The sequence below is a fragment of the Jaculus jaculus genome, chromosome 10 (assembly GCF_020740685.1).
Source record: "Jaculus jaculus isolate mJacJac1 chromosome 10, mJacJac1.mat.Y.cur, whole genome shotgun sequence".
Taxonomy (NCBI): Eukaryota; Metazoa; Chordata; class Mammalia; order Rodentia; family Dipodidae; genus Jaculus; species Jaculus jaculus.
In genome coordinates, this window is record NC_059111.1 from 63,582,824 (window position 1) to 63,654,912 (window position 72,089).

Below are 72,089 nucleotides of genomic sequence, written 5' to 3' on the forward strand. Positions count from 1 at the left end.
TTGCAATTCTTATCTAAACTTATCTTCAGGTACATTTACTAAATTTTATGGAAGTATAAAAGTACATTACTAATGTTTTGCAGGTGTATATGTGTGTTCATGCGTGGGTAGGTATGTTTGTGTGTGTTTGGTGTGTGAAAGTCAAAGAACAATCTCAAGTGTTATTCCTCAGCCATCTATCTTTTGCTGAGACAGGGTTTCTCATTGGCCTAGAACTCACCAATGAACCCCCAAGAATCCACCTGTCCCTTCATCCTCAGTTCTGGGATTACAAGTGCATATTGCCATTTCAAGCATTTTTTTTTTAAATGTGGGGATCCAATGCAGATCACCATTTTGCACAGCAAGCACTTTGCCCTAGTCCATGCACGTGATTCTTAATGCTGTTCTTGTACCAAACAATTTAGTTAAGTTATATTGGCAATAATAGTATAGTTTTCTATGTTCCTTCCATCATATCATAATCAATAATTGTTATTTTGTTTATTCTTTATGATTTTTCTCTCCTAAAATAATTAATTACTTTGTCTTAGTACATTGGCAAAAATCGCAATACAAAGTTTAAATGAAGTGATGAAAGCAGGCATCAGTTACAAAGGATTTGAATAGAACTTCTAATGCTTCCCCATTAAGTGTAAAATTTGTATAAGTTCTTAGTTGATGTTTTATATCAGATCTAGGAATTTCCCTATTTCAATTTTAATACGAATTTAAGAGTCCCTTTTTTATCTTAAATGGTTACTAAATTTTATCAAGTAATTTTCTGAATCTATTAATGTATGTTTCCATATTCTGTCTGTTAATATGAATTAAATTATCTTGGCATCTTTAACAGGAATTTCACTTAATCATGCTATATATTTTATACATTGTTGGATTTGTTTTGCTAACATTTTATCTATGAGTTTTGCATCATTTTCATTAATGAATTTAATTAGCAATTTTTCTTTTGGTATTATAATTCTAAAAACCTTAGTTTTACATTTTTATTATTCATGTTGAATAACTTACAGTTTTTCCTTTCTTCCATTCTCCAGACTATTTTATATTAAAAAGCAATTATGTCATTTAAACATTTTAAAACTGTAGTATACACCTGTAAAACCATCCCTCAACTTAATCTAACTTTATTTCTTTTGTTTGCACGTGTGTAAGTATGTGTTAGCAGCATGCATATGTGTTTGTAGATGTGTGTGCATGAGTGAGCATGTATGTGTGGTGGGCAAAGGTATGGTTCTTAGGGATGCCTTCTACCCATCTAAGGATTTTTTATGTTTTGTTTTGTTTTGTCTTTTGGAGACAGTCTTTCCTTGTCCCAAAGCTCAACAGTTAATCTAGACTGTCTGTCCAGAAAGCTCCAGGTATTCTCTTATCTCTGCCTTCTCAGCACTGAGGTTACAGGCATGCTGGCACCATGCCCAACATCTATGTGGACATAAGGATCAAATCAAAGTCTTCAAGCTTATGAGGGAAGATCTTTGCCATGGATGTATCTCCCTATGCCCTCTGGCTTTATTTTCAGTTAAGATTTTACAACGCATGGATTCAATAGTTAGATAACCTATATATCTGTTCGACTGTGCTAATAATTTTAGAAAGCGTGCGTTTATCCAGCATACTTTTCCAGAGTTGTGAGAAGGGCTTCAACTACGGGAGACTGAGTTCTCACCCACTGTCCTATGGATGAAGCCCCTAAGGAAGAGGAGGGGGATTCACTAATATCGTTTTCCCCACAATCACACATTTATTCATGAACATAACTAGGATGCAGCTACAGTCAGTACAAACCAAGGCAGATGTGATTGTTGCCAGATCCATGTTTCTTTGTTTTCCTTTCTATGGCTGAACCACCTCTCTTCCTATAATAGCTAATTCCAGGGATGCCAGCAAATCCCCAAAGGACAAGAATGTGGCTTTCTATCTCCCCTTTATGTTAAACTACTTCTAGGCACTCTTATTAACCCAGTAGAAATGCTTTGGAGATTTCTGATTATAAGTACTGCTTTCTAAGGAAGGAGCGAATTAAGGAAGGAGGAGCAGGGATCATTCTGGGAGGCCTGTTCGGCGCATGCAGATCTGTTTGCACCGCCAGTGAAGACTGAGAGCAGAGAGCTCTCACAGTTCGACACAGTGGCTCCTCATGCTGGAAGAGCTCCTGTGTCACCAGGAGCCACAGAGCATGGCTAGCCAAATGAAAGAGGAAGTATGCAATTAATTAAAAATAAATGAAAACAAAAATCTTCCCCCAGTGGCTGGCTTTTCATCTTGGTTGTAATCCACAGTCAACATGTGGAGGCCACGTGGGGCATTTACCAAATGGAAAAGGTATAGGACTGTATCGAAGAGACCACAGACGACCGCTCAGGACCGCACTAATAATTCTTTTAAATCCTCTCATTCCACCTCGTCAGGAGACACGGCAGCGTTTTAAATCTGAGTGACCCATATAAATTACCTTTCTACTCATCCAGCTGTGAAATTAACAGTCTAGGAAGATAGGTCCTGTCGAGATTTCGGAGCTGCCTAGGGCCTCAGAATAAATGGGAGACAGGAAAGGGAACACATCGGTGAGGGACTGGGAGCCCCAGCTTCCACATGGGCTGCAGACTTTGGTCTAGGTGCCTGCAGTGCCCATCCTGGGGCGGAGTGCAATGAGTCTTTACTGCAAAGGCACAAATTGGATAACCACATCTGCTGGCTGATGAGAAAGGGTTGTGAGCCCAGTACTCCTAGCAAGGGGGCTGGGACACACAGCTAGTTCCCTAAACAAATTAACCTTCTGAAATTCAAAGAATAAACCCACAGATACTTCCACTTTTTGTTTCCTACATTCAATTCTTTTTTTTTTAACATTTTTTTACTACCTCAACAACAATTTGTTCTTTTTGTTTATTTTTATTTATTTGAAAGTGACAGACAGAGAGAGAAAGAGGCAGATAGAGAGAGAGAGAATGGGTATGCCAGGGCCTCCAGCCACTGCTAACGAACTCCAGATGCATGCACCCCCTTGTGCATCTAGCTAACATGGATCCTGGGGAATCAAGCCTTGAACCGGGATCCTTAAGCTTCAAAGGCAAGTGCTTAACCATTAAGCCATCTCTCCAACCCTCCTTCATTCAATTCTTGATCATTGTCAAAATTTTAATCTCTACTACTAATATATCTTTTTAAAGTAGTAGGTAACTATAAGAAGTTATATGAGTAAATGACAATCACTATATAACTGTGTGATGTTTGAAGACGTGGTTTGGAAGGCTAAGAACTAACTGTGCCCTTGAATTCCTATAATTTCTTTTAGAGCCTCACTCTTGCCTAAAACAACAATGTCAATCATTTCTTCCCTCTGTTGTTAGGCATAGATAGTAAGCTTGAAAGAAGTTATCTAAAGAAGAACTTAGTATTATTTTCTGGTCACTAATGAAGAAATATCAGTTGCATCAACAAACTTTTACATCCTAAAGATGTTAGACAATATATGTAGGACACTTTGTAACACACACACTCACACACAACCCTAGTCATTTAGACTAAGCTGGTTTTCTGTGTCCTCACCAGCCTGCCCTCCAGTAAGTTGGCCAAATGCCAGTGTGGAAGTAGATAAGTAAGAAGAGTGTTCATCTGACTCATTTTACCAAAGAAACAATGTTACAGGCATGAAGATGAAGGATTATGAATGAAAACTGAGTTTTCTTTAAGAAGATTTGAGCAAGGTTTTCTTTTCATCCTTGATAGCTCAGAGAGAGGCTTCATATGGTTAAAGATCAGAGCTGATGGGGCAGTGATGGAATTTGATCCAAAATCTGACTTTGAAGTATCATGGAGGCAGTTTTTAGCTCATTGTTCATGGGAAAATAGAAATAAAAAAGGAAACTAGCATTTAAACAAACAACCAGAAAACACAATCAGAGTTTGTTTGCTTATTTGTTTGTTTTTCTCTTTCCTGAAGTTCCTATTTCTCAATGGGATAGCAAAAGCATTAGTCAGTGGCTGCTGGTTCTGAAAACCATAGAGATTGTTGTCTAAATTTTTCACATAGCAAAACCTGGGCTCAAAGAGTTACTGGAAGTAGTCTGGACTAGCAGAATCAAACTAGAAATTAGTCCTCCAAATGCTTAGGCCAATGTCCTTTATTTCATATCCACAATGGGAAGGCATTTTAAAGATGAAGAAACCATTTTCATCATTTACGTGGCTCAATGATCTTCAACAAAAGTTATTCTAGGAAGATGTGAAATGGTTTCTCTCCCTTGCATAATCAGTACATGTCTTTACTGTTGGCTTTTTCCTCTGCCACAAAAGGGAAAACCAAGGTTATGCAATGAAAATATCTTTCACTCTTCTTAAGGGAGATGGTAATATTTCAGCACCAATCTTTCTGTCCTTTCTACTCTGATGGTGCAAGTCTTGAAAGAATTTATGTTGATGACTTTATTTCAACATTAATTTCTCTAGAAAGTTTGCAGTGTTTCTATCTTGGTGAGTTTAATAGATGAGTTGTATTCTGATATTCTGTATTTCATGAAATTAAATACCTTTGAGATATAAAGAAGTCTTCAATGAAACTCACAAGTTTCAAGCTAATGAAAATTTTCTTTGGGGTTAGAGAGATGGCTTAGCAGTTAAGGCATTTACCTGTGAAGACTAAGGACCCTGGTTCAATTCCCCTGTACCATATAAGCCAGATGCTAAAGACCCTGATGCACCCAATCTGCTTCTTTCTCTCTTTCTATCTCAAAATAAAATAAAATAATTGGGCTGGAGAGATGGCTTAATGGTTAAGCACTTGCCTGTGAAGCCTAAGGACCCCGGTTTGAGGCTCGGTTCCCCAGGTCCCACGTTAGCCAGATGCACAAGGGGGTGCACGCATCTGGAGTTCCTTTGCAGAGGCTGGAAGTCCTGGCACACCCATTCTCTCTCTCTCCCTCTATCTGTCTTTCTCTCTGTGTCTGTCACTCTCAAATAAATAAATAAATAATTTTAAAAATAAAATAATTTAAAGCAGAAAATTTTCTTTGTAGAAAAGTTAAACTAGAAAATTTTTTTTAAATATGTAAGCAGGGCCAGGTGTATAATTTTGACTACTCAACAGACTGAGGCAGGAAGATTTGAAAGTTCAAGTCCAGCCTGAGCAGCTTAGTCAGATCCTGTCTTAAAATAATACTTAAAAAAATGTTTAAAAAGAGGGCTGAAGATACAACTCGGTGTTAGAGTTCTTGTTCAGCATGGTTAAGCCCCAGAAACATCAAAAAATTAGAATAGCTAAAAATTACTGAAGCCACTTTTCCTATGCAGATATGTATAAATGAACATTGACATATTCAGAATTTAATCCTCTTTAAAAAAAATAAAATTAATCCACTATTATTTGAGTTTCTTCCAAAAAAAGGGGGGGAGGGTTAAAATGAGATTTTAAAAGTCATTTTCCTGGGGTATTTTGTGTCTATTCCAAGTTCATCCTTCTCTACTCAACTTTTATAAGCTGAAGCAGTGGGTCAGCAAAATGCCCTCTCCTTTGCCAGCTGACTCTCTGTTAGCTTCTGCCAACAGGGGACACTAGAGCAAGATTGAAAGGTGAGATAAGGAGAGAAGGTAACTTCTTTAAGAAGTATTTCCTCTGGAGGTAAGACATGAGTTCCCCTAATTCATAGGCTGAGCCCAGACTTTACACAGTCCTTCCTCCAAATTACCATGATACCACATCAGAGAAGTTAATCCCCTTCCCAATTATCAGACTTCCAGTATCACAGGGCTCCTTGATGAACTACTAAGGTGGGGGCAATGTTGTAGTCAGGTCCTCCCTCCTGAGACAAACATCTGATGCAGCTCGTGGGAGCAAAGGGCTTATTTTAGGTTTACAAATCCAGGGGAATACCATGAATGGTATAAGAAGCTGGATCCCTTTCACAGATCCAAGCAGAGAGACACCAACAGCCAGCATCACCCAACCTCTAGCGCTCAAGCTGTTCCCCACAACCTTAGGGTTCAGTGCCTTTTGTTTTCCCAGTAAGGCTCCACCCACAGAGGGACTCAAGAATCAAGCTTGTGTCTATGGAGCCATACATTCAAACTGCCACAGGCAGCAAGTCCAGTATCTCTTCTCAGAAGCTGGTCAGTCCAGCTCTGTGAGACTCCCGTCTACAAATACTGGGCATCTCATTGTTCCCCAGCCCTAGAGTGCAGTGGCCTCCAGTGGTTTAATTCTTTTTGTGTTACCTCAGTATGTACCTTTGGTTTTCATTCTTCTGTTGAAACCAACTTCCTATTTCAATTGTCATAAGAACTAGCTTCTGTGTTTTATATATTTTGATACTACCTTGTTGCAGAAATAAAAATTTAAAAAATGCATGAGAAGTGGAATTACTGGTCTACAGGAGTTAGCTAAAATGATGAACAGTAAAGCTTAAAGCTCATTACTATTATATTGAGTTCAATAAGAAAATGAGGGAAGGATTCTTTTATTAAATTTTAAAAAAACAACTCTCTTCAATATTTGAGGGGATATCATATGCAGAGAACTTAGAATAATACAAAACAACAAGGGATTTTAATTAAGCCCTAAACAAGACAACAGGGCAAGGAAGAAATTTTTCCATAAGAAAAAAAATCTTATAATAATTTGTCAATCTTTGGATAGCTAGACCAGAAATCAATTTAAGATTCTCAAGGCCCTCATATTCAACACATTCACCAACCATCAGAAATAAATAAGAAACAAAGGAGGGTTGTGTATTGGGGTATCATGTATGCTAGGCTTAGTCTGATAGGCTAAAGGCAGCCAGAGACCAGGCTGATTGCCTGCAGGATCAATTTGATTATCTGGATATTGATCTTTAAGATGCCTGAACAAAAAGATGTAAAAAAAGCATTGATTAACATAGTAGCCTCCTGTTGGAGTAACCAAAGGCAATGTGGAAGGTAAGGCATTATTTTTAATAATTCAACATTGCAAGGCTAAAGCCCTGATTATTTGGTCTGTTGTTCCATTAGAGTTGCATGTCATCAGAGACATGAACTAGTCTGTGTGGAATATAAAAGAAATGAAGGCTTGATACTTTCAAAAATAATTCTAATATTCTAGAGCTGCTTTGGGTTTATTGTATTCAATATTAGATTTGTGTAAACATGGAATTGGCAATGTCCAAGGGTGACTCACTCTCTTATCAACTTTATAATCTGATAGAAAAGTAAAAATGAAAACATGGATCTTAGCATCAGCAGATATCTACACAGTCTGCTAGTAGTCCAAATCAGAACAATTTAAGTTCTGTGGTATAAATTCAGTTGAACTCTTCTCCTTAGGAAAGAAGATTGTCATAAGGAATTCCCAAATTACAGTAATTTTGTACACCAAAAATAATTTGTTTATATAAGGAAATGATATACTTCCCTTTCTTTTTCCTCTCTTTTCTCCTGTCCCCTTTAAAAAAAAAAAAAAAAAAAAAGCCTGCAATGTTGAGGCTAGGCAGAGAGACTAGTGGAAAGCACTGGCTGCACAAATGTGAGCGCCCGGGTTTGGATGCCCAGACCCCAATTTTAAATTTTGGAAGCAATGAAAGACTTTTTAATCCAGGACTTACCTACAGGAGAACTTTTGGCCTAGCTAGCCTGGCAAAAAGAGTAGTGAACAAGAGATCCTGCCTCAAATAAGGTGGAAGATGAAGACAGACTCTGAAAGTTGTTCTCTGATGTCCATAAATGTATTATGGCACGTGTGCACTTGTACACATACTCATACACACACACACACACACACACACACACCCCAAATATATGATATACACATACATAAAAAAGAAGTAAATAGGAAGAAAGGGAGGGAGGAAGGAGAAAGGCAGACTACAGAGCTGCTGCTCGCTAGATGCAGTTCAGTTTATGTGCCTCTGATAATATTTTCACTCAATTTTGAGAAGAACTTCTGCTCCCTCAAAACCTCTTGAGAGGTTTTCATTTCCATATTCAGTCAGAAACTAGTGGAGAAAAAGAAATAAAACCAAACACAATAGAAGAGCTAAAGTTTAATTCAAACCATAGAGACTCAAAATAAAGTTTGGTGGTATGGGACCAAGATTCTCCACCCAATTAACATTTACAAGTGCAAGCACTGTAAGGCCTATCTCAAGAATCATGTAAAAATAGGAGACTTCCAGTTAAGATGGCAGCGTAGGTACCACACCAAGGCAGCCTAGGGGGGAAAAAGACCAAAAAAAACTCAGCAAAATACACACTTTCACTAAAAAGTGAGGTGTATAGGAAATTGAAGGGACAGCGGAGAAGTAGAAGAGATCCAGAGCATCCAGAGCCCGCACAGGCCAGCAAAAGCAGCCCTGGCAGCTCCGCCAACTGAGGTGGCAGCAGCAGCGCACCGAAAAGTTGCCAGGCTCGGCTCGAACCGCAGGAGAAGCCAGGTGCGGGGAGCTTCCCCTCACACTGGCACTCTCCGCAACTCAGGAAACGTGAAGGGAGAGCAGCAGTGAGCAACGGAGGAGCAGACCACGAGGTAGAAGAACACGCAGAACCAGAGCAGCTGTGGCTCCCTCCCCTCCCCACCGCCTGTGCCCAGCTCCAGCCAACAGAGCAGCTGTCTGGTCCCAGGACCTGGCCATGCCAACTTGAGCCAACAGTGGGACCCAAGCAGGAGCAGAGTCCAGCAGCAACATCAGCGGCTCCAGCACCAGTAACAGCAGTCCCAGCAGGAGCAGATCAAGTAGCGGCAGCAACGGCAGACTCAGCAGCAGCAGCTTCAGAGGCAGCAGCAGCGGTGGATCCAGCAGCAACAGCTTCAGTGGCAGCAGCGGCGGTGGACCCAGCAGCAGCAGCAGCTCCAGCAGCAGCGGTGGCTCCAGAGGTGGCAGCTACAGCAGCAGCAGCAGAGGCAACAGCAGCAGTGGGCCCAGCAGCAGCAGCTTCAGCTGCTGACAGACCCAGCAGAGGAAGCTGTAGCAGCAGCAGTTCCAGCAGCGGGGGTGCTGATCTGCAGGACCACAGTTGCCAGGCTCAGTTTGCCCCACAGAAAAAGCCAGTGCCCAGCTCCAGAAATCAGAACAGCAGCCCGACGAAACAGGCAGCAACTTGACTGAGACCAAAATCATCCAAGGTAACTGGGATTGCACCAGGGAAGGGTCTCACTTGGTCACAAGCTGACTTGGATCCCTCAAAGACCAGAAATCTTAACCTCTCTGTTAATAGAGGATCTGGTTGTTATAATAACTACTCTGGCATACATACTTGGGGCTGTTTTTGATTGAATGGGTACAGTGTTTAGTTAACTTTTAGAATCTACCTGCATTTTATTCCACTCAGCCTACTTGAGTACTCCCATAGCAGGGAAACTCAACCCCTAGGAGCACTTTTGTAGATACTCTGAGAGTCTTAAGAGCCACACCTAACACCTTAAGCTCCTACCCTGAAAATATATAACATCAAATCAATTGATACAGCTAAGAATACCCAGCTAGTTAGAAAATCCAAGCATTAACTTTATCCAAGATGCAAAAATATATACATTATAACACAAGAAACACTAAAAAGCAAGATGATATAAATCCACCTAAAAGTATCAATGCATCAGAAATGACCTCCAGTGAGAACGAGTTAGAGGAAATGCCTGAGAAAGATTTCAGAAGAATGATTGTAAATATGTTCAAAGAAGTCAGAAAACAAATCAAAGGAGTCAAAGAAGAAATCAAAGGAATCAAAGAAGACACAGGAAACCAATTTCATGAAATAAAGAAGGCAATACAAGACATAAATAAGGAAATAGAAATAATAAAGAAAAACCAGTCAGAATTACTAGCAATGAAGAACACAGTTAATGAAATAAAAAACTCTGTAGAAAATCTCACAAGTAGAATGGATAAAGGAGAGGACAGAATATCTAAGCTAGAAGACCAGGTGGCAGATCTAATACAGTTCAACAAAGAGAAAGACAAACTTATAGAAAAGTATGAGTGGGAATTTCAAGATATTCGGGACACTATGAAAAGATCAAATATAAGAATTCAGGGCATAGTAGAAGGAGAAGAATTCCACTCCAAAGGCATAGTAGGCGTCTTCAACAAAATCATAGAAGAAAATTTCCCCCAAATTGGGAAAGAGGTGCCAATGCAGATACAGGAAGCCTTTAGAACCCCAGCCAGACAAAACCTGGAAAGAACCTCTCCTCGCCATATTATAATCAAACTTCCAAACACACAAACCAAAGAAGAATCATGTAAAACTATAGTGAAACAACTGTTTGCTAATACACTGTGTGTTACTAAGAAGACCCCCTCATCATGTTTGTGTCCCTTAGAAAATAGAATCAACAACTCTAATTACAGTGACATATGACAGCTCTCTGTAATACTTTTGTAAACAGATAGGAGCATGTGGAGCTCAGGTTTGACTCTCCCTTAAACTTTCTTCTAGTTTTTGGATATCTGTACTTAAAATGTCAAAGGCATAAATACCCAATGAGGATGGATAGTGCTATGCTCAGAAGCCATAGATTTGTATAAGAAATTTCCATGTCAGGGGTTGGATACCTTCCAGTGGGTTGTCAGGAAGGCACTTGATTACATTACATACTACTATCAAGGCTCCTGGTGGCCCAGCCAAGCTAGATAGTAAGACCTTATCACTCAAGGCATCACATTACAGAGGTGCAGGTCACTGAGAAATTTCAGCTGAGCTGTAAGCCTCCTCCCTATTGACTAGCTGTCAGGACTCTGGATAAACCTATGCAGCCTCTTAAGAAAAGTCATCAGTGGTCTCAAATAGCAGTGGACCTGCAAGTTTTTATGGCTGATCAGCCAGACCAGGTGTACCAACTGGCACTATAGTGGCAAGTCTATTATGGAGTAAACTAGCTGCTCTCTGGTTGGAGTTGATGTCATGCCTGATACTGAAAACCTAATAAAAAGCCTATGGATAAGAAGTTCATAAGCCCTAATAAAGAAATTATTACTGTTGTTTGCCCTAAATGGAGATATTATGCCCACCAAACTACCCTCTAAATATTTATATCTATGCCCATATATTACTCCTACTCTCACTTGTGGTTGGAGAAGTTTCTCTTTTCAGATGGTGGTGACCACTGGGGTTACTCAAACACCAAAGTACTATGAAGAAACAGTGGAATGTTCAGCATTGTGATGATTTGATTCATGTGTCCCCCATAAATTTATGTGTTCTGAATGCTAGGTACCCAGCTCAAGGCAATTTGGGAATTGGAGCCTCCTGGAGGAAGTGTATTGTTGGGGGCAGGCTTATGATTATTGTAGCCATCTTCCCCTTGCCAATGTTTGGCCCATTCTTCTGCTGATGTTGTCCACCTGATGTTGGCCAAGAGGTGATGTCCACCCTCTACTCATGCCATCAGTTTTCCATCATCATGGAGCTTCCTATCTCTTCTAGAAGTCAAAATAAACTTTTCCTCCCCAAAGCTGCTCTTGTTTGGTATTTCCTGCCAGCAATGCAAAGGGGAACACTGCAAAAGAGGTGGCAGAAAGGATATAAGCCAAAGAAAAGGGAGAATGCTTTGCAATACTGTCTTCCAGACACAAAGGGGCCCTGGTAGTCATAACCTCACAATGGTGTATGCTACCTATACAAGCCATGCAAAATATAAGGGTAAAAATGATATCACAATAGAAGAGGGACTAGCTGGAAAGAAGGGATTTAGTGGAGATAGTATAGGCCATGGGATAAAAGGGAGAGTTGTGGGAGGGGATTATGATTATGGTATACAGTATAAAGGTCTGGAGGTTGTCAATATAAAGTTGAAAAATAAAAATAAAATCTGGGATGAAAGTTTTCAAAAAAAAAAAAAGTAAAAGGACATCTCCAGACATTTTTAGGAATATAGATGGACAATTAGACTCCATTTAAAAGAAAAAAAAAAGAATCATAAGTAATTACCCTAGGAACTGAAGCACAATTATTACTTTTCTTTAAAAGTTCCTGCCAAAATAGTAGGCAACCAAAAAGACCACTCAGCATTCCCAAAACATCCATATTGCCATAAATCCAGAGCTGATGCCATATAAAAGTGTAAGCCATCCCCCAAAATATCACTACATTTAAGAGGGATTTGAAAAAATAGAAACATAAATTTATTCATAGTAAAAGATTGCTCCTCCAGACACGAAATGGCCTGGATATCCATTACCTCACAGTGCCTGAAACTACCTACACAAGACCATCATAATAGTAGGAAAAGATGATGACATCAAAGTAAAAAAGAGACTGATTGAGAGGCAAAGGGGATATGATGGAGAGTGGAGTTTCAAAGGGGCAAGTTGGGGGAGGAAGGGAATTGACATGAGTTATTGTCTACAATTATGGAAATTGCCAAAAACAATTAAAAATAAAAGATTTCCAGCAATATTATTTTAGCCTCACAATAGTGTTTTGTTGAATATCAAAAGTAATTTTCCAAATTTTGCACATTTGTTTGCAACAAATCCACTATGTACAAATGGCCAAAGAACACCTCTCGCTTTGATTCTGCAAGGCAGAATTAAACTCTCACCTTCACTTCTGAGTCTTTCTCATGCTTCAAGACTCACTCAGCTCAAATTCTGCCTCTTCCAGTAAGTCTTCTTAATTAGACTCCAACTGTGCTCTCTATCTTCTGCAATCTGTGACATAGATTCCTTCCCTGTGTTGGCAATTTCTTTGTCACAGGCATATTATATCATCACTCCCCCTCCCAGCCAGGTATTGCATTTCTTTGTAGCGTCACGACCACATAGCACACTTAGATACAGTAAAAACTCAAAACTGTGTACTAACTAATTAACTTGGTGAAGATTCAGTCATTTTGAATGACCCCTTGCAGGCTTTTGTTCTTTTTTTTTTTTTTTTTTTTGGTAGGGAGATCTGGAGTTTTGCTTTTTCACTTTGGGTTTTTGATTTTGTAGTGCAGTTTGCAAGATTTAACCTTGGTTTCCATATTCAAACCAAGCCCAGTGATGATATTCAAAATAGATAAGCTCATATGTGTGGATTCCAACCAGTGAAGGTAGTATGGTACCACAGGCTACCTAATGGTCAAGCATTAACCTTTACATTGATGGATGGATGTAGAAGGATAGTAGGAATGGTGGAGGTACTGTCAAGGTTGAAAGGCTCAGGGCAAGACCTTTCTACCAACTACATCTTTCATTTTCATTTCTGTGTATGCATTATGCATGGATTGCATAAGGTGTGTCTGTGTGTGTGTGTGTGTGTGTGTGTGTGTGTGTGTGTGTGTGTAGGGACATGTGTAGCAGTGTGCTCAGGTTGTCTGTCCTCTTCTCCTACCTTCTTTTTGAGACGGGATCTCTCACTTTTGCTGCTGTGTTTGCTGCAGTCTAGCTGGCCTACAAGCTTTCAAATTCCCCTGACTCTGCACTGGAATCGCAGGCACTGTTTCCCTAAATATTCTTATGTATTTTTTAAAGTATGACACATGTGGCTACTTTAGTCCAGCCATGGGATCTGGTGAACTGAACTCAGGCCAACAGGTTTGCAATTAAGTAGCTCTAACCACTAAACAATCTCCTCAACTACTACTAGCTACTTCAAATGGAAATATTTCAAATAGTTTAACAACTGATTGAGCCAGGCTGGTATAAACTATTTATTAGCATTGGTCTTATTCCATGATCTTTAAACATAGCAAGTTCCTGAAAAAATAACGAGAAGCAGCAGCTACTAGACATGATCTAACGAGAACTGAGTGTCCACTCTTGTATAAAATTTAAAAAAAAATCCCTATATCTTCTCCAAGCCAGATAGAACCAAGGTTTTCATGTATTTTAGAACAAAGGATAGTGGAACTTTCTTCTAAACTGTAATTTGAAATAACTTTTGCTACAATTTTCTAATGGCACCTGATTTTTAAAAATTACTTTTTATCATTTATTAAGCTTTCATGGACCCTACTAACATTATCAGGAACAACTATTGTTGATTTGTATTCTACCTTGTCCAAAGAAAAATGCTTCAGAACACTGAAAAAGAAACAATACAATAAGATAAAATATACTTGTTATAAATGAGATGAATAGGATAAAGTAAAAGAAGAAAAGATAAGAGTCAGGAGTGAATGATATTAGTATATGAGGTCCTTTCTATAAAGCCTGATAAATGTGGAATAAGTGAACTATAGATTTAGACTCTAATCTTTCTAGCAGATAAAATGCAGAGGAAAGCATCTGTTATAAAATACTCAGAATCCAAAGATAAAAACAAGCCAATTGCTTAGAGAAATGAACAGATTCATTCTCTTGAGGTTATCAGTACTGGGAATATGTGCTTAAAATGGAATTCTTCTACATGCTGTAGTTTTAATCAAAAATTTGATGGAAAAGCTAGAGAGCAGGACTGGGGATATGGCTCAGTAGGCAAGGCACTACCTGAACAAGCACAAAGGCCTGATTTCAGATATCAGTACCCATGTAAAAATGCCAGGTGTGGCAGTGTATGCCCTTAATCTCAGCACCAGGGAAAGAGAGACAAGACCATTTCCTTGGCTTGCTGGCTAGCTAGTCTAGCCCAATGAGTGAGCTCCAGCTTCCATTAACATGGAGCCAGGCATGGTGGCACATGCTTAGGAGGCAGAGAGGTAGGAGGATTACTGTAAATTCGAGGATAGCCTGAGACTACATAGTGAATTCAGGTCAACCTGGGCTACAGCATGACCCTACCTCAAAAAAAGAAAAAAAAACTAAAGACGCTATGAAGATGGCTCTGCAGTTAAAGGCACTTGGGGACTTGCTTACCAAAAGGGGGGGGGGGGAGTTGCCTCAAACTCACAGTGATCCTCCTACCTCTGTCTCTCGAGTGCTGGGATTAAAGGCGTGCACCATGCCATGAGTTCGAGGCCACCCTGAAACTACATAGTGAATCCCAAGTCAGCCTGAGCTAGAATGAGACCCTACCTCAAAAAACAACAACAAATAAGGGTAGGGGGACAGAGAGTAGAGTGATTGAACAAGACACTTGACATCAACCTGTGGCCTCCACACGCATGCCCCCACATACGAGCACGCAGAAGCAAATCTAGTGAGCAAACAAAACACTTTTAGAGTTCTTGCTTGCAGTAAGTAATTTATTTAAACCTCTCTTTTAATAGTTCCAGATAATCCAAACTTATTTTATATTTTTCTTTCTTTCTTCTCTCCCTCTCCCCCAGAGGTAGGGTCTTGTGCTGGCCCAGGCTTATCTAGAAGTCTCAGGATGGCCTTGAACTCACAGTGATCTTCCTACCTCTGTCTCCCAAGTGCTGGGATTAAAGGTGTGCACCACCATGCATGGCTCTAAACTCATTTTAATGAAAACCTCAGTGTTTGCATTTTGAATATTTAATGTGATTGTCAGCTTTTCATTGACATGATTAAAGCAACTAAAATCATCAGCATAAGAGGAGGGACTTATTCTGGCTCACAATATCAGAGGTTTCAGTCCAGGGTCAGCTTTATTTATTACTTTGGGCCCTGTGACAAGACAGAGTATCTGGGCAGGAATGCATGGCAAAAAAAAAAAAAAAAAAACCTGTTCACCATATGATGGTGATGGCTGTGAAATACAGCAGTAGGAGAAGAGGGAAGACGGGTCCAGAATACAAGTTCCCCTTTAATGACATTCCACCAATGCCACAATGCACAATGTCAGGACTTCCTTCTACTAGGCCCCACCTCTTAAAAGTTCTACCACATCACAGGAGTACTATCACTGAGGGACCTTGAAGACACTCAAGATCCAAGCCATAATGCTGGGTACGTGTCTGATCAAAATGTCCTACTCTACTATGTTGTACTGTACTGTACTATATACTCTACTATACTATATATTATACTATACTGTACACTATAGCATATTAATCATAAACTGAATTGTACTAGTTATTTTTGTTACTTAATGGAGAAAGAATTCATTTGTGCTCACTGGTTGAAAGAATACAATCTGTTTTAGTGGAGAAGTACTAGTTGTCCATGGGATCATGAATGTGCAGTAGTTTGCTGACTTCTGCATGGAACAGGAAGCAGGAAAACATTAGGCTGGAACCGTGGCTGGACTGTTATAAGGCTTGCACCCAGTGCCTCATTTCTTCTAGAAAGGCCCCTTTTCCTCAATAGTACCACTGAAAAAGAGGCAAGTGTTAAGTTCGTGAGACTATAGGAGTCATGTTACATCCAAAGCATGACATTCTCATAGCACAAAATACAGTCACGGAGTCAGGTTGGAAAAGACATGGCCTTACTGCATTACCATCATCACACCCTGAGCTCAATGCCCAAGACCCAAAGTCCAGTGATTTGCACTACAGCAGCTACACAACAAATCAGTGGTGGAGGGAATGAGACCGTGTGTCTATATCTTTGGCATTTTGTTATTAATGTTCGTTATCATCATACCTTTCATTGCTCAATGGATTTTTTTACACTTTCTCAGTTCATGATAAAGTAGAATTAGGTATATTTTCAACATTTTCTAAAATTCAAAATATGCCATTAGTATTACTCTAGAATTGTTTTAGTATTATTTAATATTACTTTTAGAATTGTTATGAAATGAATTCAAGGAAGTATACAAAATAATTTAGTATAAGGAACTTGGTTTTTCACTTATCTAAGTTGCTAATCTAATTTATTTTAATAAGGTCAAGAGCCAAACTCCCCTGGATCATTAATACTAATAGAAAGCCTACTTCAAAGAGCGAAGCACTTAATATACTTAAAATACTCTGCACATTCAAAATTCTTTCTCACATGAAATTGTTCTTAAATGTATCCCAAAAATTTTTCTAGTTTTGTTATCCCCTCAGAAGTAGTTTTCTTAATGTGCACACAATAGATGTTTAAGAAATAAGAGAAAATAGGGGAGACATAAACAGAGGAAGGAAGGGAACTCAATTTCCACATAAGAGAAGTTAGTGCTCTATGTTGATGCAATTTGAAATTTCATGTCTTTTAATCTATTTTTATTAATCAAAACTACTTTTATCCTGCATAGAAATAAAGATATTACATTTCTAGAAAATCACAATATCATTATTTATTATCTGTAAATAGCTTTCCACTGCTGACACTTGATTTTAATTTTCACTGGTCTCTTAGATTTTGTTTTATTATTCCACTCACTGTAATAAAATCTTAACTCTAGCCACAAACATATCCCAAAACATTCTCAAATATTGCCAGTAGCTTTAAGGCATGACTTCAGTATTTAACTTCTTACGCTAATTCTTAAATTGGTTCCAAGACTTAGGGCAGAATTTTTTCATTTGAAACTCATGCCTTTGAAGGGTTGATTCCCTACTTTTTTCTTGTCAGTTTCTCCATGCTATTCATTTTAGGTTCTCTGTAAATAACAAGTTTTCATTCAAGTCTGTCAGACATAGAACAAATTTAAAATATATATAGGAATAAGATAATGACATTTCCTCAAGCATGAAACAGAATAATAGATATGTGACTATATGGTTAGTTTTCATGCTGTTGGTAATAGAATCACACTGCCAAGGACTAAATTGTGTTCTCAAATCCATAGGATGAAATCCTAAGCCCCAGTGTGATGTGAAGGTATTTGGAGAGGAGGTGTTTGGGAAGTAACTAGGCTAAGATGAAGCCTTGAGGGTGGGGCACTCAAGATAGAATTAGTAGCTTTGTGAGAAGAGAAAGTGGGACCACAGATAAGGCAGGAAGGCATCTGCAAGACAGGAAGAGAATCCTCCCAGGAACCAAATCTACCAGTGCCTGGGTTTTGTTCTTCTCACTTCCAAAGCCATAAGAAAATAAATTTCTGTTTTTAAGCTACCTGGTCCATAGTGTTTTGTCATTACCAACTCACACAGAATTATACACATCAGAAGTTTGACTTCAAAATCACAATTGTATTTAGTCTGTGATTAATGAGATGATGAAGACTCTAGATTAGAGCTTTTAGCATTGAGCAAATGTTTTATAGTCATTTTCATTATTAGCCATTACAACTGTCACATGTGACATGCTAGTATTCTCACCTTTCATGAATTTGATCGCTCAGGGCTATTAAAATAATAGCACAATAGTATGCCAGGTTAACCATTAAGTCAACTACAGAAATTGAATTTCAACTTGGGATTTACAGCTCATTTCTTCAGGCTCATCCAAACTTACATTCAATGAGTCATGGATGCCTAGAAAAAGTATTAAATGTTCAGCGTCCCATGATATAATCTAAGTTATCTCCACTTGGCCTTATACATTTTTATATCAAAGTTTATTTAACATTGCATTGTATTTTTATATGTCAAATGATCCCTTCTTATTCAGTGTTTGGTCAGTGACGAGTTCTTATTTCTTCCTATTTCTTATTTTTTTTGGGGGGGGGGTTGTTTGCTTGCTTGCTTCTTTTGTTTGCTGGTTTGTTAGTTTGAAGTTCTAAGGATCAAACCCAGTGTCTATTGCATGTGAGGCAAGGGCTAGATCACCGAGTTACATCCCTGGCCCTCTTGTGCTCTCTTCCTAGCATCCTGCAAGGAGCCTGATGCAAAATAGTAGCTTCACAGTTTCTCTTTGTCTTAATTGCTGATGGGGGAAAAGGGAAATCATGAGGCTTACCATAGAAGGTTCTTAATAGAATCCCTTCAGGGAAGATAGTAGGTTGTAAAATATAATATGCATACTAGCCATCATTATTATAATTTCACTGTCCAGAAAAGATCTTTCTTTGGAAGGCAAATGTGATAATTTCTCAAATCCATTTGACTTCTAAAATTATGTCAGACTAAGTCAAAGTCACTATCATTTAGAGAGGTCTGCTGTTTTATGACTTACTGGATACATTGCAACAGAACATTACCAGATCCATTGGAGGGAGATGAGTAGCCAATAGATACTTCATAGATGATGTATGATCAGTCTCCAGTCAAGCCAAGATGACAGTAGCATCGATTCAGATAAGAAAGACGCATGGCCATTCTGAGCCAGGAGTAGTGAACCATACCTGGGATTCCTTTGCCCTAGAGGATGATTCAGAAGAATTACCATGAGTTCAAGACCAGCCAGGGCTATATAGGAAGCTCCTATCAAAAAAATAAATGAATAAATGAATAAAATGTTTTTTTCTTTTTGAGTATTAATTGACTATGTATATTTAAATTAGAGTTTAATCAAGTTATTGCATAGGAATAAAATTACACATAGAATGAGTTTATTAAGGTCAAAATATATTGATAAAAATTAGTTTGCAATATAGACATACACAGTATATACACACTAGAATGTATATAACAATAATATTAATTATTAACACAAGCCTATCAGGTTGGGAAGGTATGATGGGGCCTGAAAGGTACATTTAAAGGGCTTGGAAGATGGTGCAGTGAATAAAGAGCTTGTTGCACAACTTTGAGTATTGCACATAAAAGCCAGAGGCTGTGGTAGGCTTCTGTAACCCTTATGAGAAGGCAGGCAGACACAAGAGAATTCCCTTAGAGTTAGCAAAAGGGGTGGTGAAAAACATGAAGAAGTCCCATCTCAAATGAGATGGAAGGCTATTACCTAGCTGTAAGTGGCTCTCTGACAGACTGACATGCACCATGGCACATGCATGCCCTTGTGTATTCACACACACACACACACACACACACACACACACACACACACACACAAATATACAGACATATCAAATGAATAAAAACAGGCATTAAAAACTCTGAAGAATATGAGCAAGATTTAAGATTAAGTTTATGGAACCTAGAAATATGGAAATTATTGCCTACTCATCAATTTGTAAGAAAAATTAAAAGAAGAAATGAAGCCTAGTGTCCCTGTATGAGACTCTACTTAGTAAGAGAAAGGAAAAATGCAATCTTATGTGCTGTATTTATAATCTCAGCCCAATTTTCAAAGTGGTCCCCTAAAAATTTTACTACTGTACTATATAAACCTCTTACCTCCTTCCCTTATTACCTCATTTACTCTTTTTATTTTGAGACAGGGTATTGTGTAGCACAATCTGATCTTGAACCTGATATAAGCAAAGGATGACCTTAAATGTCTCTTTCTCTTGTATGTGCCACCACTGGTGTGGGGAATTAAACTCAGGCTGCTATGAATGGTAGACAAGAACTCTATCAACTGAGATATACCTCCAGGCCTTCATCCTTCTTGATTTTTACTGTGAATATCTGCATCTTTTTCAGGATGAAAAACAACAGTTTACCACTTCATTGTTGTTTAGTCTAGGGTTACTTGGCTAGGAAGACAGAAAAGGTGGTGAGAAAACAAAGCACTATTTTTAGTGCACCATAATATATTGATTTTATTAACTTCTTTTAGTCAATATGTTTTTATATTATTTTTTTTTTTCAGTTTACGGGTTTATTGCAGTTTGCAGTGCCAAGTCACACTCCATCTTGGCAGGGAAGCATGGTAGCAGAAGCTTGACGAAGATTAGTCACATCCAGTCCCCAGTGAGGAGGCAGAGAGCAATGAATGTTTTCATTAACCATTTTTTTGGAGTTCACTGATCATCATTCCTCATTGCTAACATTCTCATTTATTACACCTCTGAGCACCCCACCCTTGTCATTACAAATACTTATGTTTTTCTATTTTCCTTTTTTAAAACTGACCTATCCAGAGCATAATAATGAAAGGGATATTTTAGAGAAAGTAAATTAAACCAAATTAACTTTTTGAGTTATACCCCTATGCATTGAAAGCACGGCAAGCCTTTAGTTAACCCTGTTGTCTCTTTTAACCACTAAGGCTATTGTGATTCTATTCATTTCAAAGAAACTATTATTCCTTCTGTAAGATGCAACTATGCTTTGATAACTTCATAATTATATCTCCCATTTTGTTTTCCAGTGCTAACTTAGACAGATAGGTAAATAGAATGCATGCCACAACTAATTTCAATGGAATTGTTCTTTGTATATTCTTAAAATTATAAGATTTGTGCTTCTCTAATACTCTTAAGAACTTCGTCAACAAAGTAGCACTCAGGAGATAATCATTTGTACCTGAACTTGTTACATAGTTTTTGTTTGTTTGTTTGTTTTTGTTTTGATTTTTGTTTTTCAAGGTAGGGTTTCACTCTAGTTCAGGCTGACCTGGAATTCACTATGTAGTCTCAGGGTGGCCTTGAACTCAGGGTGATCCTCCTCCTCTGCCTCCTGAGTGCTGGGATTAACGGCGTGTACCACCATGCCCAGTTTGTCACATAGTTTTGATCAGGGAAGTACAAAGAGTGACAGGAAAAGGATGTGAAATATCTCTTTACTACTATAAAAATTTTCTGGTTCCCCACAGTACCTATAGGTTTAAGACAGTATGTTGAGCTTTCCTCATGATTAAGAAAATTAAATTTAGGTAATTATGACACAGGGATATCCTGTGTTTAGTGTGTTTAAGATTGCTCTGAAAGCTTGTTGTACATGGGGATCCGAAAGTCCTACCTCAAGACATTTTAAATACATGTTCAAGAAGTCTAGATTTCAGGCTGAAGAGATTGCCTAGTGGTTAAGGCACTTGCCTGTGAAGCCAAAGGACTCGGGTTCAATTCCCCAGGACCCGCATAAGCCAGATGCACAAGGTGGCTCATGCATCTGGGGTTAGTTCATAGTAGCTGGAGGCCCTGACATGACCATACTCTTTCTCTATATCTGCCTTTTTCTCTTTCATAAATAAATAAAATAAAATGTTTTAAAAAAAATGAAGGCCAGATTTCTAGAATGCTTATTAAGCACCCCAAATTGTTCTAATGAAGAAGTTTAATGCCCTTCACTTAGCTTCATCATCCAGAAACATGCCTGTTCTTTTAGCAAATTGGTAAAATAATAAAATCCAAGTTGGTATAAGTGTGAAGAAATGGGCATTACTAATATAAGCTGAATATTTACCACGGATTAGCATACAAACCTGAAGATATTTAAATTATTAGAGATTTTTATCAGATATTTCTCTTTAGGGAGTGATACCCTAAGGAAATACTTATAATATTTATCTTAATTAGTATTTAAAGATAATAAAGTACTGTTTTATATATTTGTTCATATATTTTTAATTGGCATACAGAAATTTAGGTATCATTCATTTTGGAATTTTCAAGTATAGCTTTTATCCCCTTCCCTCTCCTGTTCCCTCTGCCCTGGTTTCCTCCACTCCCCTCTCACCTATCACAGGTATCGTTTTGCTTTTCCCTCCCCCCTCTTTCGGATTATCTCTTTCTATTCACTCTTGGCTATAGTTCTGAATTTACAGGTTTAACTTCTATTTGCTCCTTATATACACATATAGGAGTTATACACATGTAGGAGTTATACTCAAACATTCACATATCAGAAAAAAACATGAAACTTTGATCTTTTTGTGTTTGAGACCTTCCATTTTCCTGAAAATGTCATAATTTCATTTTGCTATACTACTACATGAAATTCCATTGTGTATATGTACCACAATTACATTATCCAGTAGAGCATTTTGGCTGATTTTATTTCTTAACTACTGCAAATAGAACCACAATTAACATGGTTGTTCAAGTATCTCTTGTAGTACAGTGTGGCATCCTTAGACTATATGCCCCTGAATTGTGTAACTGAGTCATTTGATAAGTCCATTTCTAAATTTTTGAGATAATGCCATACTTATTTCCACAATGGCAGTACTAGTTTGTACTCCCACCAACAGTGCGTAAGGATTCCTCCATCCCTATCCTCCCCTTTCTTCTCCCTCTACCCCTATATTCATACCAGAGTTGTTTGCTGTCTGTTTTATCTATGACAGCCATTGTGACTGAGGCAATATGATATCTCAAAGTTGTTTTGATTTGCATTTCCCTGATTGCTAGGGATGTTGAATATCTTTTAAAATACTTGTTGGCCACTTGAGTTTCTTCCTTTGGGAAGCATTTATTCATTTCATTATTCTGTAATGGGTAGATACACTTTTTTGGTGTTTAATTTTTGCATTTCTTTGTAAACTAGTAATTAACCGCTGTCTGAAATATAGTTTGTTAAGGTGTTTTCCCATTCGTAGCCTGTTTGCAATAAGATTATATTACATTATAAAGTAAAGTACTAACTTCCGGTTAAGATGGTGGCATATGTACCATGCCAAAGCAGCGGGGGGGGGGGGGGTGGGGGACGGGGAAGACCAAAAAAACTCAGCAAAATACACTTTCACTAAAAAGTGAGGTGTATAGGAAATTGAGGTGGCAGCGGAGAAGTAGAAGAGATCCAGAGCATCCAGAGCCCACACAGCTGGCAAAAGCGGCCACGCCAACTTTGAGCCAACAGCCGGACCAAAGCAGGAGCAGAGTCCAGCAGCAACATCAGTGGCTCCTGCACTGGTAACAGTGGCCCCAGCAGCAGCAGACCCAGTAGCGGCAGCAGCAGCAGACCGAGCAGCACCTGCAGCTTCAGTGGCAGCAGTGGCAGTGGACCCAGCAGCAGCAGCTTTAGCAGCAGCAGTGGCTCCAGAAGTGGCAGCTACAGCAGCAGCAGCAGCAGAGGCAACAGCAGCAGTGGGCCCAGCAGCAGCAGCTTCAGCTGCTGACAGACCCAGCAGAGGAAGCTGTAGCAGCAGCAGTTCCAGCAGCGGGGGTGCTGATCTGCAGGGCCACAGTTGCCAGGCTCAGTTTGCCCCAAAGGAAAAGCCAGTGCTCAGCTCCAGAAATCAGAACAGCAGCCCGATGACCCAGGCAGCAACTTGACTGAGACAAAAATCACCCAAGGTAACTGGGATTGCACCAGGGAAGGGTCTCACTTGGTCACAAACTGACTTGGATCCCTCAAAGACCAGAAATCTTAACCTCTCTGTTGATAGAAGATCTGGTTGTTATAATAACTACTCTGGCATACATACTTGGGGCTGTTTTTGATTGAAAGGGTACAGTGTTTAGTTAACTTTTAGAATCTACCTGCATTTTATTCCACTCAGCCTACTTGAATACTCCCATAGCAGAGAAACACAACCCCTAGGAACACCTTTGTAGATACTCTGAGAGTCTTAAGAGCCACACCTAACACCTTAAGCTCCTACCCTGAAAATATATAACATCAAATCAATTGATACAGCTAAGAATACCCAGCTAGCTACAAAATCCAAGCATTAACTTCATCCAAGATGCAACGATATATACATTATAACATAAGAAATACTAAAAAGCAAGATGATATAAATCCACCTAAAAGTATTAATGCATCAGAAATGACCTCCAGTGAGAATGAGTTAGAGGAAATGCCTGAGAAAGATTTCAAAAGAATGATTGTAAATATGTTCAAAGAAGTCAGAAAACAAATCAAAGGAGTCAAAGAGGAAATCAAAGGAATCAAAGAAGACACAGGAAACCAATTTCATGAAATAAAGAAGGCAATACAAGACATAAATAAGGAAATAGAAATAATAAAGAAAAACCAGTCAGAATTACTAGCAATGAAGAACACAGTTAATGAAATAAAAAACTCTGTAGAAAATCTCACCAGTAGAATGGATAAAGGAGAGGAAAGAATATCTAAGCTAGAAGACCAGGTAGCAGATCTAATATAGTCCAACAAAGAGAAAGACAAAGTTATAGAAAAGTATGAGTGGGAATTTCAAGATATGTGGGACACTATGAAAAGATCAAATATAAGAATTCAGGGCATAGTAGAAGGAGAAGAATTCCACTCCAAAGGCATAGTAGGCGTCTTCAACAAAATCATAGAAGAAAATTTCCCCCAAATTGGGAAAGAGTTTCCAATGCAGATGCAGAAAGCCTTTAGAACCCCAGCCAGACAAAACCCGGAAAGAACCTCTCTTCGCCATATTATAATCAAACTTCCAAACACACACACCAAAGAAAAAATATTGAAAGCAGTTAGAGAGAAAAATCAAGTTACCTACAAAAGCAAGCCCATCAGGATTACAGCAGATTATTCAACACAAACTCTTAAAAGGAAGAAGGGCTTGGAGTGATATATTCCAAGTTCTGAAAGATAACAACTGTCAACCAAGGTTACTTTATCCTGCAAAGTTATCCCTTCAAATAGATGGAGAAATAAGGACATTCCATGACAAAAGCAGGTTAAAGGAGTATTTGAAGACAAAACCAGCTCTACAGAAAATACTTGATAGAATCCTCCATGCTGAAGAAAAGGAAAAGCACACATATAAGGAACCTAGAAAAAACAAGCAATACTCAAATACTAGTTAACAGAAGAGAGCACAGGTAGAAGCAGAACCACAAAAAAAAAAAAATGGCAAACATAAATACACACCTTTCAATAATATCTCTTAATATCAATAGCCTCAATGCCCCAACCAAAAGACATAGGTCTGCAGACTGGGTTACAAAGCAGGATCCTACAATTTGTTGTCTCCAAGAAACTCATCTTTCTACAAAGGATAGACATTATCTTAGGTGAAAGGTTGGAAGATGGTGTTTCAAGAAAATGGACCTAGAAAACAAACAGGGGTTGCTATCCTAATATCTGAAAAGGTAGACTTTAGTCCAACGTTAGTCAAGAAAGATGAGGAAGGTCACTTTATATTCATTAAGGGAACACTCCAACAGGAGGACATTACAATCTTAAACATATTTGCACTAACATGGGGGCTCCCAAATTCATCAAACAAACACTATTAGTACTAAGGATGTCATCCAAAGGCTGCAGAATATACATTCTTTTCAGCAGCACATGGAACATTCTCTAAAATAGACCATATATTAGGACACAAAGCAAATCTTAACAAATTCAGGAAAATTGAAATAATTCCTTGCATTCTGTCTGACCACAATGGAATTAAACTACAAATCAGTAGCAAGAAAGGCTATAGAGCATATACAAAATCATGAAAACTAAACAATACACTACTAAATGATGAATGGGTCAATGAAGAAATCAAAAAGGAAATCAAAAAATTTATAGAGTCAAACAATAATGAGAACACAACATACCAAAATCTCTGGAACACAATGAAGGCAGTTCTAAGAGGTAAATTCATAGCCTTAAGTTCCTATATTAAGAAATTAGAAAGGTCACAAGTAAACGACCTAATGCTTCACCTTAAAGCTTTGGAAAAAGAACAAGGCAAACCAAAAATCAGAAGGTGGGAAGAAATAATAAAGATTAGGGCAGAAATTAATGAAGTAGAAAAAAAAAAAAAAACCAATCCAAAAAATTAATGAAACAAAGAGTTGGTTCTTTGAAAGGATAAACAAGATTGATAAACCTTTAGCAAATCTAACCAAAAGAAAGAGAGAAGAGACACAAATTAATAAAATCAGAGATGAAAAAGGTAATACCACAACAGATTCCAGAGAAATTCAAAAAATCATAGGGACATACTATAAAAGCATATACTCCACAAATTATGAAAATCTGAAAGAAATGGATGCTTTCCTTGATTTACATGACCTACCTAAGTTAAATCAAAATGAGATTAATCACTTAAATAGACCTATAACAAACATGGAGATCCAAACAGTTATCAATAATCTCCCAACTAAAAAATGCCCAGGCCCAGAGGGAGTCACTGCTGAATTTTACCAGACATTTAAGGAAGAGCTAACACCATTGCTTCTTAAGCTTTTCCAGGAAAGAGAAAAAGAAGGAATTCTACCAAACTCCTTCTATGAGGCCAGCATCACCCTGATACCAAAACCAAGCAAAGATAGAACAAAAAAAGAAAATTACAGACCAGTCTCCCTCATGAACATAGTTGCAAAAATTCTCAACAAAATATTGGCAAACAGAATACAACAGTATATCAAAAAGATCATTCACCCTGACCAAGTAGGCTTTCTCCCAGAGATGCAGGGATGGTTCAATATACGCAAATCTATAAATGTAATACATTATATAAACAGGTTGAAGGACAAAAATCACATGATCATCTCATTGGACGCAGAGAAAGCATTTGACAAAATCCAACATCCCTTCATGATAAAAGTCCTACAGAGACTGGGAATAGAAGGAACATATCTCAATATAATAAAAGCTATTTATGACAAGCCTACAGCCAACATATTACTACATGGGGAAAAACTGGAAGCTTTTCCACTAAAATCAGAAACAAGACAAGGGTGTCCACTGTCCACACGTTTATTTAATATAGTTCTGGAAGTTTTAGCCATAGCAATAAGGCAAGAGACACACATAAAAGGGATACAAATTGGAAAGGAAGAAATCAAGTTATCATTATTTGATGACATGATTCTATACATAAAGGACCCTAAAAACTCTACTAGCAAACTGCTAGAGCTGATTAAAACCTACAGCCATGTAGCAGGATACAAAATAAATACACAGAAATCAGCAGCCTTCATATATGCTAACAACAAATACACAGAGGATGAAATCAGAGAATCACTCCCATTCACAATTGCTTAAAAAAAATAAATAAAGTACCTTGGAATAAACTTAACCAAGGAAGTAACGAATCTCTACAATGAGAACTTTAAAACACTCAAGCGAGAAATTGCAGAAGACACTAGAAAGTGGAGAAACATCCCCTGTTCCTGGATTGGAAGAATCAATCTTGTGAAAATGTCAATCTTACCAAAAGTAATGTACATATTTAATGCAATCCCTATCAAAATTCCAAAAGCATTCTTCACGGAAATAGAAAAAACAATCCAAAAATTCATTTGGAATCACAAAAAAACTCGAATATCTAAAATAATACTGAACAACAAAAATAAGGCTGGTGGTATCACCATACCTGATTTTAACCTATACTACAGAGCCATAGTAATAAAAACAGTGTGGTACTGGCACAAAAACAGACATGTAGATCAGTGGAACAGAATAGAGGACCCAGATGTAAGCCCAAGTAGCTATAGCCACCGGATATTCAATAAAAATGCCAAAAATACTCATTGGAGAAAAGACAGCCTCTTCAGCAAATGGTGCTGGGAAAACTGGATATATATCTGCAGAAGGATGAAAATAGGTTCTTCTCTCTCGCCATGCATAAGAATAAAGTCCAAATGGATTAAATACCTTAACTTCAGACCTGAAACTCTGAAACTGCTATAGGAAAAGGTAGGGGAAACCCTTCAACATATTGGGCTTGGCAAAGACTTTCTGAATACAACCCCAATTGCTCAGGCAATAAAACCACAGATTAATCACTGTGACCTCATGAAATTACAAAGATTTTGCACTGCAAAGGACAGTGAAAAAAGCAAAGAGGCAACCTACAGAATGGGAAAAAATCTTCACCAGCTATATATCTGATAGAGGATTAATATCTAGGATATACAAAGAACTCAAAAAGTTAAATAATAAGGAATCAAACAAGCCAATCAAAAATGGGCTATGGAGCTAAATAGAGCATTCTCAAAGGTAGAAATACGAATGGCATATAAGCATCTAAAAAAATGTTCTACGTCACTAGCCATCAGGGAAATGCAGATTAAAACTACATTGATATTCCATCTCACTCCTGTCAGATTGGTCACCATCATGAAAACCAATGATCATAAATGTTGGCGGGGATGTGGAAAAAGAGGAACCCTTCTACACTGCTGGTGGGAATGCAATCTGTTCTAGCCATTGTGGAAATTCCTAAAACAGCTAAAGATTGATCTACCACATGATCCAGCTATAAAACATTGTGGAAGTTCCTAAAACAGCTAAAGATTGATCTACCACATGATCCAGCTATAGCACTCCTAGGCATATATCCAAAGGAATCATCTCATTTCCTTTAGAAGTACATGCTCAACCATGTTTATTGCTGCTCAATTTATAATAGCTGGGAAATGGAACCAGCCTAGATGTCCCTCAACAGATGAGTGGATAATGAAGATGTGGCACATTTATATAATGGAGTTCTACTCAGCGGTAAAGAAAAATGAAGTTATGAAATTTGCAGAAAAATGGATGGACCTGGAAAGGATTATACTAAGTGAGGTAACCCAAGCCCAGAAAGCCAAGCGCCACATGTTCTCTCTCATATGTGGATCCTAGCTACAGATGATTGGGCTTCTGCATGAGAATGAAAATACTTAGTAGCAGAGGCCAGTAAGTTAAAAAGGAGACACAAAGGGAAGAGAAGGGAAGGGAGGAGGATACTTAATAGGTTGATATTGTATTTATGTAAGTACAATGTTTGTGATGGGGAGGTAATATGATGGAGAATGGAATTTCAAAGGGGAAAGTGCGGGAGGTGAGGGAGGGAATTACTAAGAGATTTTTTTTATAATCATGGAAAATGCTAATAAAATTTTTTTTAAAAAAAGGAGAAAAAAATAAATAAAGTAAAGTACTGTTAACTGTGGAAAAACAACCACAAAGCATCAACAAGAGAACTTATTTAACAAATTTATACAGAAATTACTATGAAGTATATAGTAATGCATGGCTCATGAAGATTATCATTTAGTCCTCACTTTAAGAAAATCTTAGGGGTTGGAGAGATGGATCAATGGTTAAGTGCTTGCATGAAAAGCCTAATGACTTGAGTTTAATTCCCAAGTGTCCACATTAAACCAGATGCACAAACTGGCACACGTATCTGGAATTCTTTTGTAGTGGCTAGAGACCCTGGAATACCCATTCTCTCAGTCTTTCTCTCTTTCTCTTTGCAAATAAATAAATAAAAGCATTTAGCATTGCCACATACCATGCACCACAATGATAAGTGAGTAGGCCAGATTTCTGTTCCCCAGCTCCTCCCAGTTCACTGGTCCCAGTAGGTACCACTGAACCTGGCTTGGGGCTGCTTGAAATCTGCCAGATGGCTGTGGAAGCAGGCCCCTTGCTCAACCTTCCTGATTGAAGTGCCCTGGCTCCCCAATTCCCTGATACCCTGTGCCTTACTGTGCACAGGCACAGAGTGAGTGGGCCAGATCCATGTTCCCTGGCTTCTCCCAGTTCCCTCATCCTGGTAAGTCCACTTGTGCCTGGCTTGGGTTGGCCTGTTCCCTGTATGGGGGCTGTGGAAACAGGCTTTTGCTCTAGTATTCTGATTGACTCCTGGGAACCGACATCACTACTCCCCTGAGTCAGAGGGTGTACAGGCCACTGTAGGAGATGGCCTTCTGTCTCTGGCTCTCCAGCTTCCTGGCTCCTGGCTCCCCAACCCATGATCTCCATTTCCTGAAGAGTAGTGCAAGTGGAGAGAGTAGGCCAGGCCTCCCAGTTCCCCAGGTACCTTTGATGTACCTGCAATCTCCACAATCTGTGCATCTGTGGTTGTAACCCCATCACACACTAGTACATCAATGAATTCACATTTAAAACAGAAAACCCCCTGAAGATCCTACAAGGGCAAAGATTGTTTCTGCCACAATAGAATAGTGTCTCCTCAAGATGGGTAGACCACAATACAAAACAGTCAATGAAATTCAGAAAACTGAGAGATCTCCATCAAGGATACTTAGTCCCACAATGGAAGCTCCAATGAAATCATAGAGAAATCAACAGAAATTCATTCTCAAAATTAAAACACAACAACCAACGAGATCCTGAACAAAAGAATTGCTGAACGGGAAGCAAACTATCAAAAAACAGCAATCATAACAATGAAATTGAACAGAATTGTCTCTTAGAGCATTCATATTTTGATAGTAGACTTAACTTGATTTAAGAAAATGTTAAAACTCTCAAAAGAGATATGAATGAATTGAAGGTGAGTGAAGAAATGGAAGATTTCAATAACTGATTGATTTAGCTCAATGCTTGATAAAATGTAAGAATGAATTCCAGGAAGCATCAAGAAAATCAGAATTCAAACTGAAATCGTACCTCAAAAATAGATGGACACAATACAAAATAACACAACAGAAAACAAAAATCAAATAGAACTTATAAACACCTCTCTAGAACCCCTCACTAACAGTTACTCATGTAGAAGACAGAACCTCTGGATGGAAGACAAGACAGAAGAAATTGATCAAGAGGCCAAAACTTTGCTAACTTCAAAATAATCAAGTGAAAAGAATACAAGGTAGCTGTGGGGTACCCTAAAATGACCAAACATTCAGATAATGAGTATACCAGAAAGAGAGGAAATCTAGACCAGAGGCATACAGAACATATTCAACAAAATTATTGCAGAAAATTTTCCCAGTCTCTCAAAAGTGAGACCCATCCATATACAAGAAGCACACAGAACACCAAAAAGACAGGACCAAAGAAGAAACTTTCCAAGGCACATCATACTTAAAACTCTTAACAATGAAAACTAAGAGAGAGTGCAAAAAGCAGAAAAACTGAAATAACTCACTACATAAATAAGCAATACCATTAGAATAACCTCAGATTTCTAAATGGAAACCCAGACAAAAAGAAGATCCTGGAATGAAACACTTAAAAGTCTAAAAAGCTATGTTGGGTCATGATATGCAGAGACATTTATCCTACCCATAACTGTGGGCTAACTCCAGAATGCGTGACCCATATACCTCAACATGGAGAGCCCGGGGGGAGGGGTAGGACATGGATGAGCTTAACAATGATACCAAATTGACTGTATTTGCTGAGTACAAAACTAATGAATTTTTTTAAAAAGTCTAAAAAACTATGGCTTCTGGGCTGGAGAGATGGCTTAGTGGTTAAGTGCTTGCCTGTGAAGCCTAAGGAGCCTGGTTCAAGGCTCTATTCTCCAGGACCCACATTAGCCAGATGCACAAGGGGGCGCAAGCATCTGGTGTTCGTTTGCAGTGGCTGGAGGCCCTGATGCACCCATTCTCTATCTCTCTTTCTTCTTTTTCTCTGCCTCTTTCTCTCTCTGTCTGTCTCTCTCTAATGAATAAATAAAAATTGAATTAAAATAACTTTTAAAAAACCTATGGCTTCCAACCCAAGCTATGCTACCCAGTAAAAGTATCCCTTATAATAGATGGTGAAAGGAAAACTATCTATGAAAACCTTCAGCTCAGTGATAATATGAACACAAAGCCAAACCTACAGAGAATATTTCAGAGAATACTCCACATAGAAGAGTCAAACAACTAATCTCAAAACCCAACAAGAAGATCACAAAAACCAAAAATAGACCAGGCTCAATAAAAGAAAAATCACAACAAAGCACCAAACCTTATAAAACACTTAATCATAGAAGGGATTAATTAAAACCTCACAGTAATAACCTTAAATATTAATGGTCTTAACTCACCCATCAAAAGACATAAGTTATCAGGGTGGATCAAAAAAATATGACCCTCCTATCTGCTGTCTTCAAGAAACCCACCTCATCACTAAAGATAGACACCTCCTAATTGTGAATGGATTTTAAATAATATCCCAAGCAAGTGGAAATAAAAAATAAACATATGTTATATATTAATATCTGATAGAGTAGATTTCAAACTAAAAGTAACCAAAAAGCACAAAGAAAGCCACTTCTTACTCATCAAGAGAATGATCCAAAACAAAAACAATACAATCATAAATCTGTATGTGCCAAACACAGGGGCACCACAGTTTATAAAACAAAATCTACTTGACAATAAAACAGAAATAAAGGCCAACACCATCACAGTTGGAGACTTCAATACTGCACTATCATCAATTGACAGATAATCCAAGCAGAAAATCAGCAGGGGAATAATAGAGCTCAACACCACCATAGATCAACTAGGCCTAACAGAAATCTACACAACTTTCCTTCCCAACTCCACAGACTACACATTCTTCTCAGCAGCCCATGAAACCATCTCCAAAATAGATCATATATTAGGCCATAAAGTGTGCTCCTTAAATTCAGGAAAATTGAAGTAACCTCTTGAATCAGATCTGATTACAATTTTTTAAATTATTTGAGGGAGGGAAGGAGGAAGATTGAGAGAGTGACAGTGAGAGAGAGAGAGAGAATGGGTGTGCCAGGGCTTCCAGTCATGGCAAATGAACTACAGATGCATGCTCCACTTTGTCCAGCTGCCTTATGTGGTTAGTAGGAAATTGAACCAAGGTCCTTTGGCTTTACAGGCAAGCATCTTAACCACTAATCCATCTCTCCAGCCTCTGATCACAATTCTATAAAGCTAGAAATTAGCAACAAGAGACACATCAAGAACTCCACCAGCTACTGGAGACTAAACAACACTCTTTTAAACAATGAATGTGTTGTGTAAGAAATCAAAAGAAGAAGTTGTAAAATTCCTAGAATTGAATGATAATGAAACACAGCCTACCAAAACTTATGGACACAATGAAGGCAGTCCTAAAGGGAAAATTTATAGTGCTAAATCCCTTCCTAACAAAAACAGAGAGATTGCAAATTAGTAATCTGTCTACCTAAAGGCATTGGAAAAAAAAAAAAAGAAGAACACAACCCTAAGAGCTCCATATGGAAAGAAATAAAAAAAGATCAGAGCAAAATTAATGAACTTGAAACTAAAAAAAAAAAAAAATTAAAATATACATGAAACAAAGATCTTGTTCTTTGAAAAAATAAACAAGATTAATAGACCTCTCTGCCAACTTGGTCAATCACAAAATAGAGAAGTCTCAAATTAAGAAAATCAGAAATGAAAAAGGAGAGGTCACAACAGATATCACTGAAATTGGAAGAAGCATCAGGGCCTATTTCTAAAACCTCTGCTCTACAAAATTGGATAAACTGGAAAAAAAAAAAAATGAATGAATTCCTCAACACATACCAACTACCAAACTAAACTTAGAGCAGATTAATCTCCTAAACAAATCTATCATAACCATGGAGATTGAAAAGGAAACCAAAAACCCAAAAAGAAAAATCCAAGACTGGATGGCTTCTCAGCTAAATTCTATCAAACTTTCATTGATGTTAAAGACTTATAGAATTAAAAAACAAAAAACTCACTCAAGAAAGAACTAGAGGAGGACTTGAAAAGATGGCAAGACAGCCCATGTTGCTGGATAGGATTAATTAGTATTGTGAAAATGACAATTGTACCAAAAGCAATATACTGATTTAATGCAACACCAATAAAAATACCAGCATCATTCTTCACAGATATGGAAAAAGTGATCTCTAAGCCTACATGGAATAGCAGGAGGCCTCAGATATCTAAACATATCTTTAAGAAAAAAAAAGAAAAAACACCTATGGACATATCACCATACCAAATCTAAAGGTATATTACAAAGCCGTAGTAACAAAAACAGCATGGTACTGGCATGCTGAACAGAAACATAGACCAATAGAACAAAATTAAAGACCCAGACCTTAGGACAAGTAACTACAGCTACTTGATCTTTGACAAAGATGTCAATAATGTAGACTGGAGAAAAGACAGCATCTTCAACAAATGTTGTTGGACAAATTGGATGAACACATGCAGAAAAATGAAATTATACCCACTAATCTCTCCATACACAAAAATCTACCCCAGGTTGATTTACAACCTCCATATAAGACCTGAAACTCTTATTGGAAGAATAAATATGAGGCACTCTTCATGATATAGGATGGGGAAAAGACTTCCAGAACAAAATCCCAGTATTCCAGGATATTAAACAACTACTCAACCAGTGGGTCTCATGAAGCTAAAATGCTTTTGCACAGAAAACACACCATAAGCAGAGCCAATAGATTACCCACTGAATGGGAGAAAATCTTTTCCAACTATACCACTCACCAAAGAATCCAAATATCTACAATCCACAAAGAACTCAAAAAACTAAGCAATAAAATAATCAAATAACCCACTACTAAAGTGGGGCAGAGAACTGAATAGGGAGTTCTCAGAGGAAGAATTACAAATGGCTAACACAAACTTAAGAAAAAGTTCAACATCCCTAACCATTATGGAAATGCAAATTAAAACAACCATGAGATTCTATGTTACTCCAGTAAAGATGACAATCATTGAAATATCTAACAACAACAAATGTTGGTGAGGATGTGGGGAAAGAAAACCCTCATCCACTCTTGGTGGGTATGTAAACTTGTACAAGCATTATGGAAATCAATTTGGAGATTCCTGAAAAGGATGAACATAGAGCTACCAACAGAGCTAGTTATTCCTTTACTGGGCATTTATCCTAAATGCTCCATGAATCAATGCACAGACAATTGTTCAAACATGTTTATAGCTGCTCAATTAATTATAGCTAAGAACTGGAATTAACCCAGATGCCCATCACTGGATGAATGGATAAGGTAGGGTTTTGGAGGAGGGAGAAAGGAGAGGGGAAACAAACACAAAATTAATTCCAAAATGAGCTGAAACCTTTATCCATGAAGATAGATTAAAAGATACAACTCTCAAAAGGAGTAAGAGAAGAGCACCTGAAAAGTAGAGCTCTGGTGAGGTTGGGATGAAGCCTAAGGTTAAAAGAATTTTTTTTTTTTTCCTGTCTTTAACCTACAACTCACAGTACCATAGATTGGTTGCTACCCACATTGATCTGTTGATCAGAGAGGCCTACAACCAATATATTTAAATGAATCACTTTACATATAACAACAACAAAATAATAATAAGTTTCATTTGGACCAGATTAAGACTTAAAGTTCTGAATAATTTAACAAGCATTTTTCTTTGGAAAATTATAAGTATTTCTTAAGGACTTTAGGTCAAGTTTAGAAACAATGAAAAATTAAACTTTAATGTTTTCCCTAGCTTCCTTGGGTCAATAGCTAACAAATGCCGGTCATGTTTTCTTTCCCATTAGTAAGAACACCTATGTACCATTGCTTAGATTACTAGCATTCCATGATGAATTAGGAATTTTTTTTTTATTGACATCCAAACCACCAAAGACAAGCTAGAAGAATCCCTATAATGATAATTTTCTTAGTAGTCCCAATTAAAAATCATATTCTAGGTTATATAAATGGTCACTGAGATTTTTTAAGTTCCTTTAAATTGGTATATTATCAGAAAAGATTGATATGCTTGATAATCTATTTAAACTTGATAAAAGCTATGTATGCATGAATTTGTACTAACATCAAAAATCCCTAGGAAGAGAAGCTATTTCCATCTTGCTGACATTTAGCCACTTGGAGAGAAACCGGCATACTCATTCCAAAATAATTAATTTTTGCTCAAAACACTCAGAGGCCTGTTTTCCCAAAGCAACCTTATGAGCTGTGTGCACAAGGCTGAGGGCATACTTCACTGGACACCTTCATTGCTTTCCCATCTGGCAACAGGTGGCCATTAATATGAAATGTTAAACTAACACTCAAGTACAATCCTTGCATAATCAGTGGTTTTGGAGAGTGATGAAGTGTTTGAAAATTTGAGAACTGCATATTTCTCTAAATGAGCAAGACTTTATTCCAAACTCAGACAAGCTACTGACATCAGACAAGGAAGAAGGAATTTCCAGACTTTTATTTTGTTGAGATTGATTCACCCGGGAAATGATATGTAGAATAAGAATGTTTCCACTAAAGGCAGGATAAGTGGTGTGGAAGGCAAGGAGCTCCAGTGAGAAAGCCATGGAACATATTCCCACAACCAATGCTCAAGTGACAACTGAAAACCTGAGGCTGCAAAATGTGGTAACAATGGAAATTATACCCCTCACACCCTCTACTCACAATGAAGTCATGTAGCTTTGATGAAGGTTGGTTCCTGCTTGTATACACGTCCACATCCTCAGACAGCTGGAACACAAGCTGACGATGGCTGGAGGTGCAAGTCAGCACAAGGGCTTATCCTAAAGAAGACAGAGCCATGGCTTTGTACATGTCTTCTTTCACTGTTAGCCTTTGCTTTGGTCAATTGATTATATAAGAAGTAACTAATGAGAAAAGCTAATGTAAAATTTTGAGTTATATATATATATATATATATATATATATATATATATATATATATATATGTGTGTGTGTGTGTGTGTGTGTGTATGTATGTATGTATGTATGTATTGAAGGATTAAATGTGAATCAACACAAAATCTTTTTTTTTATTAATTAGTTTTGTACTCAGTGAACACAGTCAATTTGGTACCATTACTAGGCTCATCCATTACCTAACCCCTCCCCTTGACCCCTCCTTGTTGAGTTGTATGGGCCATACATTCCAGAGTTAGCTCACAGTTATGGGTAGGATAAATGTCTGCATATCATGACCCAACATGTGGCTGTGACATTCTTTCCACCCCCTCTTCCGCAAAATTTCCCTGAACCATGTTGGGTTCACTTTTGGTCTGCTTCAGCGATGAGGTGTTGGGGGCCTCTGGGTCTCTAGATCTCTGATTTGGTAGGAGTTGATTTTTCTCTGTGTTGATCTCCTTCCCCCTTGTGATGGTATCGGGTTCATCAGGAAAATAGCACCCTTTCTTGTTTCGCCAATTTCCTTAGTTTCAGCTGGGGCCCTTTTGAGGTATGATGGGGCGGCTCTTTCCTTAGGATCTGCATCTATCTGAAAAAGAGAAGCATATTCTCCAACAGAGAGTAAGTTAGCTCCAGGACAAATGAGATAATCTTTACTTTTTTATAGAGAACTTAATAGCTGTAGGCGCTCTTGTAGCCCATGATTGGTGGTAGCTTGATAATGGAGAGTGGGCTCATGTTTGGATATGGTTCTGACCTGTTTCCCTGGTCCAGCTATGGGTCCCGTTCCACTGAGGTGATCAGTTAGCCAAATCAAGAACAGTTGGTTTCCCACCATGGCTGTGCGCCACTATTGCACTTGTGTGAGCATCCTGACAGGTTATTTGCTGCTAAGTAGGTTAGACCATGAGTTTCTTGGACAGATATTGGTCATTTTCCACCAGTCGCCCATGTAGCACCTTCTGGCACTAGACGCACTGTCTGTCTGGGGACTGACTCTCTTCCAGCTTCCAGCCATGCCAGTCCATTTTACGTGTCAACTGCATATGGTGTCTTCAGCCGTAGGGTCTTACCACTAACCTTTGGTGGGTCATCAAGTACTCTGTCAGAAATCTGTCTTTCTTTTAGGAAACCTTGTAGATCTGTCTGATCAAAAGCTCATTGTGGATGATAGCCACATGCTGGTCCTGGGAGTTACACAAAATCTTTTATGGAGACTTCCTGGTGTTTTTTAAAAACAAGTCCATTGTGACAAGGCTACAATATTTGATAATCCACAGTGATGTTCTGGTAGCTTCTATTGCCAAAATGTTTATTAATGTGTTTGTTTTCCATGAGAGAGAAAGGGAGGAAGGAAGAGAGAGGGAGAAAATGAGACAGAGAGAGAATTGGCACTACAGGTCCTCCTGCCCCTGCAATGACCTCCAGATGCATGCACCAGTCTGCACATCTGGTTTTATGTGAGTACTAGAGAATCAAACACAGACTTTGCAAGCAAGTGCCTTAGCTCCTGAGGCATCTTTGCAACCCCAGTGCTTTTATACTTTCCAGCATAAGTATATAACTATTTTCTATTCTTTGTTTTTTCTTTTGCCTTGCCCATATAAATTTTTTACTCCTGGGCTCCATCCTCAACCTAGCCTATTTGGTGAGCTCCAGGCCAGTGGAGACCCTATCTCAAAAAAGGTGAACAAAGTTCCTGAGGAATGACGCACTAGCTGATCCTCTGGCCTCTAAAGGTAGGTGTACACACATATAATATGCTGAGGGGGGGGGCATGAGTTTAATTTCATATTACAACATTTGGCTGTTCAGAAAGGATCTCCCAGAATTTATGAACACCAATTTTAGGTTCTGTGTTATCTTTAACAAATAATTGATAAAGATGGCTTATGAAGGATAAATTGTAAATTATTCAGTGCATTGAGGACAAATCACAAACTGTGAGGTTTATTTAAGGGAAAAATCATAAATTGTGGGGTTTCAAAAATCAAGCTTTCATATGGAATCACTGCATAGTTTATATGGTTCATTTAAAATAAATTAAGGTATGGTGGCAAAAACTGGAATAGAGCCACAAACATGTGGACTTAAGAGAAATAGGCTTTTAAATGAGAAATTACAATAAAGCTGGAAACACATGGACTTGAAAGAAACAGGCTTTTAAAAGAGAAATTAGAGTAAAGATGCTGGCTTTGAAAGTAGAATCTAGAAGATTGGTAGGGAAACTTGTAAAGAACCCACACATGATAGACTCAGAAAACAGAAGAAAATCCTATGTGTAATCAAAGACAGAAGCTACCCCAGACTACAAAGCAGAGACAAGCTGAAAAGCCATCCAAACCAAGAAATAGTTTTATGTTCTTCCCCTGAACCACCCGCCCGGGTGATGGGGAAGCCGGACTCATGCACATTCTTATGGGCCGAATAAACAGCGGTATGGGCAGGCCACGCAGACAAACAGAGCAGGGCTGAGCCGAGCAGAGCGGGCCCAGAGGTGCTTCTGGACCGGAAGAAGACAAATGACTTCATAGGCAAGGGGCCAACCGATTGGTTGCGACTTTAGAGGGCGGATCTCTGAGCCAGCCCATCCAGGCAATCTGTCCAGGTAGTATGCTAGACTGGGCAGCAGGGGGCGCTATAGATCAGTCTCTAGCAGACACGAGTTCCATTTCTGTCACGTTGGATTTTTGTGTTAGGAGGAGATGGCATGTAGGATGCTATCTGCTGGTTGTCTCTTTGAGCCTCAATCCCTATCTGAAGCTGCCTGAAGGAAAAAAAAAAAAAAGAAAGAAAGAAAAGAAAAGCTAGCTCTCTCCTATCCTCTTTTAATATGCTCAACTTTTTTTTTTTTTTTTTTTTTTTGTGAGGTAGGTAGGGTCTCACTCTAGTTCAGGCTGACCTGGAATTCACTATGTAGTCTCAGGGTGGGGTTGAACTCATGGTGATCCTCCTACCTCTGCCTCCCGAGTGCTGGGATTAAAGGGTGTGCCACCAGCAATATGCTCAACTTTTTTAACAGCCATAACTGGTCAGTTGCATGATTGTGTATATTTTTGAACACTCTTGGATCACTGCACACACCACTACAGCCATTACCTGCATATTTATCTTGTATGTCAAGTAAGATACAAATTAAAACTTTAGAAAAAATTTCAAGAAGTCTGCCTTACTTTAGGCTAGTTGAAATGGTACAGATCCAAACACTTATGTTCTCCAAACCTAACTAACATTTGTTTTAATGAGCTTTAATTAAAAAAGAGACAGTATTCCACCTTTCCATTTATTCATACAATGTCTTGTGAAAAGCCGGTATGTTAAATTTGCATTCTTGGTTTCACCATGTCCCTTTGATGGGAATAGTCCGAGGACCAGGCTGTCATCTCATCAGGATACTTAGTGCCCATTTATATTAGGATTGTGTCATTGAGAACTTTGCCAAGGTCACAAGCTCCTATAGTAACCTTTCTTTTTTTTAATTTCCTTCCTTCTCAACCAAATCTTTAACTGTCAAAAGTATTAAAATGGAAGTAATCTCTTACAGAAACATTTGCGAACATTAAGTCCCCCTGTCTTCAGATTGCCTGGAACCAGCTGCTGATAGTAACTGAGATAACAACGCATTTCAAACAGCTAATCTAGTGAGGCTTTCTAAAAATATTAATAATAAAACCTAAGTGATTGAATTCTCCACATGAGCATAGCACAAGCTCACAGACTGCGTGCGTCATCGGGCTTTGGTTGCTAGGAAATCCATGAATAGAACTTAATATGCATTCAGCAACAGGCTGCAGACGCCATCCATCACCATGGATGCTCCCTCAATTGCTTTCGAAATGACATTAAGATAACTTTGAAGTATTCCAGACGAGTGAGACTCAATGAACACAAAGGAAACAAGCCATTTTTGGAAGACCATCTTGGCTTCCTGTATAGCCCTTTGAAGTGCACATCTCTGTGTATATCCTGTGCAGGTAGAGAAGGGCTGTGGTGGGGTGATGGCTCCATTGTGAGAGGCAGATGAGAGACGAAGTAGAGTGACAACATGCGAGCTTTGGAGGCAGATGCATTTCAGACCCAATTCCAAGCAAGCAATTTCCTGCCTTGTATACATAGACTTTTTTGAACTTTTCTCTTTTGTAACATGAGAATAATATGACCCATTAAACAGACTTTTTTTTTTTTTTTTTTGCTAAGACTTGGAGAGATTTTATTAGGTTATAAGAATTTAAACACTCAAAAGAAGGGAAGAGAGTTGCAGAGAGCTGCTTCCCACGAGAAACTAGGAGCAGGGCAAAGCCCACCTAGAGACTCAAACTGGGGTCTTTTGTAGATTCCGTGTGGGGACTGAACTTGCCAGTCACAATTCCAGGTTCAGGCCTAATCATTTCAGGAATTTTAATTCTAGGATAGGGGAAATCTCTTCCAGGGAGGAACTCAGGTTAAGTTTAAGATCTAGGGAACTTCTTAAGGCAGCAATAGATAAGGAGAAGCCAGATCCTTCTCTGACTTCTAGCAAAGTGGAGACTGCACGGGAAGACTCAAAGACCTATCCTGTTTTTATTTTCAAGAGGGCCCTGTTGCTCTTAAACTGCCTCATCCCTCCTTCTGCAGAAGTGGTCCTAACTGTTCTTGAGGAACTGGGGCAGTAACCAATCCATTTCACTAAATTATTTTAAGCATTAAACATGGTATATCCAAAGCCCCTGGCACGCAACAGTACAATCAATGATATCATAATAATAGGAGCTGCAGAACTGGTAGGATTCATAGAATTGTAACAGCAGAAGAGGGAAAGTGGAATTGCTGCCAGGGATACCACTGCTATGGCAACTACCAGTAATGTCACTGGCAATAGCTATACTAGAGAGGAATCCTTTACTTTTAAGCCTTTTCACTGTCATAGAGACCCAAAAATAAAACAAAAAGAAATGTGTTCTGTGAAATAGTTTCCCAAGAGCTCCAAAGCAGTCATTTTCACTAAATTTAGCCTTACAGTCAGTGTTCTCTTGGGGAATAAGGGATATGGATTATGATGCCACCCACTGGTAGGACAGTTTGTTGATGATGGCTTTTTGCTGTTTGTTTTGTTTGTTCTATGAAGCCTGGGTCCCATAATTCACAACTAAGGAAGAAAACTTCCTGTTTTTAATATTAAAAAGGAATTTATTGAGCCAGGAGTGGTGGCACACGCCTTTAATCCCAGCACTCAGGAGGCAGAGGTAGGAGGATCACTGTGAGTTTGAGGCCACCCTGAGACTAAATAGTTAATTCCAAGTCAGCCTGGGCCACAGTGAGACACTACCTTGAAAAACCAAAAAAAAAAAAAAAAAAAAAAAAAAAAAAGGAATTTATGGGATTAGTTTACAGTAGTCCAACATCGGCTGCAGGCCCAAAAATCAAGGGATCCACTAGCTGCTCAATCCACATGGCCAGATGCCTCAGCAGTCCCAATCCTGCACTGAAGGCCTGGAGGCTTCCTAAGGAGCCACTCATCTTCAATCCATGTGGGTCTTCAGTTGGCACTGGTCTTCAGTCCACACTGGTCTTCTATCCATGCTGGAAGGCAGCAAGCAGCTCCAGCAACAAAATTCCTTATTTTTGTAGCTGAGTAGTCATCATGGAAATAATATGAACATACATCTGCATTGGTGTAGGTATCTGTATTGTCTTTCATCAATTAGCCCAGAAAACATTTTAAAGGACTTGCCCCTATCTATCTGAAGGTACTGTACAAAGCCCAATTAGGCACAGTTTCCATATGATGGGTAACTTCCATGCAGCCAGCACACAGGAAGATAGGCTAAACAATCCTTGCTATTTTGAAGAATGAAATCAAATGCTTTACCAGTGCAATTTTAATTTCCATTCTGTCTATTCCCAGGAAAATCTTAGATCTGTGCCTTATGGCCTGAACCCTTGTAAGATCCCAAAATCCCTATGTAAAGCCTCACTTGATTGGCAGTCATAGAAATAAAGAGTTATTTTGTCAAAGGACCCCTGCAGATGATGTTCCAACTGCATGGCCTCATCTACAGTTGGGAGGGTTTTCACTAATTCTTCTGCTTCTCTTATTGGAAAATTCTTAGAGTCTCTCATTGGCAAAGTGGTAGCATTAAAAATGGGCATGCAATACATCACAGTACAGGAATATGTTTTAAAGATGTAAACATTATGAAGTTCACAGGATGGCGATAGGTGAGCTCTTCTTTCCTGAACTTCTCTACCCATAGAGTGCCATGCTTTGTACTCCATCTGCCCGCATATGCCTGAGGCACAGAGTAATGGAGTGTCTCCCTGCATCATGCCCTTCTTGGTAATGCCCTATCAGTGAGTCCCTCCCCACCCCTCTTCCATGCTAATTTTGTCTAGGCTAGATTTTTTTTTGTACATGTATGTGAGTATGGTGTGCACACATGTGTGTATGCATAGTCACATATGTGCAGGTTTGTATGCTATAGGTCTATGTTTGGTAGGGTGTTTACCTCAGTTGTTCTCCACCTTATTTACCCAGACAAGCTTTCTCACTTTTAACTCAGACCTTGCTGACTCAACTAGTCTGGCTAGCCAGCTTGCCATGGGATCGCCTATGTCTGCCTGGAAAGCCTGGAGATTATAGGCAGTCCATCATGTCCATCAGGGTGTACTGGAGGTCCAACTCCAAGCTCTGTAATTTCTTTCTTTTTTCTTTCTTTCTTTCTTTTTTTCCGAGGTAGGGTTTCACTCTAGCGCTGACCTGGAATTTACTATGAAGTCTCAGATGGCCTCAAACTCATGGTGATCCTCTTACCTCATTTGAACATGGAAAACCACTAAACCTTCAACCTGAAGAGTAAGCAGGTAAGATGGTATTTGCTACTGTTTGGATTTCTGAGATGTTTTTCCCAGGGCAGAAAGTGATTTCAGAGTTGAAGATGCCTATATTTCCTGCCCAGAAGCTTGACTTTGCTAAAAGTGGTGCTCTGCTTATCTTAAGTTATTGTATATTCATTTTCTCTATAAACAGGTCACTTTCTACTCTAGCAATGTTTGCCTTTTGAATGAGATGTTTTGGAAGCTGATTTCATTTCTCTTACTTTTTTTTTTTGATTTTGAAGCAGACCCACCTCCCATAGAGAAAGTCTTTCCTTTTAAGTCTCTGCTGACCCTATCTCAAAAGAGGAATGCACTGAGTGTCAGACCAGGGAGAAGCCCCCACCTTGAGTCCTGGCTCACAAAGGGAGAAAGTGTTCAAGTCAAATGTCTGTCTCTAATAGATTATTGTTACAGTTGTGTTCTTTTCCAGCAGCTGAATAAACACAAAATCACATTTTATCTTTGTGCTTGATTCCAGAGAAACTGGTGCATTCATAGTTCAGTTCTTGACCTGTGGGTGCACCCTTCCCTCCCTTCTCCATATCTCAGAGAAGCAAACCACCTGACAGCACAGGCAGGAAAATCATTTCTCATATTGTCATCTGATGAACATCTGAACACTACATCCTTTAAACAAAATCTGAGTCTCACAGTTTCAAAATGCCGATACCTTTTCTCCATGTAATTCTACACTAATTCACTCTGACACACTTGGGTTAGACATTAAAATAAAAATAATCAGACCCAGATTACTCTCCTTATTGTAATGAAAGGGAGTCAGGGGATCTAACCTGAAAGGAAGAAAGCAGAACCTATGAAGGAAGCTCTGCTAAGGGGATTCTTTAAGAAGCTACCAGAACCCTGAGTTGGACCATGCATGTTACATGCACCAATATTTATAGTTAATGCATGAGCACTCCCTCCACATGCATCCTGATGGGCCCTCAGAGTACCACAGTGGATAAGTCTGTGTTCTCAGTGTTGAGATTTAGTACACAATTACATAGTTAATATAGTTCAGGTTGTTATTAACCTTTGGAGCTATGAAAGAAATAAGCAGAGTGATGTAAGAAGGGCAGCTACTTTCCATTGAGTAGTCCAGAAAGATGGTCTTTCGGAGGTAGTGAGGTTCCCATTGGGAACAGAAAGAATCCCCGTGGTTTGAACTTCAGACACATGCACCACTATGTGCATCTGGCTTATGTGGGACCTGGAGAATCAAACCTGGGTCCTTAGGCTTCACAGGCATATGGGTTAACCACCAAGTAATCTTTGAGAGTTGAGACTGTATCAAACATTGCTTACGGAACTCAGCTCTGGAAGCCATGCTTGTACAGTAAGTAGTAGGGATGGTCTTTCCTAGGCATGTGCTGGCGCACTAATGAGCAGTCTTTTTTCTGTTCTCTGTAATCTGCAAGTAGCATAACAGGTGTGTCCCCAGTCTTATTTGCATACCTATTTACAATGTCATCATGTCTCAAACATATATGTTCATTTTGCTTCCACAAAACAAAGAGATTTTTCTGTTAACATCCTCATCCTAGAATTTACCTTCTGTTATCAACTCTCACATGGAACAGCCTTTGAGGAAGACTAGTCAATTCTTTAAGAAGACATATTTCACAACTCCATTCATCTGATGTCAATACAAAGATACATCTGCAAAATGTGGCCCCAGTGCAAGTGAGCTCACTTTCCATTTTAAAACACAAAACATGAAAGGAGTTGTGCATAGTTTTTAAAAGCAAGATAAGACTAATTATCAAACACCTATGCCCAGCTTTGAAAGGAAGAGTTTCCATTCAGTTAGTAGAGCCAACAGACTTTCAGAATCTTCTGTGTTGATGAGTCCCTGCTAGGAGTATAGTGAGAGGTGTTCAAGAGGAAAATCCAAGGAAGATGAATACTTCCTGTTCTTGAGCAAGACTTCACTCTCTGTAGGCACCTCAAGCTTTGATTTCTTTTCCACACTTCTGACTCTCAATTGAATTGGCTTCTTGTTACACCTGCAAGAAAAGGTGTAAAAGTGAAAATTTCTACCACTACCATCACCACCACCATCTTCATCACTAAATCTACCAAAATACCAGTATCTAGATCCATCTTGGTGCCTTCCGTCCCACTAGTATAGATAAATTAGTAGTGTACCCATTTATAGGCAACCTATTAAAGAGCACTTCCTCCTGAAGAAGTGTGCTTTCTCTCATGTGTGTTATTAAGTGTTCTGTCTCTGTTAGATCACGTAAACATATATAGGATTTCCTACACATTTCTCTTCCTGTCACTTCTTGCCTCTGCCACCTTCTTTACCATAGAACCCTAGAAATAATTGTGCATTTCTATTGCCTCCACTTCTGAACTCACTTCTGCCAAGCTTTTGATGCGAAGAGTCAATGACTTTTGGAGTACCCAGTGTCAGTTTATTGCAGACCCAAAGGTTCACTCATAGTTTTCATCTTGCTCAAATTACCAGCACAAAGAAAAAAAAAATAACGGGCACTGCTTCCCTTCCTCAAATACTTCCTGCACTTAGCACCATTTCTCCAGTCTCCCTTTGTCTCCTTCAATCTCTTATGTGAACTTTTTTTCCATCATTCCAATGTTCGAGTAACTCTATAGCTTAGACCTCAGGTCACTTGTCTTTGCATTTTCACTCAAGAGACCTCATTCAATCTAATAAGGTTTCTTTGTTTTTATAATATTATTATTTATATGAAAGTAGAGAGAGAGAGAATGAGCATTCTAGAGCCTCTTGCTGCTGGAAACAAACTCCAGATGCATCTGGCTTTATGTGGGTACTGAAGAATCAAACCCAGGCCATCAAATTTTGCAAGAAAGCATCTTTAACCACTAAGCCATCTCTCCCATCCCAGTTGAATGAGTTGTAAATGTTCAATATACATGCATTTGAAGATTCTGATATATATGGAGTATTTATATATAGATATCTAATGTAATGTTTATATTTACATTTAATTTATATATTATTTAATTTATATATTTTATATGTAATAAAAAGTAATTATGTTACATAATTTATCTTGTATGTTAGACTCATAAATCTGTCTATATCATGTCATCATGAGTACATTGAATAACATATCACATGTAACTGATCAAACCAGAATTCTCATTTTTAATTAATTAAGTACTTTCAGGTAATGAGTAAATTGTATGTATTTACTGTGTATAACACGATGCTTTTTCTTTTTAATTAGAGAGAGAATTGGCACTCCAGACCCACTGAACTTGAACAACAAACACTTGTGTCGTCTACTGGGCATGTGCAACCTTGCACTTGCCTCACCCACCCTTGTGTGTCTGGATTATGTGGGATCTGGAGAGGTGAACCTGGGTTCTTAGGCTTCACAAGCAAGTGCCTTAACCACTAAGCTATCTATCCAACCCAACAACACAATGTTCTTAAATACATACATACATATATATATATAATTTATTAATTATATATAATTATAATTAATTTAATTATATATTTAAATATATTTATATATACATATATATATCACAGAGTCACTCAATCAAGATAAATCAAGATAATTAATACATATTTCACATGCATAATATTTTCGGGTGAGAAGTTTTAAAATCTCACACTGATTTTCAAGTATACAATATGCTATTATTAGTATTGTGTGGTGGTTTGATTCAGGTGTCCCCCATAAAATTAAGTGTTCTGAATGGTATGTCCCTAGCTGGTGACAACTTGGGAATTGGGGCTTTCTTGAGGCAGCTGGGGGGCAGGCTTATGGGTTTTGTAGCTAGCTTCCCCTTGCCAGTGTTTGGCACACTCTCCTGCTGCTATTGTCTACCTGATGTTGGCCAGGAGGTGATGTGCACCTGCTGTTCATGCCATTGTTTTCTCCCACCATCATGGAGTTTCTCCTTGAGTTTGTCAGCCAAAATGAACTCTTCCCTTCCACAAGCTTCTCTTGGTCAGGTGTTTTTTGATATCAAGGCATAGCTAAGTGCAACATGTTGTCACCATGTTATACACTAAATCTTGAGTTTATTCCAAAAATTGATTTTTTTTAATTTTGCCTACAGACTAAAAGCATTAACCTAGTAATTGAAAATCAATTACTGTACTTGTGCAGACCCAAATACAAGCATTTAAGCTCATTTTGTACAGTTTTTGCTATGTAGTTTATCTTCTGCGCCTGGAACAGTGCCTGGCACACAAAGACTAGTAAATGCATGATAAACAAAGTACTGCTTTAAAGTAATAAATAAAGAGCATAGGGAAGAGCCAACAATTGTGATTTTAAGGTAAAGGGAGAGGAGTAGCTGAAAAACACTAAATGACACAATAAAATTAATTTGATTTTGGAGAATCAGAAGACATGCAACTGGAAAATAGGCTAGAAAGACAATATGAACCAACATAGAAACAATGTAAAATGTGTGTAGCAGTCAGGCCGCCAAGTCCCTGAGGACGATGGCGCAAGGGAACTAAATCTGGGAGAGTATTGGTTATAAAAACTGACTTTGGCACAGAGACAACAGAAAGCTGGAAAGAATTTTAAGTGGTGGAATATCATATAACAGAGTGTTGGGTACAGAGTAAATGGTTAATAAATGTTTTTGGCGAAATGACATCAAGAGCCATCAGGGTGAAAAGGGGAGACGACAAAGGAACAATACAGAAGTCTCCTGTTCACGTGCAGAAGTTGAAGCAGAGCTGAAGAGGGTTTCATAAACTGTGATACTGAGAATGGCCAGTAGAGGGCTAATGTAGGCGGGGCTTTGGAAACAGTGGCAAACTAACAGTAAGTCGAGGCCCATACACACGAAAAACTACAATGCCCACAATTCTTTCCTGACACCCAAGTCTTTCCCAACAACTGGAGGAAGTGCATTCCAAGCAGCTGTCACTTTTTTTTTTTCTGTTAAGAACCAGATAAAGATGAAACCCACCCAGGCAGGATAAACGGGGTGGAAGGCTTACCTTCATTTCCTCTGCTCCTCAATCCTAAATGGAAATGAAATTACCAGTTTCTTCAGCACGTTGACATTACCTTTGAATGGGATTCCTTAATGGACTTAACTGCGGGCCGTAAGAGTAAGGATGCAGAAGACAGGACATGAGACTACAGCTACGTTTTGCCCATGAACAGCCTTGCTTCCCAGGTAAAAATGAATTCTTTTTTGTCTCCTCTCTCCAGAACCTCATGACATTTTGTGGCCCTGAACCCCCAGTTCTTGTTTAACATATTAGTTTTTTAATCTATGTTATAATTTAATCAATTTTAAGACACAAGATAGTTTAAAAAGCTCAAGGTAAGTCATACAACTATTAGTGTTGAGAAAAACTGTGGAGTTTTTTTGTTTGTTTGTTTTTTGGTTTTTTTTTTTTTTTTTTTTTTTTTTTGAGAGCGACAGATAGAGAAAGAGGCAGAGAGAGAGAGAATGGGCGCGCCAGGACTTCCAGCCACTGTAAACGAACTCCAGACACGTGCGCCCCCTTGTGCATCTGGCTAACGTGGATCCTGGTGAACCAAGCCTCAAACTGGGGTCCTTAGGCTTCACAAGCAAGCGTTTAACTGCTAAACCATCTCTCCAGCCCTGTGTGGAGTTTTGATCTACACACTTCTGTGCAAACTTGGTACTTTATAAGTACAGAGAATGGGGTATATTATTCCATGCCTCATGATTCATCTTGCTTCTTCTCTGTCAATTATTCATTATTGCACAGCTTATAAGAGGACGCAGAGTTAACAATAACAATTATATTAATGATAGAGTAAGTTATTAGAATTTACTTTAATAGCCACTGTATTTGTGATGATAATTATGAGTATAACTAACTATGATTATAGCAGCCATTGTAATCATAAGTTCAGAGATGGCTTAATGGTAATTATTCTATCATAAAGAAATTAGAATATAGAACTATAAGTAGACAGTTCTGATTGTAAGGCAAAGGAATAGTTGTGACTATTGGATACTAGATATTAACCATCTTCATGAAATAAAAGAAAATTCTGACAAAACCAGTGTTAGTTCAGATTCTAAGAACTTTCACAGGAAAACAAAATGGGTATCATTCTTAACATAATATGCCTTGCCTTGAAATTAATTTGAAATTTAGGAAACAGGCTAATGTGATAGTGGGATCTTCATTAATTCCAGATAAGCAAAGTCATAGCATAGACCATGTTAATGAAAGAACTTGGTGAACTCTCAAGAGCATATGGAAATACCTACAAATGGGACATCCTGAGGGTATTTCTATGGGAAAGATTTCTGGAATTTTCTCTTATGTTTCCATAGTTCTTCATCCAGCACAAAGTCTTCTTGTCATTCATGACAATGTGTTAGATGTGCCTAACAATTATAGGTTTGGATGAGTTCATACATCTTGTAAGAGTGTGTATACTTGTTCACTGATCATTTGCCCTTAACTCTATTGCACTTTCTGTCCCAGTGGCATCTCTCTTTGCCAAGTTCCATGAATAACATGGAAGAGCCAATTATTTGGAATTAGTTCACTTTCAGTCAAACAAGGTAGGAGGAGGCAAGCTGAGCCAGTATGGTCCTTATGGAAATAAGAAAATGTCAAGTACCACATTTTATAATAAACACATGATGCACTCATCTTCACACATACTTGCTACAGATGGAAATTTCATTTAATGATGGCTGTGGTGGACCCCAGCCAAGAGTTTATAAATATCAAGACTATATCATTATATGGGGTGGCCTCACTAATACAGCAGCTACATACAGCTCCCCAATAACACTATAATAGCTGGTTTCTAATGAAATGTCTGATGATGATGATGATGACATTGAGCCTCTTTCTGTGGGCCGATACACAATGCTATAGAATCATAATGAAAATCACAGATAATCAGATCTTCCCAGAACAAAGAACAAAGCAACAAAGAACAAAGCAAGTCTTAACACTTAGGAAAGACCTGAGATAGAAGAGAAAGAAAGAAGGGAAGATTGTCAATGTATGATTTTCAGTGGTATGAAGTTGCTAAGACTCACTTCTAAGCGATAAGCATTAGAAACCTGGAAATGATTCCCAACCTGGAATAGACACACCAGCAAGAGATTTCCCAAGGCTTTGTTGGCTCTCCACACTGGGACCTGTAGGGCCCCAGAAGCCATGTGACCAACTGAGGATGCTATGCTTCCATGTGCCTTGCCCTGGACTGCCCACACACACCTCACCTCCCTGAGGAAAGGGCCTGCTATGGGGTCCTTCTGTAAGTTAGGCTTTTCACTTCAAACAAACAAAAGGGACCCTTCACTAGCTGAAGTTAATATAAATGTCTCAGAGGTGATTCTCCTCTATTGTTTTTAAGGGAAGAAGAACAGTGGCAATGTGTGAAATGCTTTTATCTAAAATATGAATAGAAGATACTGGTTCATCTTCTGTGATCCCATAGCATCAGAAAACAAAGCATTCCAATGAAGGAAGTGTGCTCTTGAACTTGATCAGAATTCTCTCCCTAGGAAAAAATTAAATAGATTTAAGATTTACACTTTAGAACAAATGAAAACAACAAAATAATACCATAACAAGAAAAAAATAATTTAAAAAAAATTTTTTTAACTTGAAAGGAGGAAAATTTATCTTCAAGGGAAATTTAAAAGGAAGATGGAGGCTGGAGGGAAGGCTGGGAAGTTAAATGAACTTTCAGCAGAAGCATGAGGGCCTGAGGGTGCCTGAGACTGCCTGAGGGCAATTTTCAGACCCCCCCCCATAAAACAACAGGGCATAGCCACACACACCTATAACCCCCAGTTCCACAGAGGAGCAGAGAATGAAGAATCACTGGAGCCCTGCAAGCTCTGTAATCAGTGAAAAGACTGGCTCTAAACAAGACCAGGCAGTAGAATGATGAAGGGGTATATTTAATATTTGGCCACCACAGGATAGCAACCCCCCACAACCCACAACCCACTGCAAGTGAGTGTATGGGAGACCACACTACACACACTATGCCATACCTCCCCTCACTAAAAACACAAACAATAAAAAATAACAAGAAGATGTAATTTGCCTAGAAGAAGTAGAAAAAAAATTAAAGCCCCCAAAACTGAGTCATTAAAATGGGAAATAAGACAAGGACTTGTTTCCCTGGGATGGGGGGAAGAGCTTATGAAAAATGAAGGCAACATGAAATTAGACAGGAGCCCTTCCTTTCTGAGCACATAGCATGAAGTGAATGTCTTGACAGCTCCATGGATACAGACAATCCTAGAGATGCAGACACAATGCTGAAGACCCTCGGGCTCCCAGGTCCAGACATTTCAGAATCATGGAAACTGTATGCAAAGGAAAAATAACAACTCAAGCACAGTGGCACACGCCTGTGATATCACAACAGCAAGGCTGAGGTAATAGTACTGCATGTTCAAAGCCAGCCTGAGCTATATAAAGGCATCCTGATTCAAACAATATTTTTTGAAGAAGAAAGTAATAAATGTCATGAGGAGAACAGGTGTAAAGTATTACAAGTGACAAGAAGAGATGGGTCATCACCTTGTGTTGATGGATGAATCAAAGAAGATTTCATAAAAGGAACAGGTTTTCAGGTGGACCATTAAGGATGAGTGGGATGTCAATAAGAGGATTCGGACATTTCTTATAAAGAGGAGAAATGACGTGAGTACAGGTTTCAAGGACCATAATTTGTTTTCTGCTGTGAGTGTCTGAGGCAGGAAGGGAGAGAAAGAGAAAAGAGTGATGAGAGGCTCTCAGAAACCAAATCCCGAGGCTGGAGAAAGGCTCAGAAGTAGGAACTTTATTCTCTAGGCAAAGGTTCTTAATTTAACTTTGCACATAATTTTCAAGGGGCCAGTGAAGCAACGTATGCATTCTATGATGGCATTTCTTTTTCTGGGAAGAGAGCCATTTACTATCATTGTATTTCTTCCTCTGTTACTTCATTCCACATAGAACATTCCTCTGATCTGCCCACTCAAAAACTACTCGTTCCTTAGATGCTAACTTACATGCACATCCTCTCTCTCTCTCTCTCTCTCTCTCTCTCTCTCTCTCACACACACACACACACACACAATGTGTGTGGCCTCTAGTGGCAGTAGTCACAGTTAAATGAAGCAGGAGCAGCAACTAGCTCAAATCTGTTCATTTAGAACCTGAGGCATGTAGACTATTTGTAACCAAAAGAATATTGATTGGTTTAGAAATTCTGCTTACAACACTACAGTGAGATAGTGAGGCAGTATTGAAATGTTTGTACGGGACACAACATTAAGTAAAAGTTATTTCAGAAACACCATGTTTACTTTCAATTCTTTTTTCACTACCCTGAATTCTCAGTATCAAATGAACATTCTTAATTGTCCATTTTCCCTGCACAAGTTGTCATAAAGTCATTTCTACTGCAGCTATCCTGACTCACGTCCTGTATCATTGAAATCCCAGCACTTGGGAGGCAGAGGGAGGACATAGCCATGAGTTCAAGGCCACCCTGAGACTCATAGTGAATTCCAGGTCAGCCTGGGTAAGAGTGAGATCCTACCTCAAAAAAAATAATTTTTTTTTTTTTAAATGAGCATCTAAATGGTCTCTCCTAGTTCTGGTCCCAGTAAAGGGAAGCCTTATTGCTGACAAGTGTCTTTTCCAATTCATCTAAGATTGTATGAACTTGGCCAGGCATGGTGATGAATGCCTTTAATCCCAGCAGTTGGAGGTGGGGGGTTGAGGTTGGAGGATTGTTATGAGTTTGAGGCCAGCATGGGACTACATAGTGAATTCCACATCAGCCTGAGCTAGAATGAGACCCTATCTCAAAAAAACAGAAAATAAACAAAACAACAATAAAAAGACTATGAATTGGATCAAAAATCATAACTAAAACATTTAATGTGAAAAGATTTAGCCGTCTAGCCCCACATTTAAAGCTCTTAAGAGCAATGGATGCGATCTTCCATTTCAACATTGTTTTCTACAGTCATTATTCAAAGTCACCAGACTCCAGTCAGATCAGACCATGGATGTCCATGGCCTCAGAGCTCTGCACAAATTCCCATGCATGTGGAAATGTCACTGACTTCTTACTGTGCTCACTCAACATAGATGTCATTTGCATGGTGCTTCCCTGGCCCACGCCAGCAAAGTCACCAACTTCTCTCTTGTAGGGGAGATTGTATTACAACTTGACCACATTGTAGCTAGTTGTATAACTGTGCCTCTCCTTGCTCTTATTTATTCTTGGCTTGAGGATCTAAATACAGACATCTGATAAATACATTAAGGTTCTGTGGAAAGAGTATTAATGAGGGTGATGAAGAATATATGCCCAGGGGTTTGGTGACAGCTCATTGAGTAAGAGCATTTTCTGTGCAAGCATGAGGAGCTGATTTCACTCCTCAGCAGCCATGTTTCAAATCTAGGCTGAGCCATGCAGCCCTATAACACTTGCACTGAAGAGGGCTGAAACAGGAAACTTGCTGGGGTCCGTGGTCAGCCTGTGTAACCAAAATAAGAAAGAAAAGAGCAGGAAAAAAAGAAAAGAAAACATACCATCTCCAGTTTCAGTGAAAGACCCTATTTCAATGATATAAGGTGGAAGAGTGACAGAGAAGGACACCCGGCATTCTCTTCTGGCCTTTGCATGAGTGTGCATGAGGCACGTACATCTGTACCCTACTGCATATGCCACTTTCTGAAGGTGCACACACCCACATGCGTGCACACACCAAAAAAAAAAAAAAAAAATTAAACCATAGAGAACATCTGATGAAGTAAAGTGGCTAATCCCAAAGCAGGTCAGGAATGGCTTGGTTTCCAGCATCCAATTCTGGCGAGGAGTCAAGTTGAAAATCAAGGGTGACAAAGGTACCCTGAACTCAGTCATGGAACAACTGTTACTTGATAATATAGAGCAGAGCAGCTGGAGAAATGCACACGTCTGTGTGCACATGTCTGTGAGGAGGTAGGAAAGAAGCAGGTGGAAGCAGGATCAGGTCAGGTCAGGAGAGGAGGACAATCACATGGGTCCTAGAGAAGAAGGCAGGGTTGGGAGGAGTTAGTGTGGTCAAAGAAGAGATGTGTGCTTTGGTCTTGAAATATAAAATGGGTATGGATTTAACAATTAATTTGTAAGAAAAATCAGGTGTATTAAATCCAAGCAAGGATTAAGTAGAAAGAACAGGTCCCAAGTGTAATTAATTATCACTCAGTGTTACAAAGAATATCTCCACTACCTGTATTGGAAATTTTCCCCTAAGCAAAGTTCATATAACACAGAGTCATGACAAAGAGAGACTAACAATAATTTTATAAAAAAGACATTGGTACATCCAGCAGCAAAGATCACTTGAATTGTATCTGTTTCACATCAAGGGCACCCATATAATCACATTTAGTTACACGTGGGTAAGCTGTGGAAACAGCTGGGTGGACCTTAATTTAATTTAACTAATTGATTTATTGGTTTCATTAATTGCTGTCAAAGGATACAAATACTGTCCCCAAGGGCCACAGTTTAGTTGGTCATCACTACAACTTCTAGAAAAGTAATTGGATTTCTTAGTTTAGCCCTTGAGGTGAGCTATCAGAGAACAAGTAAGATTTAGCAATATAGTGTCACAGAAAATAAAGACAGAGAACTACCTATTGATACAAACAGTGTTTGCTGACTTCTCATCTTCCTCCATGACAAGGTCTTTTTCCATTAGTCTTTTCTAATTCCTTTTTATCACAGCAAATTACTTTCCTTTCGTCCCCAAGGACTTCCTCTCTACTACCCTTCTCTTTGGAATTCATCTTTCAGTTTGACATTTCCTCTAGTTATCACAGGTACCCCAAATAGTCTTTATATGTAAACAGAATGAAGATCAATTAGTAATTAATAGAATTATTACCTCAGAATCACAACCTGACCTATTTTGTCCTTTTAAGTGTCCACCTTTGGAAATAATGTGGAAGCCCAGAATCTTTTGTTGGACATGCTTCTCTGTCAGTTTTAAGAAAAATTAATAGATGCTCAATATTTCAATGAAAATTTCACATATTGGAAAGAAAAGAAAAACAATTCCAATTCCCAGAATTTTCACCTCCTTACCCTTTGTTTTTAAGACGAAATTTTAATGAAAAATAATTTTAAGCAAAACTTTCAAATAGTGCTTTATTCTGTAACACACCAAGACACACTTAAAAAATACTTGATTTATTTGCAAGGAGAGAGAGAGAGATGAATGAATGAATGGGCATGCCATGTCCTCTAGCCACAGCAGAAGGACTCCAGATGCTTGCTGGCATCTGGCTTTCTACATGGGTGCTGGGGAATTGAACCTTGATCATTAGGCTTAACAGGCAGGCATCTTAACCACTGAGCCATCTCTCCAGCCTTTATTTATCTTAGCCTTTATTTCCTTCCTCCCTTCTTTTCCTTCAGTTATTTGATACTTTGTGGATTCTAAAGGATCTAAAGTAGCAATGTCAGATTTGGTATCTGATATAGCAGTGAAAGCATATGTATATCAAGTTGGGAAAACATTTCTTGGAGATACTTCAAAAATATTTGATAGAATGGGATTTTTGAAGATGAGCTCAAGTCACATATCAGTCATACAAATAAAAGAAACCAATGACAGTGAGGTGTAGACTTTAGTGTGGCCTCATATATCTGCAAAGGCTAAAAGATCCCTGGGAAAATCAGAAGTTATACCACTTGATTCCAACTGTGTTATGAGATTAGGTCTCTTACAATGTATGTTATCTCATTCTGTATATCCTTGATATAATTAACATATGTGGCCCCTACAAAATGCAGATTTCCTTTTAAGTATTGAACATTTGACTTCAGCATTAATTTGGGATCAAATTTTGTTCTGAGGCCATGCAGAAACACAGCAATGAATATGGTACCTTGGAAGTAAAAGTCCTAGGCACACAAAGGCCGTCTCAATACTCCAGTGTCAACTCACAGAATACAAGAGAGAGTTCATAGGAAAACTTCTGGTGTCCAAAGGGTGCTAGAACCGGAAACAAGCCCAGTCCATTTAATCAGCTACTTCTCAGCTCTCCTATTTAATGTGTGGTTCAACACTGCTCCCATGGTACTTTCCACTTGAGTAATTTCATTACATGCACACTCTGGTGCCACTGTTATTAAACCATATTGTTGGTATAATCATGGGGAACTAGTAAAATATTAGAGTTAAGGCACCATAAAATAATAGTACTTTAGCTGCTACTAAAATATAATTTGCTTACTGTGTTGACATTCACACTGAATTACGGAATGATGTTGCATTTACAATTTCTTGAAACTCTTAATATGCTTCAAGAGATTATAACTGTAAGTTTTTTACTTTATATAATTTATTAAGACCCTTAATAAGCTTCCAGATTTCATGACTAATTTGGTTTTGGCTGTATGTGTACAAATAAAAATGTAGTAACTATAGATATGTTGTACATAATGAGCCAAATTATCTCAATGTGCTTAACTCTAGTTTAGGAGAGTCAGAATTCTCTGAAAATGACATCCATGTTTCCCAGCCAGTAAATGTGCTTTTTCTAGAGGACCTATAAGGCAACAAGGCAATGTCTTGTGGAAATATCAGAATAGTACACAGTCAGGTCGCTCTGGGGTCACCTAGACTCTCTGGGGCAATTGGTCCTTTTGATCATAAATATGAAAATTTGCTCATAGGTACTTAGAATTGCAGGAGCTCTCAGAAATAAATCAACCTTACAGCTAGACCTGCTTCTTGCCCCACAATAGATCCAGGTCTCCTCTCCTCTTGACCTTGTTTGTTTGCTTTCCAGTTCTTTCTGCTGTAGCAACAGTTCCATACCTACACCTGTGATATTTCTGAGTTTGATTTAATGTTTATTCAAGGGAAAGGTAGCTTTTTTGTGGTGTAGCTTGTTTAGTTCGTGTGTGAGTAGGAGATACTGGAGTAAAGCAGAGAGCTCCTTTTCAGGAGAAATTGAGGCTACGCTAAACCACTGGGCCACAGCTTTCCCTGGAAATGAGACCTGACCAAACTGGTAGCTGTTAGGGGATAAGTTAACAATGCCAAACCTCAAATTGTCTCTAATATGGAAACTAATTTCTTCTCATCCTTCAAACTCCAGTTTAAATACCTCATCTTCTTGATAACTAATTTGAATAATTAATATTATTTCCCTATGTCCCAGGCAGTTTGCATAAATCTCTAGTGTGGTTAAGGGTCTGTCTCCCAGTGAGATGATGTAGTTTGTCAAGGGAAGTGACTCTGTCTTATCATTTTTATATCTTTCATGTCTGGAATAGAATAGCTGTTTAACAAATATCTGAATGAGAAGATGTCAAGAAAAAAAACATGAAGAAGACAATATACTCTTTTTATTAAATATCAGAGCATCAAAAAAGAATGTAAAGATACATGAAATCTTATTTTATCCTTTTATGACTATAAGTCTATGAATATAGTGAAAAAAATTCCTAACCAGTGGGGTGAATTTGTTTCTAAGAATAAAGCAATTTTACATTGCATCTATCCTTCTGATAATTCTAGACAATGCTATTTAAGTTGTTTATTGTTTGTTTCTATAATAGTGCCACACATCCCCCAATAAGGTTAACCAATAACATACCTATAATGCATGTATAAATTGTAGTAAAGTACCAGCATTTTCTTTTGTAAAAACGCCACCCAGTTAGAAAAAATTATCGTTTCAGGGCCTTTCATTAATGTCATTTTGAAAGTAGGTTGACTTTAGAGCCCTGCTTGTGGTAGTTCCCTGCTGTTCGCTCCATCCAGCATTTGTCCTGTAGTCTTCACAAAAGAACACTAGAGGGATCAGCCACATATTTTTCAGAGGCCTTTGTGTCAGCAGAGCCAAGCACAATTAAGGCTCTTCCCAGAAGGAAAGAATAATGTTGGCAATCGTGCATTACCACCCAGAACCACAGAGAAAAGCTGAAAATATAACCAAAATGGTTTTCTTAGCCTTTTAAGCCCAGAAACTTACGTGGCATTTTCTATGGCAGGAGGCAACTCTTTAGGAAATTACCTTTAAAAAAAAAAAAAAAAAAAACTGGTTAGAGGTGTATCAGAGCTTCGAAAACAGCTACAACTCCAGGAGGGACTGAAGAAATAAAGAAGCAGACTTGTTGCTTAATGATGCTGTCCCACTTTTTTTTTTTTTTTTTTTTTTTTTTTTACTTCCAGGGGCCAAGAATCAAATAAATGTCAAATTTTTTTACCAGCTGGTAATCATACTAAGATTTCAGACTAAACTCCCCCAAAAGGTTTAAGGCTGACAATGAGAAAGTAAAAGGAAAACATGCTCTCTTTTGCAAAATAAAATTAAAAAAATAATTTAGTTATCCTTAGCCTGGACATTTTCCTTTTTATTTTGCTTAAACTATGGTCATAAATGCAGGAAAAAAAATCTGTGAAACAGTGGTGTGTATACACAGATAAAAAGGAGCTAATCAAGCAGATGATCCAAGTCCGTCAGAACTAACAAGGTAAGTGAATCAGATAAAATTAATGAAGGGAAGAAAAAAAAAAAGAAAACTTCTGTTATCTGTAGTGTCAGACAAGATTGCAGCTTTAATTTGTTGATTCCACAAAGACCTTCAGGCCCCAGAGCTTATTTGGTTAGTGAATTACCTTGCTCTAGCTGATCCTCTCATCCCTCTGGTCCCAGTGGTCTGTCCTTAATTAAAATAGAAACCATGCTGCTCTAATAATTTGATCATACCATTTCTCTTCTCAAAACCTCACAGTAGCTTTTAATTGCTCTGAAACTTGGAATTCAACTTAAAGTCAATAACGGGGCTCTCAGTCTATGCCTCAAATGTTGTGTGTCACTGACCCTGCTGGCCTCCCTACAGTACATAGCCTGGGCTGTCACTCCAGGCAGTCAATCTGCTTGACTCCAATAACATCCTGACATGATTCCCTCTTCCTTCATTGTACCTTTCTTTTCTTCAATAAATACACAGTCAGCCAGAATACAGCTTCAATGGCAGGTGTTTTGTTTTTTGTTTTTGCCATACTAGAATGTTCTTTGCAGATCTGATGTGCATTGTATCTTGTTTTGTTTCCTCTGAAATCATAAACTTCTTTTCTTTATCAGTAAGTCCACAGCACCAGCACAACTCTGGAGGATCCTTTATAGTAGTTGATTAGAGAAGATCTAACACACTTGGAAGTGGTCGATTCTCTCACTGGAGGCAATCTGATAGCAAGCTCAAGGTTGGTTTTTTTTGTTTTTTTGTTTTTTTTTTGTTTTTGTTTTTGTATTTATAAGGCAAGAGTGATGATGTAGATGCACAAATTTCAGGAAAACCAGTGGAATTTCTTTCAACCATCCCCTTTATTCCTTCTTCCCCTCCTTTGTAACAAATGAGAAAGAAGGCTTTTCTCTGTGATGGAACTTTCCAGCAAAGTCGTTCCAGAAGAGGGATGGGTCTTGTTCCAGAGTCAGAAGAGCTGCCTCCCACTGTTTGGGCTGGGAGGTGGAAGTAATTTTTTTTTTAACTTTAAGACAACGTGGAAGTATCTGGAATGGTGCCTGCAGTCCCAGCCATACTAGGAATTACTCAGTGTTTCAGGGCCCTGAGCCAGTAGCCACTTCTGCCACGTTAGCTCTCCAGAGATGTGGGTGAGCTCTTGGTTCAAAAGACCAGAGGAACAGGGGGGTCTCCCTGAGAAACTTCCCTCTCTCAGAGCTACAGGAATTCCCACAAAAAGCACCCCACCCTCTAATTTCTAGTCCCTACTTCTGCAGAACTGTAGAAAGTGAGAGTGGGATGTTCAGATCTCACTCAAATCTAACTCTTTAAAATTAAAGGAGCAGGTCTCTGAGAAGCAGGGTTGCTGTTTAACCATCCATGCTCCTCTCCTGATGGGGAGGGGGATGCTATGTAGTTGGAGTTATCAGCTTCAAAATGGAAGGTTTTAGGAAAGAGACTGTTGCAGTCCGGTTCGCATTGCTGTTAGAAATCACTCAACCAAGAGCAGCTTCTGGGAAAAAGAGATTTATTTTGGCTTACAGGCTCAAGGGGAAGCTCCACGATGGCAGGGGAAAACAATGGCATGAGCAGAGGGTGGACATCACCCCCTGGCCAACGTAAGGTGGACCACAGCAAAAGGAGGGTGTGCCACTGACATGGGGAAACTGGCTATAAAGCCCTTAAGCCCGCCCCCAACAATACACTCCCTCCAGGAAGCATTAATTCCCAAATATCCATCAGTTGGGGAGCTAGCATTCACAACACCTAAGTTTATGGGGGACACCTGAATCAAACCACCACAGAGACCTTTGGTAGATTCCTTCCAGAGATAAATGTCCTATTTTTTAATCGTCCCACCTAGTAGAACTGACCCTTGCTAATCTCTTTCAAGGAACAGTCTAGAAGTGGCAGAGTTGATCTGATTTCCAAGAATGATGCTTTTTTTTTTTCATTTTTGTAAAGGCATGTTTGTCCCCAGTTCTGGTATGTGACCCACCTGCTCTGCAGATGCCCATGGTGGGTTCTCCTTAGCTCCACAGAGAGCTGAAGAACTGAGACCAAGCACTTATCAGCAAGCTAGAATTTCTAAAAAATGAATAATCTGAAATGAAGCCAGTTTCCAGATGGTTTTCCTGTATGATGCTGAAAAGTGCTACATGAGCTGAGGGGAAATGGCCAACAATGTCATGAGCAAGCGGAGGCCACTACTATATGAAAACAACCAACCTGACAAGATCTACATACCTGTGCAATAGTGGCACACAGCCTAGGTGGGTAACCAATGGCAGGGAGGAGGGAAAAGATGGTACCAACATATAATGTGTCCATACCAAGTTGCTACTGAATGAAAAAATAACTTTAAAAAGTGAGGCTTCATTGGGTTATCTGGATTTTGCTCCTTCCCACAAATGGGTCTCTAATCCCAGGCAGTCTAACAATCTGACTACCTATCTGACTTCAAATAACTCTACTAACTCCTACAGAGATCTAGCCAGGAGGCTAGAATGCTGGAATGTCTTCACACTCACATACACACATATGTGCACACACAAACACACCATGGTGGAGAACTTTGCTCTCACACTTGCAAATTATACATGTTATTTAATACCTTGGAACCTCAGGAAAATCCTCTAGGAAATGGGATAAAACTGATATTCAGCCTCTCCCATCCTTGGCACCAAAGCCCATCACAGTTTCTGACATTTTAATAGGAGTGGTCCACTTGGTTGCCTAACCTAATGTCATTAAACTTCCACTATACATAAAATGGAGTTAATAATAATGACACAACTGTTTGAAATTGCAGGGATAAAGACGTGACTAAATTTATGTAATTAATAAGAAATGTATGTAAATAGAAGACTTTCAATAAAAGTTGATTTTAGCACTCACTGTCTTTCATTCTGTGTTTTGAGTTTAGATGAGTAATAGTGGCTGAACTAGGATTTTCAACAGCATGCCAATTTTTAATTCAAACTTTTCTATTTTTGATCAATTATAATTAACATATTGTCATCTAACTGGTATTAAGTACTACAATAATTTTAAAAACCTGTATACAATGTCTATACACTCCATCAAAAATATTTCTAATAGAATCTTCTTAAAATCCAAAATCACAAATTGAAAAATTTCAACCATTCTCAGCCCTTCCTGACCTCAAGTATTTATCTTCATAAAGGAATTTAATTCCCCACACAAAATATCAATTTTATTATTTTTCTTCATCAAAAAAATCAGGAACAAAGAAACATTAGCAGAATTACACAACCTAGTCTTTGTATTTTTACTGTTATCAATCTTAGTTCAGCCACAGTACTGGAACATAATTTTTCCCTTTGGTGGAGCATGGTGATATTGTTTTTCTGAAGAGTTTGAGAGGATTGAAGCTAAAAGTATTGTGAACTATGGATAACCCATATTCTACAGAATGGTTGTTACATTATTATTTTTCTCATAATTAGTCTACCAAAAAATTCAGATTTATTTGGAAAGACTCAGAACAATGAAACAAATACAGTACTGATTTCAAAGGCAAATGTCATGTCATTTCTAGATGAGTCAACCTTGCCAAAGACAATGATAAATCAACCAGATAATTTCTGCATGTCAAAGAGTTTTAACGGTGATAGCTAGTAAATTGAAGTACACATCAAAGTTTTTCAAATAAAAATGTTAAATATAAGTGACTTCTTTATACATGTCTAAAACCTGTCAAGCACAGGGGAAAATAATCTGTCCCACCCTCCCCCATTAACAGATCACAGAAGTAACTGGCATCTTTCCACATCTCAAGAGTGGTCACAGAGTACCATGGTGGAATCATAGTTCTGGCTGAGAAGGAATGTCCCTGAGTTCTAGCCCCTCCAGCACCAGCAGTGTCAGGGCTAAAGTATGTCCAAATGAGGGGTGACCATGCCATGCCCAAGACGTTGAAAGGATGTCAAGTGTGAAAGGCATTTCTGGATCTGTCGAGGCACCAGGCCAACAAGGTAGCTTACTGGTCAAGAAAGAACAAGGAGGGACTGCAGAAACACTCCCTGGTGATGTGTTCTGAAAACCATGCCCAGAAACGCCACTCTTTCAGCAGCCAGCAAGCTGGGTCTTGGACTTTTGTAAGTAGGTGTTCAAACTAATGACAGCACCTGTTTTTACCAGCTGTTAAAACCTGAGACCCCCCAGGTTACAATGTACATGACGTACTGTGAGAAGAGATTGATGCTACCTGTTGTTAATTTTTGAAGTGAGTGGGCTGAGAATTAAGGAGGAGGGAAAAATCGTGACACTAAAATGATTTTTCCTCCCCCTATGGATCAGAACTTTAATCACACAATAAATAGTCTTATTCTTCATGTGGAAGTTGCATGTGACCTTCATTTCACAAGGGCTTATAAAATCCAAATAGTATTTCTCTGCTCCCAAAGGTGGAGAGTTTTGAGTTAACTTTTTTTTCTTTTCACTGGAGTTTATGTTTATCATAAACAGCACAGCATAAAGTGATAGAGGACCTGAGAATCCCTGCCAGCATCTTTCCTGCTCTTGAGCAGAATTTAAGTACTGTGCCTTTAAGGCATGGGGCGGGGTGGCTAGCTGCTTGGGGTTGAACTCTGTCCTTCCAGGGCAGTGAGTCAGACAGAGCAGCTCAGACAAATGGAATCTGCCCTGTCAAAGTCCCACTAGCCCTTCACTGTGAGAAGATATCAGAGGGCCCAGGGGGAGTATTTCCCCTGCCCCCAGCCTCCGAGCACAGAGGCCACAGTCTTCTTTATAGAGAGGGCAGACTGCTCTAAAGCCTTGGAAATTAAAAACATAATTCATGACAGAAGCAAAGTTGCCCTTCCCTCATCAACTTAGACCACCTGGGAGAAACAGGGTTGGGGGGGGCAATGCCAAATTCAGGCCTGGGGGAGGAACACAGTCAATTCATCTCAGTCAGTTCTTCCACATCACCTGCGCAGGTCTCTGTATCCTTTCCTTCTCCTCCCTTCTCCTCCTTCCTTTCTTTTCTCTAAGAACTCCTCTCATACACACAGTAAAATTTGGGAGTAACAATATACTTCAAAACAAGAGTCAGAAGGGAAAGTGTGCATGGAATTACAGCTCTCCATCAAAAGGGGGAAAGAAGAGATGATATAAAAAACAGAAAAGGGGAGAGAAGGGAAGCATGGAGAGGAGGGAAGTGTAAAGAACAAATAAAACGAAGTTTCTTTTACCCTCCCTCCAACATATCCAGACTTTTGACATCTTATCATTTGGCAGTTTGCTTTTTGCCAGTATTCCCAAGGACAAGTTTTTAAAAAGTATTTAAAAGACTGATGAAGCTTATTATGACCATTAGAAACATCTAAGGTAACAATGATGACAGCAGGAACACAGCTTTAAAATGGACCATGGTGGAGGAAGGGGTGGCAGGAAAGGAGTGGCAAGAACTGGAGGAGCCCTTTGTGCCTTTAAAGGAAACCGAATCAGTGAGGCTCCATCTCTTCTTTCTGCTTATATTTTAATGGGCTCCTTACACTGATGTGGGGAAACTATCAAGCACTTTTTTCTAAATATTTCTGCCTTGTTTGTTCAAATGTGAAAAAGCCTGTCAGAAAGAAAGAGATAAAGCAATAGCTCTTCCAAGCATAAAGAAATAGTTGATGTTAGCACAAACCATCATGTATGAAACGTGACCTTCTATGTACCCCAAACTATATAAATGACATAAGCTGGTTGGTTATATACGTAAAAAATTTTAGTTAAAGCAGAAGTTACATCGATTTAGGGAGATTGCTTCTATGCTACCTTGTAAACTTGAGTTAATATTTAGTTGGTTCATGTGCTGTTGAAACATGACAACTAAAGATGTGCTAGTAATTTCTTAAATTTATTTACTTATTTTTAGAGAGGGAGAAAGGTAGATACATAGGTACAGTGAAAAAAATGGGCATGCCAGTACTTCCAGCCACTGCAAATGAACTTCAGACGCATGTACTATCTTATGCATCTGGCTTATGTGGGTACTGGGGTGTAAAACTTGGGTCCCTAGGCCCTAGACTGTGCAGGCAAGTGCCTTAACTGCTAAGCCATTTCTGCAGCCCAAGACCTTCTCTCTTATTCCTAATTAAAATATTCAATCTAAGATGTAATTTTTAACAACATACATTGTTTTGTAACCATAAACTTATTAACCTAACTACAAATTTATCCACTGCTCAACATATTTTTTCACCTTATGGAACAATTCAGAACTATTGCAATGTGCTATTGATTTCATTTCCCTCCTAGAGAGATTTCCATTGGTTTCTTTCTTCAACCAAATCCTTACCCTTGAATTCAAGCTTTAATGATCTAGTCAAAACCTTCTTTCTTGCTTTTGCTTGCTTTCTTCCAACTCCTTTTATCCTTGTGTACTTGGAGCCAGCTGAATCCATCTATTTGTTATTTCCTTTCCTAAAATGACTATCTTCCTATCCCCTGTCCTCTGCATATTTCAAGGCTACTCTCTCTCCAAAGGCTAGCCTCACCACCATCAAAGTTCTTCACAATGCATATTCGTATGTGAATGTCAAATGGACAGCTTCCATTTAGATTGCCCTCAATAAACATTATGTCCTACATACTTTTCCTTATCATATCCACCAACTATCTTATATCATCCATGTTTAAAAAGATGATAATCCTTAATGTCCTCCTAAATAACTAAGACAGAAAACGCTAGTTTTTTGATTATTTTTTTCTCAATCTTCTGATCATCTTTTTTAGCAGATGTTTTCTTAGTGCATAAAGGTAAACATCACAGTAAAATACAGAAAAATGTTAAGTCTAGGCCAGACATATCTATCAACTAAAAAGAGCAACTTGAATAATAAGATCAAGCCAGATTCCCAGAAATTCTCATCCCCTTTGGTCTCCAGACCGTCATCTTGCAACTGTGGTGACGTGCCTCAGAAAATTAAATTGAGCAAGTGTGTCTGTTTGTCTGATTTGGTCTGCCTAGTCAATACAAAATGGGTTTACTACAATGATCCAAAATGTTCTGTCCATTCCTCTAAAAATCTTAGACTTTAATCTGTTTTTATGAGAGCAGCTACTGTAAGTCCTTATTTTTCAGAATCTTTCACTGAATGTAAGAAACATTCCACCAGGTTCCCTAAAGGTGGAGATTAATTTACCCACAATAACTGAACTGTTTTTCCTTTAATTAAACACTGCCTTCTCAAGCCCACAATATGCTTTTCAGAGGATAAAATACACACACACACACACACACACACACACACAGCAAATGAACCCCGTGTTTGCTGAGAAGACTGAAGACTTTTGTGAAGTGCTTTGACTGATTTGTCAGAAAGCAGTATGTAGTCCAGCTGTTCGCTACCCCTAAAACTGGCCTCTCACATTTCTTCCAGCCTTTCTCTCGCCTTCGGCATACTTTCCATCTGTGTTATTGCTCTTTCTTGCCTACACCCTTTCATTCCCGACTCCTCACTTACTTGCACAGGCCTGGGACAAGGGAGTATAGTGCGGCACACGCTAAGATTCTCAGTAGACAGGCGAGAGACTCAAAAGCCATCAAAGCATTAAACAAAAGGAAGCATGTAAATATAGTTTCCAAACAGCTCAAAATGACACAAGAATGACCTTGCCCTTTATGTGGTTAAAAGAAAGAGTACCCAGTTTGAGGAAAATAACATATGCCTCAGAATTGCCTACCAGACATAAATCAGTCTGTTCAGAAGCATAGATTTTTCCTATATAACATCCAGGATTTGGGGTTAAATTTCCCTACTCCTTACCAAAATGATTGCCAAGTTCAAGAGAAATTTACTTGAAGTCAAAACATTCTGTAGATTAAGAGATTGGCTCTTGTTCTTATTAACTGCTTATGTTCTTTCTCAGTAGGAAATTAAGAAAATAAATCAAATGCAACCCTCAACATTTCAAAAGGGCTTCATCTAGAAATACAAGGGAGGCACATCTGGTTCAAAATAGGAAGATATAGAGTTAGAACAAAGGTTCAGTGGTCTCTCTTGAGAGCTTGTGGGTGCTGCTGGCTACAGGAGCCAGGATACTCGGAGCTAGTGTCCACTGCTCACAAACTGAATATGGATCCAGTACTTCTAACATCCTAGGCCCTTTGGGCATTCTGGCAAAGAACACAGTGAAATCTCTGCCCTTCTCCTTTGCCTTCTATGAGGAACATAGGCATAGGAAAAATAAACAAGTAAGTTTGCCAGGTGTTGGCAAGGACAAAGAGGATGGGACAGTGTTGTATTATATAGATGATCAGAAAAGACCTCACAGGGAAGACCTTAGAGACATGAAAGGAGAGAGTGAATGGATGAGAGATAAATGTGAGAGTATCTCAGACAGAAAGAACAGCACATGAAGAGTCCTTAAGTTAAGCTGTGGCTAGCATGTTTGAGAAAAGACAAGGCTCCAGCTAAGCAGGAGCCCTGCGTGGGCAAAGACCTCAATTCAATTGATTTCCTGAAGAGGAGTCAGTGCCCATTCTTCAGATTGGACTTTATTGTGGAATGGTGTGGGAAACTCAAGAATGACTTTGAGTAGAGTAGTGTAGCATGACCTTACCAGTTCTGGGGATTGCACATAGGAGCCTCATACATGTGAGGTAAGCATTCTGTCTCTGAGCTCTATCTCCAGTTCCTCTCTGAAATCCTTTTAAAGGATCATGTGGCTGTTATGAGGAGACTTAACTGAAATAATAGTGGTAACAGTGTTGAGAAGTGGTAAAGTTTTTGATGTGCCATGAAGACAGATCTGCTAAGATTCAGCAGATGGGTACAGAGGTTGGATAGTGACTGAAAGAAATCAAAAGTCATCCCCTACTACAGTTGTTATATCAGTTTCATCATTCAAAACCTCCACTGTATATATTGAATTGCTTATTCATATCAGCAATTCCACCACTGCCACCGTGGCTCTAGCTATTTAATGATTTGGTTCAGCCACACCTTCCCTTCAACAGTTGGATTTATATTACTGGGACTGGGGGACTGCAAGCATGTTTGTGCATCCTTCCTCCTCCCACTCACCACCCTGGACCTCAACAGCTGGCTTCCCTCTGCTAATGAAGGACATATGGTAGAAGAGGGAAAGTTGGGAGTATGGGGGCAGTTTCTTGCTTCTAGCTCTGACGATGACTATTGGACTAGTTGTTAGTAATTGTGGAGAGAGCAGTAAGAGTCAAGAAGTCTAGGTTTCAGAAGCTCAAGAGCTAATCTTTTCTTAGTGTCTGTAGCACTGGTTGAGATGGGTTCAAAACTGGCTGTGACTGCTTCCTCAGCAGGAAAGTATCAAGGACTATCACTATCCACAACTTCTGATCTCTGACATTTTTGTCTTAATAAGCCTGCAGCCAATTGATTTTTTTCCCTCTATTTTATATTTTAGAGAGACAGAGTGAGAGAGAGCGCAAGAGAGTGAGAGACAGAATTGGGATGCCAGGGTCTCAGCCACTACAATCAAACTCCAGACACTTGCACCACTTAGTGGGCATGTGTAATCTTATGCCTGCCTCACTTTTGTGCGTCTGGTTCACATGGGATCTGGAGAGATGAACATGGATCCTTAGACTTCACAGGCAAGCACCTTAACTGCTAAGCCATCTCTCCAGCCCAGTGTTTTTCTTTTCAAGAGCTCTGTAAGTCATACCTTAAATTAAATTTCCAGGGCATGACAGGCGTACAGCAGTTCCTATTTTCATGATCTGCAGCTCCTGACTGGTGCAGTCCCAATATACTCTCAGCCACTGCCTTCAGACTGAGATCCTACCAACCCATTTTCTCAAATCCTGCTCATCAAAGCCAGTCTATTTGGCTTTTCTGTTCTTTAACCCTCCCACCCTCATTCAATCCACTGCTTGATCACTTCCTTTCTCTAATCCAAAGCTTTGGCATCTAGCCCCAAGCTGGGTTTTCATGCCAAGCTTGTTGAAAGCCTGAAGGCAGCACACATTTACCCGTCTGAAATAATGACAGTATTATTTCTTAACTTCCATAGTTTTCTCTAATCTAGCTCACCCTTCATTTATGTCATCACTATCATTTTATAAGATTCACACACACACAGACACACAGACACACACACACACACAAAATCACTAAATCTTGCACCATTCTCCTACAATTGCTCCTATATTTTCTATACTTGATCAAGTGTCCTTAGCCATTAATTAACTAACCTGCACTGCCAGGGAACTCCGCCCTGTTTTCTCCTATTTAATCAACTGTCTTTGCTTACTTCATTTTATTTTTTATTATTTCAATGGCACAATTATCAATATCTTCACTTTCTTGCATTTCTGTGTATTTTTTAATCATCTTAGTCCAAAAAAAAAACAGACTCCTGAACTATCCAAAATTTTCTACTTCCCTGCACCTAAGTAACTCAACATAGCTGCTGTAAGAGCCACAGACAGGGTCACTGCAATGGCAGATTAGTTTAGACAGTTCCTTTATAACTTCAGAAGCCCAGTATCAGATATGCTCTGAACTTACCAAGCCATTTATTTCTTCATATTTGTCAGTGATCTATACTCTCTTCCTCCAATGACTTTTGGTAAATGTTTTCCAAAAGTTGCCCCTAAATCCTTCAAATCTCTTGGTGTTCAGCACATGGTAATCTCATGTTATGAGTTAGTGAAAACAGATGCTATAGAGTAGACTCTTAAGTTCTTGATATATAAGGCAAGAGCCTCTTTCCTTTTGTTATTGTAATGGGACTATTTTACAAACTTGTTTAGTTAACTCAAATTTTTGCTTTAATTATATCTCTCCACTAATTATTACTGACCTATCACTCTTTTTTTCTATTACTCTTTTAAAAATACTTCTGGTTATCACCTTGTCTTTCTAGCAATTGTTTTAGCCTTAAATTTTATTTTTGTATAAACTATGTAGCACGCATAAAATAAACTAGTTTATAATATGTACATCAGTGGCTTTTAGTATACTCACACTTTGGGGCATTTTTTTAAGTCTATCATCTTCTTTCAAAATGCCCAAAGTCTCACTTACACATCCATTCCTTCTGAGCATTACCATAGCTTCCTGTAAATACTCATCTTTTTATTTCCTCCATGGATTTATTTCTTCTAGATATGTCACTAAAACAAAAATCATACATTTCTTGACCATTTTTGTCAGGGGCTTCCTTTACTTCATCTATTTTTAAGGCCACTTTGTATTAAACATGTGTTAACACTTGATTATTTCTATGATGGAATAGTTTTCATTGCATAGATATGCCACATTTGTTATTGATCCATTCATCTGTTGAAGGACCTTTGTGTTGTTTTACCTGTTTGTTACTGGGATGAATGCTACTGCCATTTAATACCTTATCCAGAGCTTTGGGTTTCATTGCTATGAGAGCAATTGCTAGTATTATAGAAATCCTATGTTTAACATTTGGCACAGTGGCAGCCCATCAACTTTTAAACAGGCTCATGTCTTTCCAAGTTAAAAAGTTAAATTAAATTTAGCCAGGGGTGGTGGTGCATGCCTTTAATCCCAGCACTTTGGAGGCAGAGATAAAAGGATCCCCATGAGTTCAAGGCCACCCTGAGACTACATAGTGAATCCCAGGTCAGCCTGAGCTAGAGTGAGACCCTACATCAAAAAACAAAAACAAAAAAGTTAAATTAAATTTGAACCTCATGCCTTCTTCCAGCTGTTAGTCCTCTCTAATCTCAGAGCAAATTCTTGGGAAAACTTATTTGTAGGCTCACCCTGCTTTCCCTAGCTATCATCTGTGGTACCTTTCCTGGCCTTGTTCTGTGCCCTTTTCTATACAGAATTCTCTACATAGTCTCCTCAAACCCCATTGATTTGGGCACTTCTCCAATCTCTTTTCCAAACTTCAGCCAATGTGACCTTTGCAAAATGAAAATCTGATTATGCTGTCCCAGTGCCAAAGTTTTAAAGGATCCAATTGCTGTGTGGAATAACAAAGGTGCCTCACCACTTAACCCCATGTGGTCTTTCCTTGACATTCTTTTAGCAGGTACCCATCTACCTGGGAACCCAGCCATGTGCCCTCTATCTACCATATGCCTTTGAGCACATTGTCATTCTATTCTATGTCTTCATTTATTGATTTCTATCCTCTACATCTCTACACCCAACAATTCTCTTGTGGAACAATCTTTGACCTCCATATTTTGGTAAAATCCTATAGTTTCCTTTTTTTTCTTTGCTCTGGAATTCATGTAGTTCAATTCTATCTTGACCTCCACCACCCCAAAGTGTGACTATATTTGGAAACAGAGATTTCAAAGAGGAAACAAAATGAAAGAGAATCATGTAGTGTGCTCTAATCCAATCTGACTGGTCTGCTTAAAGAATGGGAGATCAAGACACAGACAACACACAACAAAATGGAAAGATCAAAAAGAAGCACAAAGCACAGAAATGAAAGAGCTAAACACTGATGATTGAGAAGCACCCAGAAGCCTTGTGTCTTGGTTTTGGGTTCTTTTGTTGTCTTGTCTTGGGTTGTTGTTGCTGCTATTGCTTAGTTTTGTTTTGTTTTTTTTTTTTTAATTTTTATTTATTTATTTGAGAGCGACAGACACATAGAGAAAGACAGATAGAGGGAGAGAGAGAGAATGGGCGTGCCAGGGCTTCCAGCCTCTGCAAACGAACTCCAGACGCGTGCGCCCCCTTGTGCATCTGGCTAACGTGGGACCTGGGGAACCGAGCCTCGAACCAGGGTCCTTAGGCTTCACAGGCAAGCGCTTAACCGCTAAGCCATCTCTCCAGCCCAGTTTTGTTTGTTTTGAAACAGTCTGCCTATATAGCCCAGCATAGCCTTGAGTTGATGATGCTTAGCCACCCAAGTGTGTGGGCCACCATGCCCAAGCCCACTAAGTAGTTTTATAGCACTACAATCACATTTCTTCAGATTATTATGCAGTATTGTTTGAAACTAAACAAAATTTGAGTTCCAATTTAAGCAATGGTGGCTTAAAGCTAAATATGTTTTTTTTTTTTCTTTTTACTACAGGACTTTTCAGAGACATGATGATATGCTTATGAGTTTGTAAAAACTAGCAATATCTCCTTAATTTATATGATGTGTTGATTCA